Source organism: Bos indicus x Bos taurus, chromosome 5 (genome assembly GCF_003369695.1).
Source record: "Bos indicus x Bos taurus breed Angus x Brahman F1 hybrid chromosome 5, Bos_hybrid_MaternalHap_v2.0, whole genome shotgun sequence".
Taxonomy (NCBI): Eukaryota; Metazoa; Chordata; class Mammalia; order Artiodactyla; family Bovidae; genus Bos; species Bos indicus x Bos taurus.
In genome coordinates, this window is record NC_040080.1 from 92997466 (window position 1) to 93058413 (window position 60948).

Consider the following 60948-nt stretch of genomic DNA (forward strand, 5'->3'; position numbering starts at 1 on the left):
ACAAAGACAGACATATATATATGATATCACTATATGTGGAATCTTAAAAAGTGATACAAATGAGCTTGTCTACAAAACAGAAATAGTCACAGATGTAGAAAACAAACTTACAGTTACCTGGGGGAGTAGTGGGGAGGGATAAATTGGGAGACTGGGATTGACATATACAGACTACTATATACAAAATAGATCACTAGCAAGGACCTATTGTATAGCACAGGAAACTCTGCTCAAAACTGTGATGACCTGTATCAGAAAAGAATCTTGAAAAAAGTGGTTATATGTATACGTATAACTGATTCACTTTGTTGTACACCTAAAGTTAACACAAAATTGTAAATCAACAATATTCCAACTTAAAAAAAAACCTTTTTAAAGACTTTTAGGAAGAGAATAGCAATGCAAAAGGAAAAATATGCATATGAAAAGGTTTCTTCAATAAGACATAATTGCTAATTCAAACAAGGGGATATTGCTTCACCACCAAATTAAAAAATATTGATTACTTGGTACTGGCCAGGATAAAGTGACAAGGACTTTCTTGTAGAATGTCACTACTTTTTGGAGGACAGTTGAGCATTATAAATTAGGAATTTTAGAAAGACGTTACGTTTGAGCAAATATTCTTTTCCTACTTTGAGAAATTTATTATTCATTTTTGGGAAAAAAGGAAGTATGGCAAAAGATGTTTGGTGGTGGTTTAGTAGCTAAGTCGTGTTGGGCTCTTTGCAACCTCATGGACTGTAGCCCACGGACAGAGGAGCCTGGTGGGCTACAGTCCATGGGATCACAAAGACTACAACAGGACAGAGTGACTGAGCATGGATACACACCAGTGAACCACAGTCATGATTCAACTGTACTCAATAAACCTCACAATACCTCCAGAACTGAAAATTCCTAAAACTCGCCTGTGTCCTGTTTCATTATTTTACTTTCAGAAAAGAACTCTCCAAAGTACAAATTCCTTCCACCATTGGCTTTTCCTAGTTAAGGAAAAGAACATCTAATCCTTGCCCTAATTCTCATTCTTTTTCCAGTCGAGGCTCATCCTACTCAGTGTGTGTGTGTGTGTGTGTGTGTGTGTGTGTGTGTGTCCAATTGCTAAGTTTTGTCTGACCCTTTGCAACCCCATGGAGCCCACCAGGCTCCTCTGTCCAGAGGATTCTCCAAGCAAGAATACTGGAGTAGGTTGCCATTTCCTTCTCCAGGGGATCTTCCTGACCAGATAGCAATGACTAATAGCTCCTGGCTACTCACTTCTGCCAAGGCTTGACATTAAACACACATCACATGCTATGAGTTGCAAATGAAGTTTATTGTGCAGACACCAAGACCACAACACTTTAGCTGCAAAGCCAACAAGAGAGTTATATACACAGAAGCATGTTTCCCTGGGGGCACCACCAGGGAAAAGGCACAGGCACAGATGGGGTGATCAACAGAATACCCTTTGGGAGAAGGACCACTGAAAGGGCAACTGCAAGAAGGGGCAGGGAATGGGGCAGGGCTGGAAGCTCAAACCTAAACAATGCAGACTCTTCCCCTTGGGACAGAGGGTGTTACTGGCTCCAGTTGATTGGTTATGGGCATCTCTTTGCCCCACAATGCCGTGAGAGGTGGATCACAAGATCTGACTTGCTGTCAGTTAGATGTACAGAGACAGGCATTCTGGAGGGGGAGGGTCAAGGGCGGACTCCTTCCTTATCTGAATGAGAAGGTCACACTGGAACTGCCACCTTCACAAGAGCCAGAACCACCCCTCTCAGAGCCATAACCACCCCCTCCAGAGCTGGACCCTCCTCTGGCACCGCCTCCAGAGCTGTGTTTCCCTCCAGAACTGTATCCTCCTCCTGAACTAGAGCCTCCTCGAGAGCCACCTCCCGAGCCATAGCTCCCTCCACCGCCACTTCTGGAACCAGATCGTCTGCCTCCAGAGCTGTAACTCCTGCTTCCAGAGCTGAATCCTCCTCCATAACTGGACCCTCTACCTCCAGAACCATAACCTCCAAAGCCAGCCCTGGAGGCCACGCCTGAAGAAATGCTGCTGCTCGTCACAGCTGCAGAGAGACAGACAGCATTATACCTCAGTGCCAACTGCCTCGGCGCCTCTGCCCCACTCCACCCCCAGGACAGGACCACTCCCCCGCCCCCCGCACTTACACACAGTCACGTTGCTGCTGAGGTCTCCAGACATCCTGCCAGAGAGAGAGAAAAGATAACTCTAGGCAGAGCACTTAGGTACTCTGCATACGTGGTTTTACAACTTCCACCTATAACCACCCATGTCAGCCTCAAAACTCAGCCACCACGGCCTCACACAGCCCACTTTCTTTGGTGCTGCGGATCACAGAGATGGGGACGGGCCCCATGTTTCCACAGTCTGGCATCCCAAGTCATCTCAATTTGTGCTCTGATAAAACTGATCGAAAGCAAATTCACTTCTGAATTGGGAACCCATTGTTTTATTTAAATCCATCTTAGGGAGTCTGATATGCAGAATCCAAGCCACACCAGAAATTCTCAAATGAAGACTGTTCTGTCAACATTCAAATCAGAGAGAACTGCGACTCTGTACAGCCTCCCTGCCCTGCACCCACACCGCCCTCCCCTGCTTCATCTGAATTCATTCCCACATCATCTTGCAAGCTGGGGAGAGGAGGCCCGGCCTCCAGACAGGTACCCAGCAGCAGCCCGAGCAAAGCCAAAGCCACTCCTTCTCTGTAATACTGGCTCTCTGGTGGACCGAGGAGCTTTTGCCGTCTAATTGCTTCAGCCAGACTGAATCACCAGGGGTACTGAGGACACTGACAAGGGTCTTAGACCACAGAGGAAGGAAAGGCTCCCTTCCGGAGGTTAACACATGGCTCTGTAGTTCACTCAAGAAACCTGCAAAGAGCTAGATCTGGTGCCTGCTCCTTGGGCATGCCCCAGCCAGGCGGCACCTTCCAACCCACGACATCCCACGCTGCGTCACAAGGTGGAAGGAGAAGACGCCACACACCCTGCAGACCCAGAGATGATGTTTCAGATCGTTGAGAACTAATCTTTGTTCACACCATCAGTTTTCCCTTTCAGAAAAGAGAAAGATTAATTTACTGCTTCATTTAATTTAAAATTTAACCTGCCTTGTTAGTCGTTCCACACTGATAAGCCTACAGCTGCACACTGCTGCTCTATGTCCTGAATCTCTCCAGGGAGGTCAGCTCTCAGCTGTCAGAAGGCCTTGCCCCTGCCCCTGCTTTCTCTGCCTCCACCTCCAGCCCTGGCTCCAGGAGAGGAGAAGGTAGACCAGGGTACCCTCTGGCCTCCTGGGGCCCCTCACCTGCACTCCTCGCCCTCCAGCAGCTTGCGGTAGGTGGCAATCTCCACATCCAGGGACAGCTTGGTGTTCATCAGGTCCTGGTAGTCACGCAGCAGCCGGGCCAGGTCCTCGCGGGCTTTTTGAAGAGCCTCTTCCAGATCATTCAGCTTGCTCTGGGCGTCTTTGAGGGCATTCTCTCCCCGCTGCTCAGCATCTGCAATGGAGTCTTGTACATTCTTACACTAGGAGAGAAGGAGAAAAGGTTTCTGTTGGGACAGGAAGTGCAATCTGTCTTGGCAGAGGAGGAGAGGGAGGGAGCAAGGATGTGCAGGGTGTGAGAAGCCAGAATCACTGGCCCTGGAAGTGTGTCACCAGAGAGTTAATGCAAGTTACAAGCAACTTGCTAAGACTTGCTGCTGTCTCTGAGCCTCTGTCTTCCCAAGTCCCTTTTAACTGGACCCTTAACCCTTTCCCCATCATGACCTTTGATGCTCACAATCTAGGACCAGAGTCATTACCCTATTTTACAGTTGCAGCTGCAAACACTGATGTGAATGGCTTCATAGAACTTCTGTTGCTTGTGGAGTCAGTTCTCTGCCCCACATTACCTCTTCTAGAGCTAATGTCCAAACCTGGCCAACCCCCTGCAGCACTCCCTGCCCCTGCATCACACAGCCAGCTGTGCAAAGAGGTACAAATGGGAGGTGACGCCTGTGATCTTTGGTAAACCATGACCTCTAGCTTCGTAAGCCACTGTTCCATTTCACCCATGAAAGCAATCAAAAAGTTAACACAATTCTTTCCCTGCACTTAATCCCTACTTGAGAATGAGCCTTAAAAGTGAAAGCAAAAGCTGCTCAGTCCTGTCCTACTCTTTGTGACCCCATGGACTATACAGTCCATAGAATTCTCCAGCAGATCTTCCCAACCCAGGGATTGAACCCAGGTCTTCCACATTGCAGGCAGATTCTTTACCTGCTGAGCCACAAGGGAAGACCAAGAATACTGGAGTGGGTAGCCTATCCCTTCTCCAACAGATCTTCCCAACCCAGGAATCAAACTGGGGTCTCCTGCATTGCAGGTGGATTCTTTACCTACTGAGCTATCAGGAAAGCCCCAAGAATGTCTCTTGATCACTCTAAAATTGTTCTAAGTCTTAATTATGTCAAGCCCAAGGTTTTTGTGATCAACATACACTATATTAGAATTTCTCTCTTTCTCTCTCTCACACACACACACACACACACACACACACACACACACCTGCACACCTGCACACCACCTCCCACCCCACCCTGAGCTGCACTCAGCCAGGAGAACTGCAGCCATCCTAGGGCGTACACCCCACCTGCTTCTTCACTTGCGCGATCTCGCCTTGCAGCCTCTGGATCATGCGGTTCAGCTCGCTGATCTCCATCTTGACCTCCTTCAGGCTGTCTCCGTGCTTTCCAGCAGTTATCCTGAGCTCCTCATACTGCACGGAAAGAGGAGGAGAGTTATCTAATCAGGGAGGGTCAACCAAGCTGAATGTCATGTCTGCATTTGTGGGAGATGGGGGACCAGTGCCATACTTGACTGAGGGCATTTGGGGTACTATAAACACTCTTTCTTGGGAATGATGCCCAATTTTCACTAGACAAAACCACCAGTAACCTTACTGTACACTTACTGGCTGGGCTGGAACACAGCTCATTAGAAAGAGCTGCGGCTCTCCCTGCCCACCCAGAACTTGCCTTGCTGTGGTACACTGCCTCAGCCTCGGCCTTGCTCCTCTGGGCAATCTCCTCATACTGGGCCCGGACCTCAGTGATAATGCTGTCCAAGTCCAGGCTGCGGTTGTTGTCCATGGACAGGATGACGGTGGTGTCGGTGACACTCTGTTGCATCTGGGACAGCTCCTGCAACACAGGGAAGGTCTGGCCACGACGTCCCTGCCCACAGCCACAGGCAGTGAGGAGGGATTCCCCTCCCCCGGTGTCAGGGAAATGCAGAATCTCAGACTAACTATGTACTGGGTGGGGTGTAAAGTGATATAGCCACCATTCCCAGTCAGGTAGTACTGAGAATTACGGCCGGGGTGGGGGGGTCTGCATTTCTGAGCCTCCTAGTTTATGCAGCTTAATAAGTGCCCCCAGAAAGAAGCCAGTTGATGGCAAATGCCTTAAATTGTACTTCCTGTTGCAGAAGTCATGTGTGTGCACTTGGGCAGGGAAGCGGGGAGTACATTATATTTTGACCTCTGAAATATATTGGATATAAGAAGAGAAGCAGGGTGAGTCTTTTCCTAAGGGGAGCTGGAGTGAGGGAATTTGTCCTAATAGAGCATTACTTCCTGTGACATCAGAGGAGAAAGTTCTTCTCCTCCAAGACCTATACCAAAGAAGCTCCCAGTGGCCTAGACATTGATCAGTTGAAGTCAGCCACCCATGAACCCCACCCACAGCCCCCTTTCCCAGTGGGAGAGGACTTCCTTTGAGGGGAAGGGTAGGTAGCAAGGGTCCATTTAAGAGCAGCCTACTTACTGCATCAAAGAGCATTTTTGTGAACTCCACGTCCTGTCTCAGCAAGTCCACCTTGGCCTGCAGCTCCACCTTGTTCGTGTAGGCATGGTCCACATCCTACAGGGAAGGTCAGGGTCTCTGGTGAAGCTCACAGCCCCCCCATTCCCACCTTGCAGTGCTTTGTGTATGGGCCCTGCCCTGCGGTCTCTCTGCCACTCCTCCACCCAGTCCCTGTCAGCTGCTCTCCAAAATCCCAGGCACCGCAGACAATCCACAACCCCACAGGACCTCATCTGGCATGAAGTCCACAGTGCATCTCTGCAGGGGGCTACATGCCCACGTCACTGCTCACACTCCCCCAGGACCATCAGAGCTCTGATGGGACCGAGCTTTGTCAACCATTCTCTCCTTCTTGCTTGGTATGCTCTGTGTTTCCACCAAAGAGCATAACAGCCTCTGTGGCTTTTAACAGTCAGTCCCCAACTCTCCCATCCTATCTATCCATCCCACCTCTTCTGGATTTCACACCAAAGCCTCTGCAGAAACCAGGCTGAGAACACACGCTTCTGCCTTCAGGCTCAAACCTTTGTCAGCCCAACTGACTACACCTTTAAGTAGGCAATCTAAGGAAGTCCCATGCCTTCCTCGGCCCTTTAGAAAAAAAACCAAGTGCTTTCTATGGTCATAGCTTTCAAGACTCAATACAGTCTTTGAGTACGTAATTATGGGAAATGCCCTAGCAAAAGCGCAGAAATTGCCTGAAGCTTGAACTACAGAGACACCTTTATTTCCATGAGAACCAGCCATGGACATGCTTCACCCTTTCCTGGCTGGTGCTTTTTTTACTCAGAGGTGTGCTCCAGCTTGTCCATCTGGGCACAATGGGCTCTGATGCATCCTCACTCCCACCCCAACCATGACATTCTCTCACTCACCTTTTTAAGTGTCACAAACTCGTTCTCAGCAGCTGTGCGCTTGTTGACTTCATCCTCATACCTGTTGGTACCCAAGGACACTGCAGTTAGATTAGTACTAGTTTGTTTCCCGTTTTTTTTTTTTCCTTTTCCTACTGGATTCACCCAAAATACTCCATTTCCTGGGACTATTAAAAAATACTTTTGTCTAAATTGAAATGATGAACCCAGATGAGGATGCTTTTCTATAAATTAACCATCAAACTTGTCAAAAACATGATCTCTAAAGCCCTAAATGTCTTCCTCCCAAACAATCAGCAAAGATACAGAAGGCTCTCCCCTTTATCCCCACAAATGCAACTGGGAGATGAGTGGTTTTCTGGGGCAATGACTGGATGGGCTCAAATCAAGGTTTATCTCCACCCAGTTTTCACTCTGCCACTTACTTCTTCTTAAAATCTTCAACAAGATCCTGCATGTTGTTCAGCTCTGACTCTTGTAACATTCTTTCTGAATAAAGCTTGTCCAAATGACTCTGCAGTTGGCTGATGTACCCCTGGAAGAGGGGTTCCAGGTTGGTGGTATGGGTGCCCACATTGATTTGTTGTAGCAGTTCCCATTTGGTCTGCAGCACCTGATTCTGCTGCTCCAGGAACCGCACCTGCGGGGACCAGAAGGAAAGCACATGAGCTCTGGGTTGTCCTTCCGACCGACAGGCCAGGGTCAGCTCTGATTCTCCTTCAGGAGATAGGGAAAACCACGTGGCTTCATCCTCCCCAGCTGCATGCCGGATCACGCTGGGCAGAGCTTCTGAGCTCTCTGCCTCCACACTTGGAAAGTTCTGTAGGCTCCTAAATGTTACATCCGGCACTCTCCACGCAGAGCACTCTTTTTCCTACTTTCCCATCCACTATTTTGTTTGCAGGTGCTTTCAAAACTCCAGGCCATCTCCCTCCCTGATCCTACTTGAATTTCCAATAAAGGTCCCATAAATTCTGGGGAAAACCAAAAGCAAGCTTTCACTGGCACTGTTCCTAAGGGCTATGAGTATAAGGGCAGGGCTCCTCCATCTGATTTTTAAGAGCCTTGTAAATTTTTAGACAGGTTTCTCTGCCTTGAAATGGGAGAGAACCCTATCACACTCCAAAGTGACATCAATTAAAAACTTTGTGGTTTATAAAACTAAGAAAGCTTCTCCTGAAGGCAGAAGTTCATTCATTCCTAAATAGATATTTCAGGCTTAGCTTCCTAGAATTTAATAGAGCAATAACTTCTAGGGAAGGAAGAACAGTCTCAGAAGATGTTTTACCAACCCCCTCTAAAACACTTGGCTTGAAATAGTCCATTTCTTGTCTGTGTCAGGTTTTTACTGATTTTCAGAATTTTCCATTAGTATTGTTTGTTTAGGCTGAGACAGTAAAGCCAATGTCACAATTAATTCCCAACCGCAGACTATTATGGAAATGGCACCCATGAAGCCTGCATCTTTCCCCTGTGGATACTGCCAATTACCCAGGACAGTGTGACTGCACTTGCTGCTGCTGCTGCTAAGTCGCTTCGGTCATGTCCGACTCTGTGCGACCCCATGGACGGCAGCCCATCAGGCTCCCCCGTCCCTGGGATTCTCCAGTGTTCTTGTAAGCAAGAACACTGGAGTGGGTTGCCGTTTCCTTCTCCAATGCATGAAAGTGAAAAGTGAAAGTGAAGTCGCTCAGTCATGCCCGACTCTTAGCAACCCCATGGACTACAGCCCACCAGGCTCCTCAGTCCATGGGATTTTCCAGGCAAGAGTACTGGAGTGGAGTGCCATTGCCTTCTCCAGACTGCACCTATGGCTTATTAAAAAATGAATCTTTATCATTTGCTTTTCAGTTAGCACTGAAAGAAGCAGGGCATCCTGAGCCTTAGATGAAGCCAGCTTCTCATGACTCACCTTGTCGATGAAAGTGGCAAATTTGTTGTTGAGAGCTTTGATCTGCTCCCTCTCCTGAGACTTCACGTTCTGTATCTCCGGGTCAACTTTCACATTGAGAGGCTGCAGGAGGCTCTGGTTGATAGACACTTCGTGGATACCTCCACCAGGGAATCCTCCAGGGCCGAAGCCACCAGGACCCCCAAAGCCACCAGGACCCCCCAAACCTCCAAAGCCACCACCACCTCCAAAGCGGCCTCCACCAAAACTGCCTCCTCCAACGCCAAGGCCGCCTCCAAAGCCACCTCCTCTGCCACCAAATCCTCCATAGGAGCCAAAGCTTCCACCTCCTCCAGCCACGCTAATGGAGGTGCTCCTGGACCCTCCAAGGTTAACGAGACTCCGACTGCTGAAGCCACCTCCGCCGAATCCGCCTCCGCCAAAGCCCCCGCCGCCACCGCCATGGCGGCTCAAGCAGGAGAAGCTGGTTCCTGATAGCCGGCTTCGACCGGGGACCACGGCCGAGCCGCTACTGAAGCCCCGAAATCCTCCTCCACCTCCTCCTCTTCCTCGAGACTGGTAGGAGATCTGACAGCTCATGATGCCTTTGCCCGGAGAGGGAAGTTGCAGGTTCCCGAGAGGAGTTCCGATGGGAGACTCAGCACTGCTGTTGGAAGACTGTCATGGTCCCCTTTTATACCTGCCAACTAGGTGGTGGTGTGCATGGGTGTGGGCCCATGTATGCAAGAGTTTGGTCTGCCTGGAAGCTACTCCTGGTGAGTGATTATCAAGCTAATAGCCATTTAAAAATCTATTAATCAGCTCCCTCCCAGAACTTGTTTTCATTGCAAACTTCTGTTTATCTGAGCATCTGTGACACCATTTAATTTTTGTAAAATCATCAAAAGAGGAGGTCAGGATGAGTTTCTCAGTCTGGGGAAAAAAAAAAGGGCATTCTGCAGAATGCTGCTCCCTGCTCTGGACCAATCCAAGGGAGGCCAGCTGCCCCTAGGGCCTCTGGAGGCTCGCCACCCAGTTCTGCTGATGGAAGAGATGACGGGCTTAGAAACTTCGGAGGCTCCTCAATACTAGCCTCAGTGTTCCCCCTTGCTTTTTCTTCTGTGCCAGGAAGAGTCTCAACAAGGGATTTTTCAGAGCATGAATGCCATGTGGGGAAACACGCTACCTGTCACAGAAAGGAGTTGACCAAGGATGCTTCAAAAAAGTTGTCAGTTTTAGGGCTTCCCTGGTGGTCCAGTGGTTGAGATTTCACCTTCTAATGCAGGGGGTGAGGGTTTGATCCCCTCTTGAGGAGCTGAGATACCACATGCCTCATGGCCAAAAAGCCAGAACATAAACAACAGAAGCAATACCACAACAAATTCAATAAAGACTTTGAAATTTAAAAAAAAGAAGAGAATAAAGAAAAAAAAAGTTGTCAGTTTGCAAAATATCTTGACTGTTCCCTTCCCATACCACACCAGGACTCCACAGTAGCCAGTCACTGACAAGAGGAGAATTTTCCTTCCTGTAACCAGGTCTTTATAACTATCAACTCCATGATTTTTCTACATGAAAACCCAGAGAATGAAGGCCTTCAGAGAAGTTCCTCTGTCCCTGGGTCTGTCTAACTCTAGGTACACAACAAAAGATGGCAATCATAGGCTTTATGCAACTCCAAGTTCCAAGTGTACATTGATTCAGCCATTTAGTAATCATGTATTACTTGGTGATCATGCTAAGCAGTTTGGAAGCTGGACTCTTCAATGATACCCAGAGGTGAATGAACATCAGAAGACCCATCAAGTCACCGAGTACACGGAGTCTCCATGCTTAAACTCAACCAAGGTCCTTCTTTGGTCTATGTGACCATATACATGGGAGATGCAGTATGCAGTACTAGAATGGAACTTAATGTCAAACATTCTGGATTTGAGTCCCCAGTTTTTCCATTTACTGGCTCTGTGACTTTGAATTAAATGCTGTTTCTGTATTCTTACCTATAAAGTGGGAAGTTCATTCGAACTGTTTTGGAAACCATGACACACGATACAAGTGTTAGGTCTCATTACTATTTTGGGTGACGCATAGATACCTTCTTTTCCTTTCACCCTTAGCATCTTATTCTCCCTTCTGATGGCTATGACTGTGCACCTCCACAACCATGCCACAAGTTACAGATTTCCCTAGGATTTCTCAGATCCTAGGGCAGAGTTAGCATTAAGAAAATGTAATAAACATACACTTTGAGACTAAGTCCCAGTTTCTTGTATTTTAGTTAAATGACCTTGGATAATTCATAATACTCTTGAAGTCTTGGTTTCCTCATCATAAAAGTGAGTAAGAAGAAGAACATGGCTATTGTAAAAGCAGAACAAGATAAGCTCATGTGCTATGCATCAGATCAGATCAGTTGCTCAGTCGTGTCCGACTCTTTGCGACCCCATGAATCGCAGCACGCCAGGCCTCTCTGTCCATCACCAACTCCCGGAGTTCACTCAGACTCACATCCCTCGAGTCAGTGATACCATCCAGCCATCTCATCCTCTGTCGTCCCCTTCTCCTCCTGCCCCCAATCCCTCCCAGCATCAGAGTCTTTTCCAATGAGTCAACTCTTCGCATGAGGTGGCCAAAGTACTGGAGTTTCAGCTTTAGCATCATTCCTTCCAAAGAATACCCAGGACTGATCTCCTTCAGAATGGACTGGTTGGATCTCCTTGCAGTCCAAGGGACTCTCAAGAGTCTTCTCCAACACCACAGTTCAAAAGCATCAATTCTTCGGCACTCAGCCTTCTTCACAGTCCAACTCTCACATCCATACATGACCACAGGAAAAACCATAGCCTTGACTAGACAAACCTTTGTTGGCAAAGTAATGTCTTTGCTTTTGAATATGCTATCTAGGTTGGTCATAACTTTCCTTCCAAGGAGTAAGCGTCTTTTAATTTCATGGCTGCAGTCACCATCTGCAGTGATTTTGGAGCCCAGAAAAATAAATTCTGACACTGTTTCTACTGTTACCCCATCTATTTCCCATGAAGTGGTGGGACCGGATGCCATGATCTTCGTTTTCTGAATGTTGAGCTTTAAGCCAACTTTTTCACTCTCCTCTTTCACTTTCATCAAGAGGCTTTTTAGTTCCTCTTCACTTTCTGCCATAAGGATGGTGTCATCTGCATATCTGAGGTTATTGATATTTCTCCCAGCAATCTTGATTCCAGCTTGTGCTTCTTCCAGTCCAGTGTTTCTCATGATGTACTCTGCATATAAGTTAAATAAACAGGGTGACAATATACAGCCTTGACGTACTCCTTTTCCTATTTGGAACCAGTCTGTTGTTCCATGTCCAGTTCTAACTGTTGCTTCCTGACCTGCATACAAATTTCTCAAGAGGCAGATCAGGTAGTTCCTAGTTAATAGCAGAAACTCAATAAGTGTTATTTACCTTCTCACACCCCCTCCCCCAAGTCTCCAATTCTATGTCTCAACTAAGTGGCCAAAGTAGGGAAGAGATGGATGACATTGAGCTATTCAGGATATTTGGTTTGCAGTAATACAACACTGAAATGAGTAAGTGAATGTGTCTGCTTGACTTTCCCCTCCCCCCCCCCAGTCTGGCCTATATAATCATACAGATAAACCATAGGCTAAAAGCTTTAGAGTGAACCCCAGTCCGATGTCAAGTGTTATCTGCAGGCATCTGAACAATGCCCTAAAGGCCATTACACCACTGTGACTGTGCCAAGGCCATGCCAGACTTGGTGGGCTTGGGGGAGGGGAGTTCTTAATCCTCTGAGAAGGAAAGGAGCAAACATCTGTGGAGCCTCTACCATGCTCTAGGCTTGTGCCAAGCACACAGCCTGGCCTCCATGCTGTACTGCTCTGTAAGTCACCCCAACTGACTCTCCCTCCCACGCTCACTTCAGGGTACATTCCCTTTCTAGATCTATTTGCGAGGTTTTGAAAGTCAGGTTTAAGAAGGAAGCACCCTCCTCTTTTCTTGAAACATGAAAGGTAGAATTAATGCAGATTGTATGTTTTAGAACATATTTTGTTTCCGTTTTAAATTTTACCTTTTATATAATCTGAATGTGTTTTTCTAGAAAACCTGTTTTGCATTCTTTAAGGCAGTGAAATCCAAGTTAAGATTCATGGTTCTGGTTATGATTTTGTGACTGACTTCCATACAGCCTTCAATTTCTTCATCTATAAACTGAGAACATTTATCCTAGATGCCTAATGGGCCAGAACAACACTAACCTCTTGGTACATAGGGTTTTAAGCTTTGCTATCTCTGAGAACAGAACAGAGATCCTGTAGGATAAAGTCCTTCATCCGGCTCCTCAATTCTTCTTTCAACGAGTTGCTGGCAAGCCCAAGCCTCTAAGTGTTTAGTTTTTCAAAAGCACATCCTTTGGCCAATGGAGCATAAAAGCAAACTCAGTGTTAAGCAAAAAAGGGGTGAACTGTTTAGCCAATGGGAAATTGGTATGGATGCTAACCTCATATTCTCCCACTGGAACTTAATGTCGCCCTCCCTAAACTCCCGTACCTGCCTGTGTATCTCTCTTACAGTCACATCGCCGTCTTCCTTGGGTTACATTGAGCTGTGTCCTTGGGCTTCCACAGGGAAGAATATCGCTCCCTTTCCTGCTATTGTGGCCTCAGATGTCCCATGCAGTTCTAGTATTCTAACTGGGAATTTTCTCATTTCCAGCAGATCCGACCAGACAATGCAAGGTTACACATCCCAGCTTTGTTTTCCATAGACTCAACCAATAGTTGAATGAACTCAGCTCCTGTTCATTCATGCTACCTACAAGTCACTGGACTTGTGGGCTAAAATGCTATCTAGGTAATACTATCACTCCAAAGTGTGTGCCTGTGTGTTCTCACCCATAATATGTCTTCATTCACACAGAAAGAGCCAAAAAAGGCTTGTCCCCATTCATCTTGTCCCCACCCCTTGTTCCAGCTAAGCTATTTTCTAAACTAAGTACTCCCCCTTCTCTGGCACAATATTCTTGCTTACCCACTATCCCTATAACCACCCTGATATGGAAGGATAAGACAGCCATCAAACTCCCCCTCCCATCCTGGTTAAGATTTCACAAAAATAGTCATCATCATTATACTACTCACTGCTTCCCCACAGTTCAAGAGATTTCCCCGGGTTTCCCCAGATTAAATCTGCCCCCTCTTCTTACTCAACCCCTCACTTTTGGGGAGCCTTACTACTAATCCTAGATTGCACTGCTGCCATTCACAGCTACAACTCACCTGCTGTGCCTCTACCTGGTAACGTGCAATTTCTTCAGCAGTTCTCTGTGCCACGTGCCCACTGGAAGATGCTTCCATTCGGATGCTTTCAGCCCACACTTTTCCTCCTACCTCCAGCTTCCATCTCAATCCTTCCCCATCATTTTATCTCTTTCAAGGCTTCTGTGTTGGGTTGTCTCAGGATAATACTAGGAGGAAGCAAGTGAAGAAATACTGTCTCCCTTTTAAAAAGGGAGAGAGAGAAAGAGAAAAGAATGGTAGGGAAAAACTGGAATTGTAGAAGCCCAAATTCAAGAGACCCTTGCTCTTCAGTCTAGCAACAAAGTTCTTAGAGATGTCTTCAGAACTGTATGCACTGGGATGCCTTGTTTTGGAAGAAATGCCCAAAGGTCTTGATTCTAGTTGGTACCTTTGCTACAAAGATTTTTATCAAGGGGGTGGGGGGGAAGAGGATAACTGTTCAAAGCTCTCTGGACAGCTTTTTACTTTCCCCATCAAAAACCATGGGTCTTCCAAACTCTTCTTTTTTCTTTTTCCAACACTTTATTTGGAAAACCTATCAAGCTCACCTAACATCCACTAGAGGAGCAAATTAACATCCATATTCCATTGTAACATTTGCCATAGCTCTTTATTTATATAAGTATTAATTTTTTTAACTCTTGAAACTTTTGAGAGTAACTTACTCTCAGATTATGAAATTTTACCTTCAAATATTTCCTTATGCAACCTAAAGAATAACACAGTTTTGCTATATAAGCATGACACAATGATTGAATTCAGGACATTTAACAGTGGTATGTAATTTTCTGATATATGGTCCATATTAAAAAATTCTCCCCTTATTCCAACTCAGTCCTTTATAGCTTTTTTCCTTTTTAAATCAGGATCCAGTCCAAGATCTCACATTCTATCAATTTGTCTAGAGACAAACTCTTCTTTAAAAGCATTTTAAATTCTGAAAATGCAAGTCATTGCTAAAGAAGCAGTGACTGTTTACTGAAGCTAGTACAGTCACTCATGTGAGATGTATTAAATTAATGACACGAATTATATTTTTATGAGACTTAGACACACTTAAATTCATGAAGCAAATTATATTTTTATGAGCTATAGCTCACATACTGAACCCATCAGGCATTCAAAACAGCCTATTTGTCCCTGTTTAGCAGTACTTTTATAAAGGAAGCAGTTTAATGAACTAGGAAGACTGTGTTTAGTTGTAAAGGTCAGGTCTCTCTGCCAGAAACTAGCCATGTGACTTTGACATGTTACCTCTCTTACCAGACCTCCCTCCTCTCACCTGTGGACTGAGGCATCTAGGAACCAACACGAATGGGAAGAACATCATGTGTGGGGTCAGAGAAGCTGCAGCCAACTGACTCCAGAACTTCGGGGCAGCCCTTTGCCTTTCTGAGTCTTGGTTTTCTTGTCTGTAAAATCAGCGGTCCCCAACATTTTTGGCACCGAGGAGTAGTTTTGTGGAAGACAGTTGTTCCATGGATTTGATTCAAGCACATTACATTTATTTTGCATTTATTTCTATTGTTATTTACTTATATTTATTTATATTATTACATCAGCTCCACCTCAAATCATCAGGCATTAGATCCTAAAGGTCGGGGATCCCTGTGTAAAATGGAGTCACTGGATTACAGACCCCTAAGTGTCCCTCCCATTCAGAAGTCAGTTTGTGCTTCAAACCAACATTAACAGGAGGTAAAGCCCTGACTGCTGAAGCCAACTCTGGGAAAACTTGGAAATCAAAATCCACACTCTGCTTTCAACAATTTTTCTCACAGAGGAACAGGGAGGTAATAGCAGCAGCAAAGCAGATAAAAGACAGCCAGAGAGGAGGAAGAAGGGCAAATATCTATGACTTCAGCTAACAAAGGGGAGTTTTAGCATCAGGAACTCCTGCCAGGTTGAGCAACTAGGATCTGAATGGCACAATTTTCTTATGTCTTGATTCTCCACTGTGAGTTCCTTCAGAGTTTATATTCTGTTTTTCAAAGGTTCCTAGAAACAAAATTGATTGAAAAAGTAATTGTCTCTTTGGGCTTCCCCGGCAGCTCAGTGGTAAAGAATCCGCCGCAATGCAGGAGCCACAGGAGACCTGAGTTTGATTCCTGGGTTGGGAAGATCCCCTGGAGGAGGGCGTGGCAACCCACTCCACTATTCTTGTTGGGAAAAATCCCATGGACAGAGGAGCCTGGGGGGCTATAGTCCATGAGGTCACCAAGAGTCGGACACAACTAAAGCGACAGAACAAGCGTATCTCTTTGAAATAACATTTCACTAAGGCATAATCTATTATGTATAAAGTAAGCTACAGGGATGTGGGGAATATAGCCAATATTTTATCATACTATAAATTCAATATAACCTTTAAAAGTTGTGAATCACTGTATTATACACCTATAACATATAATATTGCAAAGCAACTATGCTTCAATAAGAAATAAAAACACTACTGATAGTTCATTTTAAAAGAAGGCAACAAATAGCATTTCACCACCTCCAAATTCTGACTCTAGCAGCTAAAATTCCAGTCTACTGCTTCTCCTTCTACTCTTTCTCTCTCCTTGATGTCAGAGCTCACCAGCAGACCCGGGAGCAGGTGGGGAACTTGACGTCTTCTTCTAGGACTCCACATTAGCCATAAAACTTCTTCTCAAAGATTTTGAGAAAAATATAATTAATTAATTTAAAAATGTTTTAGATTCTGAGACAAGTCTGTCTGAAATTTGGAGTCCCCGAGATGTAAAATCTCCAGAATCTTTCTCTTTTGGGGGAGGTAAGTACGTCATGAGAAACGCTGGGCTGGAAGAAGCACAAGCTGGAATCAAGATTGCCGAGAGAAATATCAATAACCTCAGATATGCAGATGACACCATCCTTATGGCAGAAAGTGAAGAGGAACTAAAAAGCCTCTTGATGAAAGTGAAAGAGGAGAGTGAAAAAGTTGGCTTAAAGCTCAACATTCAGAAAACGAAGATCATGGCATCTGGTCCCATCACTTCATGGGAAATAGATGGGGAAACAGTGGAAACAGTGTCAGAATTTATTTTTCTGGGCTCCAAAATCACTGCAGATGGTGACTGCAGCCATGAAATTAAAAGACGCTTACTCCTTGGAAGGAAAGTTATGACCAACCTAGATAGCATATTCAAAAGCAAAGACATTACTTTGCCAACAAAGGTTTGTCTAGTCAAGGCTATGGTTTTTCCTGTGGTCATGTATGGATGTGAGAGTTGGACTGTGAAGAAGGCTGAGTGCCGAAGAATTGATGCTTTTGAACTGTGGTGTTGGAGAAGACTCTTGAGAGTCCCTTGGACTGCAAGGAGATCCAACCAGTCCATTCTGAAGGAGATCAGCCCTGGGATTTCTTTGGAAGGAATGATGCTAAAGCTGAAACTCCAGTACTTCGGCCACCTCATGCGAAGAGTTGACTCATTGGAAAAGACTCTGATGCTGGGAGGGATTGGGGGCAGGAGGAGAAGGGGACGACAGAGGATGAGATGGCTGGATGGCGTCACCGACTCGAGGGACATGAGTCTGAGTGAACTCCGGGAGTTGGTGATGGACAGGGAGACATGGCGTGCTGCGATTCATGGGGTCGCAAAGAGTCAGACACGACTGAGCGACTGAACTGAATTGAACCGAAGAATATCTTTGCTCTTTTTGGCACTTCCCTGATACCCTGCTTGTTTAGGTTTGCATCTTTGGAGTGAGGGTGGATTGTGGGAGAGTCTGTATGGAGCCCAACTTCCCCACCAGCCCTCCACATCAGCACCTCAACTGACTCTTAAACACTAAAGTGTAAGATGCTGAGGGTTTCCTGGGCTCCATTTTCCAGGGTGGGCCCCACACAGCCACACCCTCAGTTCAGGGCCCATCCTCTGAGACCTGTTACTATAGCCATGGTTCACTGTCCATACATTGGGTACCCCCAGAGGGCCAGGACAGTGTCTGTAGTTCACTCTGTAGGTTTAACTCGATGCCATTTCTCTGGTTAAAAAAAAAGAATGTGCAGATACTAAGTTGCTTTAGTCGTGTCCATCTCGGTGCGACCTCACGGACTGTACCCCACCAGGCTCCTCTGTCCATGGGATTCTCCAAGCAAGAGTACTGGAGTGAGTTGCCATGCCCTCCTCCAGGGGATTTTCCCAACTCAGAGACAGAATCCACGCCATTCACTCTGAAACAGAAATAACGTTTCTCTGGTAAGAAAAAGAGATGACAGTGTCAGACTTTTGTGCTGGGATATTGAGGAAGTGTTGTCTAGGCAAGTCCCTGGAGGCGCATCATTGCCAACATTTTCCCTTGCCCTGTTCTGTGCAGATACTGAGCAATCACAAATCCTCCTGTCCGTGAGCAGCAGAAAGGAGTGTCAAGTGTGGCCAAGTGCATCTCCCTGGAGGCCCCCTCCCTCTTGGGCAGCAGATGCAGCATCTGGAGTTACGTCCCTTGGAGGGGACAGGAGTAGTTTGTCACTTCGTTTAGCCTCCTTGGCAGGATCTTAAATATCTCCCATCCCACAGCACTTTGTCCTTCATGGGATGTTGTTTCCGTTCCTGGTCTCCAATCTGCTAACAGTTCTATGTGATGAGAATTATTACAGAGGGGAAAACAGAGGCATGGGAGGGTCTGCTGTAATGACACACGGCTTGTGCCCAGGAAACGTTTTGTTTTGTTCATCACTGGGATCCCAGCATCTCTCCAGATACCAGAGGATCCAGGTCAGTGCCCCTCCTCCTGCTCATGTCAGATTCCCCTTTGCTGGAAAGCTTTTGCTGATCCATCCCAGGGGTGCTACTCCCCCTAACGCTGTGCCCCTTCACTCTGTCACACCTGTGCCCTTGTTTCCCCATATCCATCTGGTTTCTTAGATCACCGACTCAAGTGCTCAAGCCATGTTTGTGGGTCTTCAGCCCACAAACTCCCAAGCTGGCATATTAAACTGGAGCCATGGAGCTGTCCATGGCTGGGCTCCAGACAGTCTGGCAAAACTGGCTGCTTGCCTGGGACTGTGAAGTTTCACTGAGGAGACAGAGCACAGACATAGAGAGCTCTCCCAGATTCTCATCAGGGCCCATGACCCAAATATCTCATGCATCACTATCCTGAACTGATCTCGCCTCCTTGTATCATGAACCAGCCCCAGGCCTGACTCCCAGAACCGGCTTCGGCACACTGTTTCCTCAAATGTGCCAGCTGACTCATCTCTCTCAGGCCATTGCTTCCCAACTGTGCATGGAGGCCACGAGAAGAGGGCTTTGCTGCGTCGGGATGCTCAGGGTTTCTGCTCACACCCAAGAAGGTGGAGATGCTGGGCAGGGAGCACAGAGGAGAGGAGGGCTGCTATGGGTGTAGGCAGTCAGGGGGAGAGGGAGTATGATAGATTATCAGACAGAGTGTGAGAAACAAGGGTGGTCCCCTGCCCCTCTTATGTTCCAGGAAGTCTATGTGTCACCAGCTAGAAAGGACAGAATAGCTTGGCATCCTTCCCCTCTATACAAAGTGTGGATTCAGCCCACAGCCCCCATCACACATCACTGCAGGAGACAGCAGGGAGCTGCCAAGGTCTCTGTAAGAACAAGTTTCAGGGGCCCTCCTGTTTCTCTCTTTGAGTACAGAGGCTCAGGGGGGCTCAGCATTGAGCCCAGATGTGCCTTGACAAAAAGGGCTAGTGAGAGGCCCATTCACTCCTGCCTGGTCCCTGGGAGCCCTGCTCCTGGGGCCGTGGGAAGTGAGGAGTGAATCAAAGATGCCATTTGGGAAGTTGTCACCAGCACTGTACTGGAATCACCAAACTCCCTAGTGTTGGTCTTAGCAGTGGTGGGAAACCTGGGAGCTAGAGAGTGTCCGAGAGGCTGGAGGGTCATCCAGGGGCAGACACTGGGCTGGGCCTGAAGTCCCTGAGAGGAGCAGCACAGAGCAGTAGAGAAGTGGGAGGGGTAAGTAGCCTGTCCTGCTTTTGATCTGTGTTGTTGAAGCAGCGCCAGGCTGTCTGCACAGTATTTTAACAGTTTCCACACCCTTGGGGGTTGATCTCTTCCTCACCAGTCATCCTCCTCCTGTATTTCCCACCTCCACTTCCCTTCTGCCCAGATCAGCAGCTGGGAGATGGAGCTTAGCTGGATCACAAGATTATTCTGTACCTTCCTGATCCTTGTTCCTGCAAGAGGTTCCTTCAGTCCCTCCCCTCCACAGGACCCTGGTGCACCTCTGGTGTCCTAACCTTTGTGGGGCAATGGCTTCCCCAGCAACAAGTTGAAGACCATTGTATTCCAATGGGCTTGTTGCTGAGATGATCCTAGAAAAGCAAACTCTGCCTTTGCCCTAAAGCTCAGACAACCATCTGCCCAGGGATTGAGCACGTCTCCACCAGAGAGCCAGAGGAAGGAATAACACTGTGCAGCAGAAGGGGGAAGGTCTAGGTTATCCTGATGATGAGGTTGGTGGGACATGCCAGGTGAGGTTTCCTCACTGGTGTTTTAGCAGCAGCACTCAGCTCTCTGTCTGGCATTGAGAGGAGCACTTCCCCAGTGCCGGGCAGACCAGGGCCCTCAAAGGAGAGAGGAGGGCTCCTCATTATCTTCTGTGCAGATCCTGGTGGGAAAGTGTGAAAAGGGAGCTCCTGAGGCTGGGCCGAGGCTGGGCCAAGCCTGAGCCACCTTGTTCTCACCAGGTGGTCGAAACACAGGCTTCCAGACACTGGGTCTGTGGGGTTCCTTCCTGTCTCTCAGATCTTCTCCTTGACTTCTGTCTCAGCATGAAAGTGACCACGTTATCCCAAGAGAAAAGAATCCCCCTCCGTTGAGGGGGAGGAAAGCTCGAATGCTAAAGCACCCTTGAAGGTGACTCTGTGTCCTGGGTGAGGAAACGGATTTGTGTCCCACACCTGGATTGAATCCCAACCCCAACGCCTATTAGCTTCTTGACCTTAGAAGGATTACCTATCTGTTCATGGCCTCTAGTTCCTCATCTGTACAGTGGGCATAATAGTACCATTTACTTCAGAGAGTTGATATAAAGTAAATAAAATAATTGGGATGAAATATTAAAATAAATAACACATGTAGCACTTGGCACAATTTCCAGCAGAAAGCAAATGTTTCTACTTTCTTACTGTCTATAGGAGTGGCTAAAAATGGCTAGAAATTCCAACACTGTGGTAATAAAATAGAAATGTTACTTTGTAGGCTGCATCTTGCCACCTGACCGTGCAGGCATACAAGCCCTACTCCCTGGAGGTCCCAGTTGGTGGTCAGCTCAGTCCTGCCTGGGTGTTAACCTGCCACTCACTGCAGAGCTAGTGGTAATGGTGCTAAGACATAATCCTTCCCTCCAATAGGTGAGTGTTTCTTTTATATAATCCTGTTGGGGGATTTTTGTTTTGTTTTGTTTTGTTTTGGCTTCACCATGTGATATGTGGAACTTCCCTGACCAGGGATCAAACCCCTGCCCCCTGCAATGGAAATGCAGAGTCTTAACCACTAGACCACTAGGGAAGTCCGAATGAGTATTTCTTTTAAAAGGAAGACTCTTGAATGCATCAAGACCTAAAGAATGAAGCTATAGAGAAGAATGAGAGGCAGGACTCCCCTTGTCCCCAGGGAAGCTGCCCCTCCCAGGTCCCCCAGATGCACCGCTGCTTATGCCCCACCCCCACTCCAGCCCCTTCTCCAGAGAGAACAACAGTGGAAGGGATGTCAGAGCACCCTCGCAGATATCACTTCATCTCGACCATTTCCAGCCACCCGTTTCACACATGAGCAAAGTGAGCCTCTAAGATATTGCTGAGATCTGCCTGCGGTCACAAGACGAGTCACATGGCAGACCCAGGACTTGCACCAGCGTCTTCAGGTTCCACAGCCTTCTGTGAGCCCCACTTCTGCCCACCCCACCCTCTTCTCCCTGATCTCCGCTCCCCACACGGAGCTTTCCTGGCACTGCTCTGCCCTTCTGCAAGGCACTCCAGCCCATTCTAGTGTCTATACTACTAACAGCTAGAAGCATGTCAGAGACCACCTGATGGTAACTTCCTTCCCTTTTAAGATGAAGAAACTGAGTTCAATGACTCGTCAAGCCCACGTGACTAAGGAGTGCCAGAGCCATCTCTGCCACCCAGCCACCCGACCCCTGACAGCATGGGAGTTCAGAGCCAGAAATGTGCCCAGAAAGACCAACAGCAGGGGCTTAATAAATAGCCCCACCCCAAAAGCTGTTACCCACAATGACGAAAAATATGAAATAAATAGGAGCAGTGTCCTTCCTAAGCTGCTAAATCTTCCACTGCAAAGATTCCCCCAGGCTGTTAAGGCCTCAGACTGACTGCTCCTTCTACTCATTTGTCTGTGGGAAGGGGCTAATGATTTGCGTCCAGAGTCAAGATAATCGAGCCCTTGCTCCATCAGACCCTCAATAACCACAGGCTGGTAATTGTTCCACCGTGGTGTGGACTGGCTTCTTCCCCTGGTCCTGCCAGGTGCACACCTCTCCACGGTGGCACGGGGCAAGTCACAAGTGACAATGAGGTAGCAGAGGCTCTTGCCACACCCCCTTGTCTCAAAGCCTCACCATGGCAATGTGTTTATGTACCATAAGGCCAAGAGAGATCACTGAAGAGAAGGCAGCCAAAAACAGGGCACTCCCCTGGAGCCCATAGGGGTTTCTCTAATCCCAAACACACCTTTGCAGTTAGCAGAGTGTGAATTGGAGACACTCAAATGTTAACCTGTTGATTGGAGTGATTTCAACTACAGGACCATCTCCTGCTTCCCTCAGGGACATAGAGTTGGTGCACTATATGTCCTTTCCACATGCCCAGAACGTTCTTCAAGCTCACTAGGTGTAGAACAAAAGGAAATCAACTGTGCTGACAACAGGAGAAATTAAAGCTGACACCAAAAGGGACTAATCAACAGCCTCATTGCACACAGAGTAGAGAGGAGGAGAATAGGAATGTATAGGTTGTTGGATCCAGAAAGCTAAACCAGGGAACTGCCCCCGCCCTTGACACACCCCTCTCACCTTCCAAATAGTTGAGGTTAATTAAGGACCTATAACTTAGAGGATGGGGCAAGAACAGCCTCACCTCAATCCTTGTCTCATGCACACCCTGCCATGAACCATCCAAGATCAAGGACTGAACTTCAGTGTCTTCTTAACTGAACAAAGATGTTCTCCAGATCACCTGTCAGATCAGCTCAGACCAAGACCAAACTTTTATACTTTTTAAACAGTTGGTCAAAATATTTTGGAAGTTGACTCTGAAACTTAGGGAAGAAAAAGAAAGGAAATTGAATATGGAGTCTTGGGAAGGTGATGGGGAAACAAGGAATGAGTCTCAAGGTTGGAAGTGGTTCCAACCAGGGTTTGACTCTTCTGAAGCACGCCTGCCTGGAGAAAGGCCAGTCTACTCAAGTATGTCCAGTGGAGGTTAACTCATCATCACAGGACAGCCCCTACCACCATCAGACAACTGGACCTCAGTGAATGTCCTTCAGAGTGACTTTTATCACTTCCAAGCAAGAACAGCCCTGACTTTCTACTCTGCAACAGTGGTGTGGTCCATCTTCAGTGAGAGTGACCTTCACACACACACCTTCAGTCACCTTTGATTAAGTCTCTTCTCTGCCCCTGTTCTTGCCCCTGAGCTCACACTAGCTCTTCGGTGGGTCATTTGGACTTTCCAAATGCTCATGACTGAATCAACACCCAAGTTCAGTCACTCAGAAGTGTCCAACTCTTTGTGACCCCATGAACTGCAGCACACCAGGCTTACCTGTCCATCATCAACACCCAGAGCTTGCTCAAACTCATGCCCATCTAGTTGGTGATGCCATCCAACCACCTCACCATCTGTTGTCCCCTTCTCCTTCTGCTTTCAATCTTTCCCAGCATCAGGGTCTTTTCTAAAGGGAGAGAACTTCCTCCCACCAGAGATCTCTGTACCAAAAAGGGTTTAGCTAGTTCTTTATGTCTTTACAACCAACAAAATAGAACCAAGACAAAAAACTTTCTATTATTTTTATTCTATTATTATTCCCAAGAAGCTTTCTGAAACACTCCAATTACATACTCTTCACTCCCACTGCCCCTGGGAGCTGCTGCTTTGGGGTAAGCAGCACAGGTTCCAGCACTGTGTGTAAAGGAGCCTTCGTGCCAGCAGAGGACACTCCAGGCTGTCAGGACAGAACTAACAGAGCCTATTGACAAATTGCAAACAGGGCGTGAGCAGCAGGGAGTGGGGGGATAACTCTAGGTGAACCTGGGCAGGTCACAAGTTAACTGAGATGGCGCCATTTCTCTGATAATGGGCTGGCAGGGAGTGCCGCGTTCCCTGCAGCAGGTATGGGAGGGGCAAGCACAGTGACGCATAGCATCCCGGGGCAGCTTCTGCATCCATCCTTCCAAGAAACAACCACAAATGGCTAGCACCACCCAGATGTCTCTCGGGCATCTTTACTTTCCCTCAAGGAAGCAACTTTATAGACCTCTTCTCTGACCTCCAATTGTAGTCAGCCTGTCAGCCATGCCCTCTTCACAAGGAGAGGGGCTTGGAGTGTCCCCTTCATCCCTTGGTGGTGGTGGTGTAATCACTAAGTCATGTCCAACTCTTGTGACCCCATAGACCGTAGCCCACCAGGCTCCTCTGTCCATGGGATTCTCCAGGAGTAGGTTGCCATTTCCTTCTCCAGGGCATCTTCTTGACCCAGGAATTGAACCCAGGTCTCCACTGCAGGCAGATTCTTTACCAACTGAGCTACAAGGGAAGCCCTGCCCAAATCCCATCCATATTTCTAAGGTCCTCTCAACTTGTAGCTTCCTCAGGAACCTTCCACTCACACTTGACTCTTCTTCCTAAAATGTGCTTGTCATGGTTTCCATGACACCATGCTCTCTTGCTTCTTCCATACACAATGACTGCTCCTTTAGGCTCTTTTCTGATTTCTCCTTCTTACTCTGGTCCTTAAGCAGAGTGGTCTTGAGATTCTATTCTTGAATCTTCTCTCTCACTCTCAAGAGAATAAATTTCTTTAATATCAAATGAAATAGATATTAATTTAAAAAAAACAGTTACACAATTCAGGGGTCCATATAAGATATTCTGAGATGGAGATAAGGCCTTTCCACAATCCCTCCTCCTCAACACACAGAGAGAGAAAGAGAGGGGGAGAGAGAGAGTACAGTTGATAATATGTGCCTCATATTCTCCCCTGGATGCTCTAAAAACATCCCCATTCCCAAAATGCTCTAAAGTGGCAGTATGAGCATAGGGATCTTTTGGAAATCTGTGGAGACAGTTTTTTGCTTGTCACTGTGGTATGGGGCAGGGGGGAGAGGGGGACGCATTAGTGATTTAATAAGTATGACCCAGCATGATCCTATGCTGGACCTCCTGAATAGCTTCTGAATGCTCCACCTTTTATAATGGTTCAGTTCAGAACCCAACCCATGTCGCATATACAGACACAGAGGCTGTGCTCAGTTTGCAGATACACTGAGTTGTTGAGGAATGCTGCTGCTGCGTAAATCAAGAGAAGTCTGTATTTCCCCCTCATTAGGAAACTTATGGGAGTTTGCACCTTTTTTGGAATACTGTGTCATCAAAGGTATTTAGATTGTACATGAGCACACCTGCATTTGTAGCAGGTTGAACACATGGTGATTCTACTAACAGAGCCCTGCCTGAGAATATACAAAGTGAAGTATATAGGGTATTAACACCAGGTTTTTTTTTTCAATTTGTGTCTCCTTTATATTGCAGTTAAAATGTTGTGTTGATTTGTTTTAATTGTGTACAATTGTAAGATATACTATATAAGTTTTTCTTAGCACTGTAAAAGGGTGATATTTTATTTTTGTTATAAAAACAGAGAGCAATGAGACTGAAACCCTTAGAATAGCTAGTCTAAACAAAGAATATTCTTTTTCAAAATAAACTTTCAGCAATGTCACAAAGTTCCTATTAAGATTTCCATGCATGTTTTTGATAGAACAGAGCATAGAACTATGAGACTTCCCCTTAGTTCCTCCAAGGGACCAGCAGAAGATCCCCATTTCAGTTAAGACTGTTCTGTTATGGTTTCTAAAATTTAACGCAAAACCATGGGCTCTGGTTCAAGGCCGCCTTTTGGAATTCTTTCTTCCAAGGCCTAATGGACAGTCCCTTGTGAAGGCTAGTGGAGACCCTACCCCATGGAAGGAGTAGGGTGGCAGAATTGAGCTAAGCTGAACTAGGATCTGAGAGGCAAAGGCTGTAGGAATTGTTGCTGGATTCTATTGTTTTCCCAGAGGTGTTAGACAGTTGTCTTAGGCCTAGGAGTGTGGGAGAGGAAGGAGTTACTGTGTGAGGAGGAAGGAAGGAGGAAAGTCCTTTCTTCTCTAGAGTTAGATGACCCTCCGAACTCTATTAGAGAGGTGGCTGTATAACAGCCACACAGTTATGGAAAGAAACTTGGACCAGTTATGGAAGGAAGTCTCCATCCACTGACCTAAAGCCTGCAACACTGTGACTATTCAAGGAAGAATAATAGCCCAAGGGAAGCCCCAAGTCTCCATCAGCCAATGGACAGAGGGAAGGACTCTGTTCTTCCAGCTGAAACACTAGGAGCCAAAATACATGTATCCAGACCCAGGGAGAGGAGGTGTGTACAGATATCTCTGCTGCTAAGTCACTTCAGTTGTGTTCAACTCTGTGCAACCCCATAGACGGCAGCCCACCAGGCTCCCCCGTCACTGGGATTCTCCAGGCAAGAGCACTGGAGTGGGTTGCCATTTCCTTCTCCAATGCATGAAAGTGAAAAGTGAAAGTGAAGTCGCTCAGTCGTGTCTGACTCTTAGTGACCCCATGGAATGCAGCCCACCAGGCTCCTCAGTCCATGGGATTTTCCAGGCAAGAGTACTGGAGTGGGGTGCCATTGCCTTCTCCGGCAGATATATCTAGGTAAGGGCAAAATGCTGAAAGTGGGTCATCAGATGTGGCACATGAACAGATTCCACAGGACATATGAGAAAGGAGGATAAACACATATGTACATTTTTGCTTGTGTGTGCATGGATACCCAAGGCACTATGGTTGCCACATAGAAAAGGATCTTGATGATGGAAGATAGAATACTTTTTATCACACAGTTGTATTAGTGGGTTTCCCTCCTGAATATTATTACTTGAATTAGCTGCAAGCATCAAATCCACAGTGGACCTACCCAGGGATGAAATAAGGAGTCTAAGATTTTGAGACGTTATCACCAAGATCAGGGGACCTCAGTATCTTTGCTGAATAACTGCTGAGGAATTGTGACTGGTTTTGTGGTCTTTAAGTTTTCTCCATTTTAACCCATTTCTCCCATGTATTTTTGGCTTTCCTACTGGAAGTTCTCTGCAGTTCTCGCTCTATTCCTTCTTCTGAGTTATCTGATGGTTTACTCTAACTTTTAAATTTTGATGACTTCAGTTTATAGCCCTAGTCCCAATAATTACATGAATAGAGTGGAGACACCTCAAAAGAAGTAACTCAGCATTTCTCCCCACCTGCTTGCTGCATTCTCTGTTATTATCCAAACCAGGAACATGGAACCACCCTCTACTCCTCCCTTTGCCTCACCCACCTCCCCAACCCATATCCAATCCATCACCAAGCCCTGATGATTCAATTCCTGACTACCTCTGGAATGCAGCTCCTCATCCTCATTTCTGGCCACTCTGCCACCTCTAAGGACTTGAGCTGAGATGCAAGCCTTGATTGTCTTTTGCCTGCACCTTTGGAATAATCCTCTAACAAGTCATCCTACCTTCAATATGGGCCCCTCCAATTGGGTCTGTGGAGAAGGAAATGGCAACCCACTCCAGTATTCTTGCCTGGAGAATTCCATGGATAGAGGAGTCTGAAGGCTATAATTGATGGGTTTGCAAAGAATTGGGCACAACTGAGCAACTATCACTCACACTCATTCAATCTGGTCTGAGTGATCCCTCTAAAACACCAATCTAACCATGTCACTCAATCATTAAATCCCTTTATTGTCTCTTCCTTATCTGTCACATCTTCTCCCCCAAAAAATATCTTTAAAAAATGACACTTCCGCAAGTAGATCATCCATTGGCAGATCAAATTTCTTAGGGTAAACTCATGAAATCAATCCTGAATATTCATTGGAAGGACTGATGCTGAACCTGAAGCTCCAATACTTTGGCCACCTGATGTGAAGAGACCAGTCATTGGAAAAGACCCTGATGCTCGGAAAGATTGAGGACAGAAGGAGAAGGGGACGACAGAGGACAAGTTGGGTGGCTGGCATCACTGACTCAATGGATGTGTTTGAGCAAACTCCAGGAGACAGTGAAGGTCTCAGGAAGCCTGGTGTGCTGCAGTTCATGGGGTCACAAAGAGTCTGACACAATTTAGCAACTGAACAACAAAAATACTCAAGTACATGACAAACTGTGGTTCATGCTCAGTTCTTACAAGTAGCATAATGTAACCTCTTTTCTTCCCTTAGTAGGTTGTAATAAGCCGGTAGATCCCCAAACCCCATCTGAGAACTTCTGACCCCACCGTCTAGATCCTAGACTCTATTGAATGAGTACAAGGCCTTTCTTGATTGAATCTAACTCTTCACCCTCATTTATTGTCAGTAGTCTTATGATCCTTCAGATGTTCAATTATTTCAAGCAATTTTACTCTTTCTTGTCTTTGTCTTTGCTTGTACTCCTTCTACCCGGAGTGTCCTCTACCTTAAATGTCATTGTCTGTCTTGACCTTCCTTGTCTGCCTGAAAAATTCCTGTTTATCCTCTAAAACCCTGCCAGGCATCACTTGTTATCACTCTCACTTCTGTATGTACCATTTCCATACCTTGTGTGTGCTGCTATCATTGCGTGGGTTGTGTGCATCATAATGACACGCTGGCATACTTCTTATCACCCAAGCCTTTGAGGGCAAGAATCACGTCTCACTCATCAGAGTATTTCCAATGTTTGACTTGTCCCTGACATACAGTATGTGTGCAGGAACTATTTGTTGAACTGATCAGAATCTAGATTTTTTCCTTTGCTGTCCTTCTAGTATTAATGCATTTGAGTGCTTGACCATACTCATTTTAGTTCTTTCAGTTCAGTTCAGTTCAGTTCATTTGCTCAGTCATGTTCGACTCTTTGCAACCCCATGGACTGCAGCATGCCTTTCTTCCCTGTCCATCACCAACTCCCGGAGCTTGCTCAAACTCAGGTCCGTCGAGTCGGTGATGCCGTCAAACCATCTCATCTAATTCTTTATTATATACTAACAGAGAGATTTCATATAGTCCTGTGACCTTAAAAGTTCTGATAAGTTTCACTGTAAACTGTAGTGGTTTCTGCTTCATGTCTGACCTTACCAAGAAAACCTAGGTTCAAAAGAAACAAGCAAGGGTATTTCCAATACTGACGTATGACTAAAGAAACTTGTATCTTAGAAAGAGATCAGGAAGCGTGTGCCAGAGTGCCAGAACACACCACTATTCACTCAACAGTGTCCCCAGAACTGTATCTGGTCATTTCAGAGGTCTGTTCTCCCATGGAGGAGAGGAAGCCAGCTCCCTCAAGGCCTTCCAACTCCCACTGTTCTAAATCCACAAGTACCAAGCCACCCCTTGTGACTAATTTAGTCTCCCAGGCATCTTGATAACAGGGTGGGGTGGCTCTGGTATTTCAGCCACTGAAAATACAGGTTTCCCACAAGCTAATACATAGATATCCTGGTTCATGTTTCCATCTCTTATATGTTTGGTCTATAAATACTAGGCCTCAGAACTAGATTCAACTTGGGTTCACTAACAAAACCAATGTTTTGTCCCTACAAGTTATCACTGTGTCACAGTGACCTTGTCAAGATACTTCTCCCCTTGGTGGCCCTGACAACCAACCATGTTCTTCTACTCTTTCGTCACTCCCTTTTAATTTCATTTAAATACTGTTTGACAAGCTCACAGTTCACAAAGCATTTCTATATTGTATATCTTATCCTCTTGATGTCTAGAGGCAAATGTTTTCACCCCCACTTCATCTACAAGACTCCTGAGGCTTGTAGAATGATCAAGTGACTTGTCCAAGGATCCACCTGTCCAGTAAGCTGTGGATTATCTTCCTTTGTCTGCCCCATAAATACCACAGTGGATTAAACCCAGGTTCTCTGAATCAAAGTTCTTTGTTCTTTCTTTCCATCATAAAGCCTTCCTGACTCTCACATCAGTCAGACAGGAAGCAGCTCTGATGGAGAGGTGACCAGGAAGAAGGGATAGAGTTCACTGATAGACACTTAAATGATACTCATGTTGATCTATGTCCTCTTTATTCCCTTCAGCCCTCGCTAACACAGGAGCTAGAAACATTTTTCCTAATAGGAACCTAAGAAAGTTGATCCTCAGAAAACTGACAGACTTTTTCATGGTTTCTTTTTTCAGCTTTTGCTAGGAAGCTGATATTCCTTAGAACAAACATCTACTGAGTTATGTGGAGGCCAATAAGCAAGGTTACAACAACCTTGCTCATCACCTTACAACAATCACCATCATCACCTTCACCACCATTATCATTAAAACTCACTGAGGGCTTATTATATGCTAAGCCACGTTCATTCATCATCTCATTCTGTTCTCACAGTAATTTCCATGAGGAAGGCATTATTATCTCCATTTTAGAGATAATAAAACTGAGGTGTAGTGGGGTCTTTAAGTTACACATTATCACAGAGTTCGTTAATGGTGGTGGTTCAAACCCAGGAATATCTGATTCCAAACATTCATGCTTCTGGCCACTATGCTATCCCATTGTATTACTTTATAGCAGTGTGGGCTATATATCCACAAATGAACTTCTTACATTAAGCAGAACTTTGAATGGTGGCCTGAAAGAGAGACGAAATGAATGTCTAGTTCTCCATTACCACTCTTGGTTCTTGAACTCCCTGTACCTAAGTCTGTATTCTGACTATAGTAGCTGTGGACCCCCTGTTACTCACACTCCTCTCATTGTAGCCCAGCGGGACTCTAGCGGGGGGGCCTTCCCATGACAGAACCCTCCCCTAGGTCCTCAGCCTGCCTCTTGTTTGCAGAAAAACTTTAGCCTCCTCCTAGGCTAGCCTCCTAGCCCTTCCCCAGGTTCTAAAGATCAGTTTAGTTAGAGAAGTGAGAAAATGCAGAAACAAAGAAAACAGTCCAGCAAGAGAAAATAAGGCTAGTTTATCCATTAAACAAAGTCAAGGACCTTTAGTTCCTCCTCAAGGATTGTAGATAATACTCTGAGTCATATGCTTTGAACTGTTCTACAAATACTGAAATCCCCACCAAGTGGAAGTTTGACTGTGTGCTGACCACAAGCATGGAGATCCCACATCAGTTGGAACCAAAAGGTTAATGATATTGTCTCCCAATTACGTCACCACCAACCAATCAGAAGAATGTCCACAAGCTGATCACATGCCCTGCAACCCTCTCCCTCAACCTGTCTTTAAGAACCTTTCCCTGAGAACTCAAACCAGGGCTCTGGGACAACCTAGAGGGGTGGGAAAAGGTAGGAGGGAGGTTTAAGAGGGAGGGGACATATGTATACCTATGGTTGATACATGTTGATGTATGGCAGAAACCAAAACAACATTGTAAAGCAATTATCCTTCAATTAAAAATAAATTAATTTAAGAAACTCCAAAACATTCCCAATTTTGCTGTTGAGGGAGACACTGCTTTGGGAAAGATCTCTGATATTCTCCTTACTTGCTGCAAGTAATAAATCCTTCCTTTTCCTGGAAAAAAAAAAAAAGACCTTTCCCAGAAAGCCATCAGAGAGTCTGGACCTTTTGAGCATTAGTTCCCCAGACTCCTTGTTTGGTACCTACCGTAAACATGGTACTTTCCTTCATCATAACCTGGTGTCAGTACATGGGCTTTACTGCACAAGGGCAAGTGGACCCAAGTTTTCTTTGATAACATCATCACTGGCTATTTCACATAAACAATTGCTTTTCCAATCATACTTTCCCCCCTTTCCAATGCCAGATTTCTCCTTCCCAACCTTCTTGGTTCACTGCCCTTTTCAAAAAAGCCCTCTCAGATGAGTAAAACCTGCTACCCTAGTCTCTCTATTTCTCATGACACCTTCACCCTCTGGGCAAGAACTTATTCTAGTTAAATGTTGAATGTTTCAAGTTCAGTGTTGTCTGACCAGCGTCCCCACCTCGCTCATGTTCATGTGCCCCAACCCCCCAACACACACACACCATAGGGCTCCAGGGTCTTCTCCCCACAGAACACCCATCCAGGATGGACAGTGCTGTGAACAAAGGAGATGGAGACACAGAGAGGATTTCAAATGCAGTTTATTGCAGCAACACAGGAAACAGGGAGTTTAAGACCTCTCCACAAAAGACAACTGGCTTACACCTTATGTACAAAACCAAAGCAGCACAGAGCTTGCTGTGCAAGTTAGGATACTAAAGCTGTCCCAAGCTTGTGCTCTGTCCATGGCAAAGAAGCCGTGGGTCTGACCAGCTCTCCTCTGGCTGACTTAAGGAGGTGCTTTGAAATGTAATGTGTGTAGCAGTGATTGTTGAAGTGTTTCTTGGGCAGAGTACAGAGCAGGGTCCTAGCTGAGGGACTGAGATTGCCACTGATTTTAAAATTTTCTTTGGAAATCAGAGCAGAAAGGACAGAGCTAGGGAATAGGATAAGCCAGTGTAACTATAGCTTTTTTTCCCCCAGTAAGGCACTCGGAAGCATATTTGGTAGTGATGGAGAGAGAAAGCTAATGGAGGAGAGAGGACCTCTTTATCTGGGCCCTCTGGAATAGCTGGTGGAAACAAACTTCACACTGGAACTGCCACCAGAGGTCTTGGTGCTGGATGCCCGACCTCCAGAGGAGATGAAGCTGCCTCCAGAGCTGCCACCGCCTCCTCCAGAGCCACCTCTACGGCTCCCACTGCTGCCTCCTCCAGAGCCATAGCTGCCACCAGCTCTGGAGCCATAGCTGCTGCCACCTCCAGAGCCGTAGCCGCCGCCACCTCCAGAACCGTAGCCGCCGCCACCGGAGCTAAAACCAACACCTCCTCGGCCACCGCCGCCACTGATGCTGGTGTGACTGGTGCTCACAGCTGCAAGAGAACACTTCGTTATCATCAACTCCAACTCCCTTTCCAACTCAGCAAGACCAGCAAGCCCTGCACCCGAGAAGAAGCCCTGAGAAATCAGCTTGTACTTACACACACTCACGTTCGGGACACACTCTCCAGACATCCTGATGGAGAAAGAAAAGCACAATACTCATGATGCGAGCTTCACAGACTGCCTCCCCAGGCCCTCTCAGCCATCTTTAAAGAGTCTTCCTACCTGGGAGTCCCCCAGTCTGCTTCATCTGAAACCTAATCCCATTCCCTCTGGCCTCCTGAACTCAGTCAGTTTTCTCAGCATCAGTACTAACAGGGCAAAACCTCCATGTAAATTAGACAAGGTAAATATGCCTACCACATCCAAAGACACTGGCTTTAGGTCAGATGACATTTGAGCCAGCCCAGGTATGGCTCAGACAGTAAGAGTCTGCCTAAAAGTGGGAGACCCAGGTTCAATCCCTGGGTCAGGAAGATCCCCTGGAGAAGGAAATGGCAACCCACTTCAATACTCTTGCCTAGAAAATCCCATGGACCAAGGAGCCTGGTGGGCCCCAATCCATGGGGTTGCAAAGAGTTGGACATGACTGATGACCAATATACACACACACTCAGGTGAAGAATAAATTGCTGTCTCTCAAAGAGTTCAGAGAGATGCAACAGCCTTCAAAAAAAAAAAGAGCTTGGGACTCTGGCTCCCAAAGTGAAACCAAGCCCTTCCTCCTGTGCTGTGTGCTTTTCCTTTCCCCATACCCAGGACAAGTTGCAGTCACGTGATTGCATCTTCAACAGCAACCAGTGTCCAAGGGAGGAAGCACATAAGAAGTGGCCACCTGCCCAGGGTCCCTTCCTCACCTGCTTTCCTCTCCTTCCAGGAGGGTCCTATAGGTGGCAATCTCCACATCCAGGGCCAGCTTGGTGTTCATCAGTTCCTGGTAGTCGCGCAGCAGGCGGGCCATGTCCTCCTTGGCCTTCTGCAGGGCATCCTCCAGCTCATTCAGCTTGTTCTGGGCATCCTTAATGGCGTTCTCACCACGTTGCTCAGCATCACTAATGGCCTGTTGCAGCGAAGAGATCTGGAAAAGGAGAATCCAGCATATTATACACTCTCTGAATACCTAATTCCATCCTGGCCTTTCTGTCTCAGATTGATCTCTCCACCCTTGTAAGGCCAGTACTCTGGCTCCCAGAGAGTTACAGGACCTGCATTCACCTGTCTTGAGATAATACATCACTGTGTCAACTTCCTTAAATAAAGGTGATACAGCAGCCTCTCTGGGCCCTAAGTTGAGACTCTTTCACTGCTACAGACCTGACGTTCTTCCAGATGCCTACTCTCCTGGTTGCCTTTCCTCTCAGTCACCATTGTTTAAGTCTCACTTTGGGCCATGGGCTAGACCTCTCATGACCACTATATCTATTTCTTTACTAGGTCATTTTCATAAATTTCCCCAAGGAGAACCTAGCATCATGGCCAAACTCTAGAAACCATAGTCACCAAAGAACTAGAGATAATAATACAACCTTCATATGGACTGTAAGCCTCAAAATTAGGAACACATCCTCCAATAACCTGGACACCCCAACCCATTCCATATAACTGAGTAGTTGAAGGAGGAAGAAAAGTACCTGCTTCTTGACACTGTCGATCTCAGATCTAAGTCTTTGGATCACCCGATTCAACTCAGAAATCTCCACCTTTGTATTTTTCAAGCTGTCTCCATGTTGCCCAGCAGTGATCTGGAGCTCTTCATACTAAATGTGATAGATCAAGTCATTCAGAGGTGGCAGAATGCACCACGACTCATGCACACAAATGTAAGAGAAAAATCACGATAGCAAGAAAAGACATTTTAGGAAAACTGGACAGGCATCAGCCCATTCACCTTGGTCTGGTACAGGGCCTCAGCCTCAGCTTTGCTCCTCTGGGCAATCTCTTCATATTGGGCTTTGACTTCATCAATGATGCTGTTCAGGTCCAGATTGCGGTTGTTGTCCATGGAAAGGATAACATTGGTATCGCTGATATGAGTCTGCATCTGAGACAGCTCCTGCGAGGCATAACAGTTCAGTGACTTACCATGTTAAAACTAAAGAACAACTTGGGACAGGGAGAGGGTTTCAGGAGAAGAAAGGTATCTCTCTGTTCTTCTGAATAGAAGTGGGTTTGGGCTTAAAGGCTCTCCATTTCGGTAAACCTGGTTGAAACTAGAGAACTTACTGCTTGGTAGAGTGTTTTGTAGAAATCAATTTCCTGAAGCAAGTTGTCAAATTTGGCTTGAAGGTCCACCTTGGTGATGTAAGCAGCGTCCACATCCTGGAAGAACCACGAACATCATGAAGTCAGAGTCTTTTCAGGGTGAGTCCCTCTCACCTGCTAGGAGGGGATTTTCCAAGAGGTCTTCTTCACTTCTTTATCCCTAGACTGTCCCACCCCTTGGTATCACAAGTGATCTTGTCTGAGAACTGCCTCCTCACTCCAGGAAGTCCTGAGGGATCTGGAGAAGCAGAGTGTCTGGACAAGTCCGGTCTGTGATAATTTCAGGCAGGGGGAATCTCTACCTCGGCTGTTCCTCAGGCCCACTAACTGATTCTCCACATTATGACCTCTTTCTGCTTAGGTATTGGACATCCTCCACTCTTACTTATTTCAAATGTGATAGGCATCCTACAGAATTGTCTCACCTTCTTGATGCCCACAAACTCATTCTCTGCATTTGTCCGCTTGTTGATCTCATCCTCGTACCTGCAAGGAAATCAGAAGTGAGGAGGAGATTCGGGGAGGTGAGGCCCAACATTTAGCTTTTTAGACTAAAAATGGCATTGCCTGTCATTGTCCTTGCCTGTCATAACCAGCCTAAGACATCTTACCTTCTAAGCAATAAAACCACTGAACTATTACCAGCATCTGAGAAAACTAAGATTTCTGAAAATGACAAATTGACTTCCCTCTAACCTATGAAAAGGTATTGTTACATGCTATTCGTAGTCTTAGCTTGCTACCTTTCGGAAATATTTTAGAACAAAAGCCAAGAGTAGCCCAGCCAGTAATCCTTACTTTTTCCTATAATCTTCCACCAGATCTTGCATGTTCTTCAATTCTGAATCCAGCCGAGACTGGTCGCTCTTCAGTTGGTCCACAGTCCTTCTAAGACGGCTGATGTACGCCTCAAAGAGGGGCTCTAAGCTGTAGGTCCTAGTGGAGGTGTTTATCTGCTGCAGCAGTTCCCATTTTGTTTGAAGCACCTGGTTCTGCTGCTCCAGGAATCTCACCTAAGAACACAGGACCCCATTACCCACTGGTACAGAAATAAGTCCTATGGCCACTGAGTACCAAGGCCTACCACAGAGCCAGGCCCAGCCACTTGGGAAAGAACTTCAATGCTTATTTTCCTAGCCATGGAAGAGGAAAAAAGTAGGAAGATGATGATCAAGTTAGCATCATCTTCATAACAAAACCCAACTCACTGTGAACTCAGTTTCTATGAGATTGAAAATGGCAATTAAAAGTTTCCATTGGAACTTTGGAAGGGAGTAGCTATCCAAATAGCAAAGCACATATAAAATTACTGCAATTATATTTTGAAACAGATACTTGATACTTAAGAGATTTACCTTCCTTTTTTCATTTTTTTTTTTTTTAGGTAGAGTACCATAAAAATTGTTTTGCTTTCCTTGAGCAAACATAGTTCAAAAGTATGTTGGGAAAATCCAAAAAGTGAATTCCAAATCTATTGTGTTGACATTATTGATGATCAAGTAAAAAATAATTTACATTCTTTTCTAGAGCAGATACTTGGAAATACAAGCACAAAAAGTTCCCCACCCTGGTCAGTATGAATGGAAAATCCTCAGGGTGCGGTCCTCCTCTTCCGACAGCAAGAGATGCTTGACCTTGACTTACTGTACACTTTTGGCTACAATATCACCATGTGCTCTGTTTATACTCAAGTAAGTTCCTTTTTATGGTTAGGAAGGCCTTTCCAGAGCTCTGTTTGCATGCTAGAAGGTTGAATTAACCTCATTTCTATTATCTTTATTAAACATCTATGAGGCCAAATTCAGCTCAGGAGTTGAATTAAAAAAAAAAAAAAGCACTTCATGGTGAGGTCAAATTGACCTTCCTTTATGTGGACCACAGACCTTTTTGCCCAGGAGAGAAGTTAGTCACCAGAATCACTGCAAACATTCTTCTAATGTATCTCCTGAAGACAACTCCACAAACTATCCTTTTAACCATCCAACCACAGAAACCTGAGGCTCAAACTCAAACACGCCCGGGCAGGACCAATCCCACATGGAACAGGAGCAGCTGTCCTGGTGGACTGTGCGGATAGACTCACCTTGTCGATGAAGGAGGCAAACTGGTTGTTGAGGGACTTGATCTGCTCCCTTTCTCGACTCTTTATTTTTTGGATCTCAGGATCAATTTCCACATTGAGGGGTTGCAGAAGGCTCTGGTTGATGGTGACTTCCTGTATGCCACCAGGGCAGACAGGAAAACCGCCCCCACCAAAACCACCTCCGCCAAAACCACCACCCCCAAAGCCACCCCCAATGCCACCAACTCCAAAACCGCCTGCCCCAAAGCCACCACCACCGAAACCGCCACCCCCAAAGCCACCACCGCCATAACCGCCGCCATAACCACCACCGAAACCACCACGTCCACCTCCTCCGGCCACACTAATGGAGATGCTTTTGCTGCCACCAAGGTTAATGAGACTCCGACTTCCAAAACCACCACCAGCACCACCGCCACACACTCCACCAGAAAATCTCCCACCACCTCCGCCGCTGCGGCGCACAGAGCTGCTGGTGGACCTGCGCTGGTAGCTGACCACCCCTGCAGAGCCAGAGCTGAAGCCCCCTCCTCCACCGCCACAACGGTACCCGGACCTGGAGCTAAAGTGTCGGCTCATGTTGACGTGGAGAGAGAAGGAGCCACGTTAAGAGAAAGGAAAGAAGCTAACACTCCTCTACCTGGAGCACAGAGACTTCCCCTTATATACAGGCAGCCAGCTGGGCTTGGCCCTAGAGTCAGCGAGATGCAGCGCCTTTCCAAGGTTTGGCTCGCCTGCAGCCATACAAGATGTTTACGAGCCTCAACAGTATGATAAGCGCTACACACCTAGCTCTCAGCATGGCTCTGAAAGTTGCTGCACACGCAAGATCGCTCGTGTGGTAATCTTGTTATCAGGCAGAATCTCTCTCTGAGAGTTTGCGACTTAGGAAAATGGGACCCCACATCTGCCACCTGCTGCTTCCTGGTAGGATTTCATAACCTCCTGTCACAGAGATAGGGAAGTTCCCATTGCTGCCTTGCCCGTGGAAGCTGCTCAGCCCATTCTCCTGGAGCCTGGCAGGTGCAGCTCCCCACACTTGAGTCTCAGAAAGAGCTCTTCAGCCCATTTCTGAGATCTCCCCTCCAAACCTCAGAGCTCAGCAAGTGCTGTCTTTAATAAGTGAGAAATTAAAAGAAGCTCTTTTATTAAATATAAACTTTATAGGTGGGCTGCATTAATGTCAGAGAAGTAGGAACTATCGTGGAACAGAATGGGTGGGTGGGTTTGTGCTCTGAAAGGACCAGAAAGGAGATGCTTGTTCTTTTCTAGCTTTCTGGCTTTTCCTTCTCCTCAGAGGTTGACCAGAGCAGGAACAGATCAAGGACAGAATCAGCAAGGGAAAACAGGTGCACATGGATGGCATGCAAAGACCAGTCGAAAAACTATATGGCGGGAATTCCCTGGTGGTCCAGTACTGAAAGCGCAGGTTTAATCCCTGATCGGAAACTAATATCCTACAAGCCACAGGGTATGGCCAAACACACACACACACACACACACACACACACAAGCATATGGAGAATGAGGTAAACACACAGATGCTATTTCATACATTCATAAAACAAAGGAGTGGCAGTGAGACTTGACGAGCGGTTCAGGACTCACACTAGACTGTAAGAAAAGATGGATGTAGATTTGGAAGAGAGAACAATGATGGAAGTCAGGAAAGCTGGCCTGAGAGGTTTAAATTGCTTCTGGACAACAGTAATGTCAATAGTAATAACATCAATAATAATAATGAGAGTAATTATAATGGCAAGCTAGAGCAAGAATAGCTAATTAATAATAATGTATCAATAACTGACCAGGTACCAGGACTGGTCTACATGTTGTTGTTGTTTAGTTACGAAGTTGTGTCCAACTCTTTTGCACCCCCCGTGTAACCCACCAGGCTCCTCTGTCCATGAGATTTCCCAGGCAAGAAGACTGGAGTAGGTTGCCATTTCCTTCTCCAGGGGTTTTTCCTGACCCAGGGATCAAACCCACATCTCCTGCATTGGCAGGTGGATTCTTTACCACTGAGTCACCAGGGAAGAGCTTTATATATATCAACTTTCAAGAAATGCTTTGAGATAGACGCTACTATGCTACCCATTTTTAAAATGAGTAAACTGAGACACAGAGGTTGGACAGCCTGCCAGGTTGACATAGATGGCAGACAGCATGGCTGGGATTGAACAGGGGATGCCAAGCTGCAGTGCACAAGATCCTAACCCACATGTTACATGACAGCACAGAAGCTGAATTCGGGGTGTGCTGCCCACTGTGTGTAAAATCAGATAGTCTGGGAAGCCATTCCCTTGCAGACAGCTCCAAGGGCAGAAGGCCTATTTTATCCCTTTGAGTCCATGGCTCCAGACACGTGCACGTGCTTGGAAAATGTTTCTCCAGTTTACTCTGAAAAGGGGAGACTCAGAATTCAGTAGGGATTTTGCTGCCAGTTCACTTCTGTTGCTCAATCGTGTCTGACTCTTTGCGACCCCATGGACTGCGGCATGCCAGACTTCCCTGTCCATCACCAACTCTCGGGGCTTGCTCAAACTCATGTCTATAGAGTCAGTGATCTGGATTTTGCTGCCATTCAGATGCAAAAGGACCCAGCATGCATTGCAGGGGTCAGGAAACAATCCCCAGGGGCCTCCCTGGAGAGCAGCCCTTGGTTAGTCTTAATGGCCAGTAGTGGCACTGGAATCTGGGAAGACCTGGACCCTACACAGACTTTCATTCTGACACTTCTTAGAAGCCAGGCATGCTCCTCACCCTGGCATGTAAATACAGAATTGAAGACTCTGTGAGCAGTGGATTCTGACTTCAGCTGGCTTAAGCTACCCTGAGTGGTATTGATCAGTCATAGACTTAAGTGTGAGGGCTCCACTGGGGAATACCAACTATGCCGGAGGGAGGTTGTCAGTGAAGACCATCTGGTCCCATCACCCTATGGTTATGAACCAGGACACCCTCTCCAGCCTGCTCCTCACCACTGTGCCTTTTCCATCCTCTTTTTCCACAGTTTCTGCCCTACACTCTCCTCCAGAAAGTGCCCCTCACCTCCCCAGTGCTCCCCTTCCCCTAATCTCCATGGCACTGTTGTCTCAGACTCTGTCCCAAAGCTACCATTCTTGAGCTGCTACACCAACCATCTCTTAAGGGAATGAGCAATCCAGATCTTGTCCCTCACTGGGAACGATGGGACTTGGGATGGTCTTGGCAGGGTGATACCTGTTGCCTAATCATCTTTTAACAGGCAATCAAAATCCTTTTAGTTCAGCACACTCCCTCATGAGACATATCACTGCATAATTGATTCCTTCTAGCAGTTTGGAGGGGTGTGCATATGTGTATGTGTGTGTGAGTGTGTGTGTGTTCATTCTTACCTCTGCCAGCCCACAGCTGATGTTTGCAGTGATCCATGCTTCCAACCTCAAACTAAGAAACTGACATAGAGAAGAATCAAAGAGGTGGATAGGCAAACAGTCCATAGACAATTCACAGAACCGCAAAACTTACACTAGCTGCTGCTAGAAGCAACAAGAAGGCATAAAATAACCATCAGCTTATATCTGCACCCTACACCTCACCAAGAACAGACTCAGAAGACACGATTCCCACAAGAGTCCTGAGAACTAGGCAGTCGTGCTGTGTTCAAGCCATTTTATGAAACACAAAACTGAGACTCAAGAGAGATTCAGCATCTTAAATACTCCAGCTTGGAAAAGACACATCTGGGACTAGAAGCTGAGTTTTCTGGTTCTGATTCAAGTGTTCTTCCTCTGAAACTAGAGAACAGCTCAAGGATGGGCTGGGGGAATTGGTTCCTGTAAATGAGTGGGAAGAGAATCACTCCAAGATGCCACCATCTAACCTGCCTATCAAAAAAGTGAGAAGGCAGACCCAGAGATGTCAAAACATTTTCCCAAGTCATACGGTCAATTCCTGGGAATCCTCCAATTTCTGAATCAAACTTCCATTCTCTTTTCACTGCTTACTTTTGAGGTCTCCTCAAATGACTAGAAACTGAAATGCTGCCTGCTAACCAAGTTTGTGTCCTACCGAGTCCCTAGGATGGTGATGAGCGTGTGGTGATATTAAAAAGCAAAGATGGGAGAAAGATAATAACCACAAGCCCTCATTTCTGGCTTATTTGCGTTCCCTGCATTTATAAAAGTAAAGGAAAGATGCAACCAGAAAGAAACACTAACCCTGACAGGTACCAGTCATGTGGTAGGAGCTACAATTCATTTAAAAATCACAAAAAGTCCATGTGGCAGGAGTTATTAGCCCCATTTTAAAGAAGGGAAATTATATAAATCTGTTGTATAGCACAGGGAGCTCAGCTTGGTGCTCTGTGATGACCTAGACGGGTGGGATGGGGTAGGAAGACAGAGGCTCAAGAGGGAGGAGATACGTGTGTATATACAGCAGACTCACTTTGCTGTACAATAGAAATTAACATAACGTAAAAGTATTATCTTCCAATTTTTTAAAAAAAGACATTTTATGTTCATAAAGATGTGCCCAGGTGGTAACTGACAAGGCCAGCTCATTAGACCCAAGTACATGCCTGCCTTCATCCACCCCATGGGTCTCATCTTGCCATTGGCCTGCCTCTCCACCCGCATCACTTTCAGCTTTATCATCCTCTTACCAGGGCTCACACGTTGACCTTGCCATTCGCTTGTTTTGCCCAGGCCAAATTCTCTTCTTCCCTTTTTCTCTGTAACACCCTATCTTCCAAGCCTACTTCTACTCTTCTCTGAAAGACCTTCAGGTTGCCTTGGCAACTGTCTTCAAACTCCTGCCCGTAGTCAAGATCTCAATTCTTCAGCATCTGGGCCTGAATATCTGTTTTTGGTCTAGCAGGCCTTGAAGACAGATGCCTATATTTCATCTGTTCCACTGAGCAGTGGACAGGCCCACTCCTCCAGGGAGTGTTCCTTGATTAACATCACTCAGCTGCTCCACTGGTTTCTTTTCCTAAGCTCAGTTGCTGCCAGATTCAAATGCATATTGATGTATCAGTTGGCTCATTTTCACTTGTGTGCATATGTGTTTGCTGTCTCCCAGTTGCTTTGTAAGCCTTCTGAAAGCAAGACTAAGTCCTCTGTGTCTTTGGGTACCTTCTCAGCCCCGTTCTTTCCCCAGCTTCCCACAGGATTTCCTGTCCCTGAGGGGTACTCCCAACAGTGCCAGACAGAATGCTGGAGCACCTCCAATCCCCAGGATCTTCACACACACTCCCCAGAACTGATCAATGAGATGAGGCTGTCACAGGCAGGCTGAGGGGAGAGGGAGGGGCAGTGTGGTGTTATTTTGAGAGCTTTTCGAGGGATGGGACTGAGAAAAGCGTCAAAGAGAGACATGCAATGACAAGCCACCCAGCCCTGTGGGACTCCACCAGGGACGTGGGAGAAGAAAATTTCAGGGCAGTGGGGAAAGCTAAAGCCTGGAAGGCCTAAAGGAAAATGACAGACAATGGGGAGGCGGGGTGAGATGTTGAAAGCCGACAGTCAGCAGAGAAAGGGCCAAGGCTCCTTACAGAGGAGACAGGTGAAGAGCTAGGGGCAGCCTGTTCCAAGACTGACAGCAAAGGAGGCCCCCAGAAGTCACCCACTGGCAATGCTGGAGCAGAGCAGAGGTCAGAAAAGAGGAAGTTAAAGATGAACATATGGAAGAAGAGAGGTAGAGATTGTCTTACTTTGAGGCACAGTCTACCTCCTGACTGTAAATTTCTAGCTATGTGACCCTAGGCAGGTCACTTACCCTCTCTGATCTTGCTTTCCTCATCTATAAAATAGAGACTATATCTAACTTATAGGGAAACTGAAATGTAGTAAATGATAGAGAGAGGGAGCAGGGATTATCTCTCTCGCCTTCGCATTTGGAAGGACCTAGAAGAAGACATAATAATCAGGAAAAGCTTTGGAACAAGCCCCATGTTTCACTGAAAACAGTGAAAAGACCTGGAAAGGAAGTTCAAGTTCTTGAAATGAGGGCATCTTGTGGAAGGAAACCTAAGGGAATCATGGGGTCCATAAATCTGTAATAGGAAACTAGGGGCCCATCACTACAGAAAGGAACACTGAGTGCACCTGAGCTGAACGGAGTGAGACCAGGCTGGTAATAACCCTCCCTGTGGGATGCCTGCTTTGTTGGGCGGGGACGATCCCCGGGGCCGGGCACACTGAAACAGGCGTGGAAGCTGGGCCACATCACCGGAACACCCCTAAGAGCCCTTCAGGCATAGCACTGGGATGTTCAGAACAGATCCTCCAAGCTGGAGAAGCTCCCAGCATCCCAAGTTCCCAACTCAGCCTTGCAACGTAGCATTGATCAATCTGAAGACATACAATTTCTAGGACTGATCAGAGAGCTGATAAAAACCAGGGCGGTGGTTCTAACAAAAGAATGGGAGTTACACTGAGCTTGAAGAGGAACCATCAGAACCTTTGGCTTATAATTAGAAGACACCTCCTGGGCCAAAGGGGCGGTCACTGAGGGTGAGGCGACATTCTTGAGAGACTTCCTTAGACCAAAGACTTTCCCAGCCCAGAAACATATGCCTTGTCAGACGGAGTGAGAATTTTATTGAACCATGGTTGCTCCTCCTCTTCACCGTGTCTCAAGATCGAAATCTATGTAGATGAGAAGCTGGTGGAATTACATTTAGATTCCCAGAACTCCCCGCCCTGCCCCAGCCTCTCAGAGGGAGGGTCAGCTGGCACACTTTCCCTGGGAGTCTTGCTGCCCTGGGTGCCGTTCTCCCACCTGTCCGCCCCTCTGCTGGTAGATGGATGGGTCTGCTCGGCACTCCCTCTGAGTAACTGCCTTGCAGGAATAGCACGGACCAGAAGCAGGGATGGCGCACGTTATGGCCCGTGGAAGGGACCGCATGTGATCTCCACATCACTTTCCCAGTGCCAGTGAGGGTCATCTGAGAGAATGTATGTGAAAGCATTTTGTACATAGTAAAGGGCTGTGGACCCATTCATGTTTTTCACCAGGATGAGCTAAAGATGAGAGGCATTTGCTCCTGATGGTATCTCTCTTTATCTCTAACAGGAATAATGTTTGTACCAGGAAACATCCTCTGGTCTCTTTTAGTGCCCAGCCCCATTGCTCAGCCCCAGAATATCACATGAAACTTCTCCTTAGAGTCCAAGATCCTTCCTTCTCCTTGGCCTTCACATCTCACTGCTTTGTGGAATCTCTGTTCCAAGAATCCTTGGATTCAGGCACATAGTTCCCTCCATCTGCCCCCCAGTCTTCCATGATGGGGATGGTCAGGGCTTCTGAAAAGAAAAGGCAGGGCCATGCTTTCTGAGTCAATCCCAACTCCTGTCCAGAAGGAGAAGTATGGGAAAGATGGCCTCTGGTTGGCCTTGTGTATTTTTTCCAGAGCCAATTTGGATTCCTTAAGAACATCATACACATCCTACACATGTGCATGATCCCAGGGATAATCAAATCCACACCCTGAAATAGGTCTGGTGATGCCAGAAAACCGTCCTGGTTAGAGAGCTCTTGACCTCTCCATGACTTGGTCCTTCCTTGGCATCTGACCTCAAGTTTCCCAACTATAAAATAGAGAGTAGAATTCCTTTTTTCTCAGGCTTCATTGCACAAACTCTTAGGGCAACAAAGACATGCAATGCTGCTATGCACACAACCCCACCCATCCTTCACTCCCTCCCTCAACCTCTTGCCAAATAGTTAGCCAACCTCTGCTTACAATGTGCTAAATCCACGTGGCCTCTCTCATGTCAGGATTAATTAAAAGATACTTCTAATATTGAGCCAAATCGCTGCATTCCCACCTGTCCATCTTGGTCGTCTCTTCTAGGCTCTTTCTACAGATGAAAAAGGAGGCTCTACACATCACACTCTTGCTGGTTCCCATGCCTGGCCTCGAAGCCTGTGCACCTTACTCTCTCGTGTGCAGTCTCAGCTGAATACTTTCAAGCATGTTTCTACTCACTGCTGTTTGTCCATGTCTTCCCATCCTGGTCTTTGTGCTCTTTTGACTTTTAAGTGTAGAAATTGTATTTGTCTGCTCCCTTTATCCCTCCCCTTGGGCAGCCCCTCCCATTTCCCTTTCCCAGTTCTTGCCCCATTTCCCTTTCCCAGTTCTTGCCCCACAGGCCTGCTTCCAAGACAGGTGAGATGGGGAGAAACTCCTCCAAGACAATGTAGGCCTACACATGGGAACACGATGTCTCATCAAAAGGAGTTGCAGTTCTATTTGAATGAATCCCATATCCAAATTCCATCTGTATTCCTTCAGAGAATGAGAAAGCAGGTCACATCTTTTACGTGACTCCTTTACACAGACTCAGAAATACCACAGAGGATAAGGTGATGGCTTAACCTGCTCCACCCTTGAATTTCTGCATCTCTGCCTCCCTGGAGGACATCAGTTAAAGACACCCCTGACCATAAACTCTGCTGAGTTAATGGCCTCAGCTTCTTCTCTCTCCAGTTCAGTTTCTCCTACCTGGCTGTCCCCTGTCACTCACACACACTTTCACACTTTCTGATCTTCAAGACTCTGAGCAGATCATTCCCCTGTCTGGAGGGCCCCTCCCTGACTCCATGTCCACAGCTGCTCTGACTCTGTTTCCCCATTTGTTCTACTTTCCTTCAAGAGCCTGTTGGGACCGAACTTCCCTTCCCCAGCATGTGCACTTCTTGCGGCCCCCACTGCTCCTGCTCAGTGGGTCTGCCTCTGTCCTCAATATGGCCTTGCTTCCACCCTCAGGCCAAGGGTCCATAGGGGCCCACACTCCGATTTCATCTCCCACTGTACCCTCCCCGTTTGTGTTGTGAGTGCCTTCAGATTCCGAAATGTGTTCATTCAACATCACATCCCCAGTGCATAGGCCACTGCCTGCCACACGATGGGAGCAGAACAAATTCCTCCTGAACAAACATGTAACTGACTTTTCAAAGATCATCCACTTTAAGGTTTAATTTTATGATGATGTGTGCAAGGTTTTTGAGGGTCAACTATTACTCATGCAATAAAAAACTAATAAAAGCTGTAAACTTTTCAATTATGAATAATTTCAGAAGCCTGCAGAAAGTAAAAAAAGAGTAAACTCGTGTGATCAAACAGCAGTTTGGAGAGCACAGAAAATTTATTGTAGAAACACCAGAAATGTCAACCCCTTCAAGGTACAACCTTCAACCAGGAGATGATGAGGTCACAGTACTTCCTAGGGAACCCACACTGAATCCAGCAGATGCCTCAGGAGTGTCATTGACATGGACATCATATTAGGACTCAGCGAACAAGCGGAGGTAAATCCAGATCTAAGCAGCAAAGCCGGCCCTCTCTCAAGGCCCACAAGGCCCCATTAGTTGGTCATACTTGCCCTATCCTGTCCCCTCCAGCATTTCTCAAGTATCTTATGTGAGACCCAAAATAAACAGTCAGAGTCTCACAAAGAGAGAATCACAGAGAACAAGAGTCAGGAGGGACTTTGCAGTCTGGGAAGAGCATGAAGCTGTACCTTGCAAACAGCGGGCAGCTTGCAGACTAGTTCAGGGTTGAACCTTCCCAAGACCCAAGTGTGATTCTCAAACTCCTCAGGGCTTGGGCACCTGGACAGATCAGTGCTGGGCTGCACGTGCCCAGCCTGCTGGGCAATTCTCCAGAGAGTCATTATGAAGCAGAGTTCAGGAAGGGCCACACTTCCAAAGAATGGAGCTTCCAAAGGAAGTCAGGACAGAATAGAACCAGACTGCTGTCCATCAACTCCTTCACTCACTGCTAGTTACAGTCCTCCCTGTGGACAAACATTTCTGCTCTCTGGACACCCCGTCTTGGGCTGTTAACCCAAGGGATAATGTTTCCTGACACAGAGATTCAGAATCAGGACCAGACAGGACTTACAGGTGTCTGATGTGTAAATCCACACTCTCCAGCAATAGCAATGGATGGGGCTACAGATCAAGAGGCAGGAATCGACCCCTGGCACAGAAGTTCTCCTTACCAAGCTGGCCTGCCTCATCCTCAGCTACTCACTCAAAGACCTCATTTTCAAGTCCCCTAAGGCAGCGTTCCCCAACCTTTTTGACACCAGGAATTGGTTTTGTGGAAGACAATTTGTCCCTGGACCAGAGGGTGGGGGGAGATGGTTTCTGGATGATTCAATTGCATTACATTTATTGTGTATCTTATTTCTATTATTATTATATCAGCTCTACTTCAGGTCATCAGGTTAATATTAGATCCTGGAGGCTGGGAACCCCAGCCCTAAGGAATGGATTCTTATTCACAGAGAAGCCCATGTGCAAGAAGGGGAGCCTGGAGTGAGAAACCTGGTATACTTGACATCAACTCTCCATTATCCGCAAGTGTCCCCAAGCTGGGCCAGCTGAGGCATCTCACTTGAGAATGTGCCTGGCTGTGTTTGGACTACAGGTCAATGCCCTCCAAATAGAGATCTGCCGTTTGGGATTATCTACCTGATTCCCTGTCTAGAGTGGAATTTATCGGCAAAACTGCTGAGACCCATCGGGAAAAGGTAAAGGGATGGGGGTCAGGATTGGTGTGGCGGGTGGGGGCAGGAGGTGGTGCTTGTGAGCCGCGAGGCGTTGCAGAAGCCTGACGTCCCAGAAGCCTGGCACTCTACTCCAGTATTCGCCTGTGGGAGGTGCTGGTAGACGTTTGGATTATCTGCATTCGGGAGGCGTCGCCGCTTCCGCCCCCGTACTTGCTGCTACTTTTGCTACTCCCTCCGTAGCTCCCACCGCCGCTACCATAACCGCCTCCACTGGCCCCTCCAGAGCCCCCTCCGTAGCCGCCCGAGCCCCCGCGCGAGCCGCCGCCGCCGTAGCCTCCACTGCTGCTGCCGCCTGCGTAACCTTCGCCGCCTCCGTAACCTCCGCCACCGCTGTAACCTCCAGAGCCCCGGGCACCTCCGCCGATGGTCAGCTGGCTGCTCTGCACAGCTGTGGGGGCAAGGACAGCCCACAAGGGGGTCAGAGGACTGGGCAGGGCGGACCCTCCTGCACCTACCCTCGAAGCAGCCCCCTACATCCTTCATCACTGGCCGCATCTGACTTGCCAAAAGCATGGATCAAAGTCTCCCCATTTCAGAAGTATTCTTCCTAATACAAAGGAATGTCAGGGGGCATTTTCATTTTTGCTACACCCGGAAGAATTCTAAGCCGCTACTAATTATTAGGCATCATAAAAATCAAAATAAAGGAAAACTAAGGTCGTGTATTATTTCAACCTATTTCTCTGGGCTGTGCAGTTGTCCTTGCTTACTTTGCTTTTCGTTGTGTAGAACTGGACACAAAAATGCCCACTGCCAGATTTCTGCTGGCCAGTCTTCTCATGGGCCCTCCCTCCCCCAGCCCCAACCAGCCCCACTCCTGGGCTCTGCTACTTACAGATGCTCACTTGGCTCTGCAGCTCCCCTGACATCCTGTAAAAACCAAGGTGCACACAGTCAGCACTATCCACAAAGCCTGAAGGAAAGCAATCATCAGCCAGGAGACATCGGGAGCAGGGGAGGTGTGTTGGGAGCAGAGAGGTCAGGGAGCCAGTGCAGGCAGAGGGAATTTGAAGCATTTTCGTGAAGCCTTTTAGCATTGGGGGTCACCACCTGGCTGCAGTGGCTTAAGCTGTGGTATTAGGGACATTGCACTGGGAAATAAGACAGCGATGACAATGGTGCTGCCTACTCACATGTCCTCTGCTTCTGACTTGAACGTTTCTGCTCACCCTGAGCTACCAGTCTTCCCAGGAAAGCTGGGATTGTATAAATTGGGACTCTCTAAATAATCCCACTACTCCAGGGCTGCAGCCTGCCTGTGCTCTGGTCCGGAGACACGGCCCACCTGCTCTCCTCGCCCTCCAGCAGCTTGCGGTAGGTGGCAATCTCCACGTCCAGGGACAGCTTAGCTCCCACCAGCGCCTGGTAGTCACGCAGCAGGCGGGCCAGCTCTTCCTTGGACTGCTGCAGGGCGGCCTCCAGGTCCTGCAGCTTCTGCTGTGCATCCTGGAGGGCCTGTTGTCCCCTCTCCTCTGCATCAGAAATGATGGTGTGCATGTGCTCGATCTACTCGGGAGAGTCAAGGAGAAGAACCATGTGGGGCATGAGTTTCCAGAGCTTCATGAGGCAGGGTGTCATGGGAGGTAGAAGCTCTGATCAGCTGCCCTGAGCATATATCTCACCTGCTTCTTGACGTTGCCAATCTCTGCCTGCAGCCTCTGGATGGTGAGGTTGAGTTCGGAGATCTCCATCCTGCTGGTCTTCAGCTCGTCTCCATGTCTTCCCGCTGTGATCTGGAGCTCCTGGAACTGAGGGTCAAGGGCAGCATCATGGTCAGCCTGCTGCTCATCACACACTCCTCCAGGAAGGAGTGAGTCTGCCTTCCCAGACCCTGCCCAAGGCTGCTCTCCCCTAGGGAAGGTCCCAGAGTAAGCCTCCCTAGAGCTGTGATCCCCCATACACACACTCACACTTGTACCAACCTCCCTCATCTGACAGCACATACACAGATATGCACACACACACACAGATGCCTATATCTCGAGACAGAGATTCAGAATCAGGACCAAGCAAGACCAACCTGCTTCTTGATGCCCCCTTTTACCTCCTTTTTCCCACATCTAAACTTTGCCCACACTGGGTCCCTGTCACTTTTCCCATCCCATCATATTCCTTCCTCCCCTTTTTCCAGAATGATTTCTCTAACACTCAGGACCTTACTTCTTCAGAGGCCCTCAGCATTTTCCTCTCTATCTCCATTCCTGTATCTATGGTCCCATCAAGAGGACCTCCACCTGCAGGCCATGACAAAACCAGGCTCTCAATGCCTGTTACAGAGGAAGCAGAGCGGGGTGCCTCTGAAGAAAACAAGGGGGAGCGTGGGCTCCAGTGCATCTCTGCATTCTGAAGTCCTCACTGCTGACTATCTCCCCAGTCTACTGCCAGACCCCATGGCACTCAGAACACCTGCCTGCAGGACAGTGGGATAGAGGCCAGCCACGATTGGAGATGGTCACAGGTAACCCACAAAGCAGATCTCAGGCGCCAGGTGTTCAGAACTGAGTGACTGGCCTTTGACTCTTAACTGCTGTGTTCGCCCTCCAGAAAGTTCTGAGTCCATTTATGTTAAACAAGTCACCAAGGATGTCCCCCAAAACTTAGCTACAAAGATGTTTATCTGAAAACTGGAGACATATTCTTACCATGAAATACCACCCTGCTCTTAAAAATGATGTCAAATATTTAGTGTCAGAGAAAGGTATTCGCAAGTAATAAATGAAAGAGAAAAATATAAAAAGATATTTTAAAGATATCATTATGAAAAAATAAGAAAACATCATGGTGGCTGAGCGCATGGACGTGTAGATGGTGCACCTGAATTTAATTAAATTCTGCCTCTGCTACTTCCCAACCATAAGAGCCAAGGGAAACTGGTAACCTCATACTCTATTATTGGTAAAACAATCAATGAATCTTTACCTCATAGCGTTGTTGTAAGGAGTAAATGAAATTCTATGTATAAAAGCACTTAGTGCAGTGCCTGATATGTGTGAGTTTTCAATAAAGGTTAGCTACAAAGAACAAGCGGAAAATATGCTGACATATTCATAGTGGTAGTGGGATATGAGTAATCTTTAGCTGTAATCTTGAAATTGTCTATAGCAAACATGTTTTACTTTAGAAATAAGAAAAAGACAATACAAGTTCTGGGAGGCATGCTCAGTTTAGGGCACCAGGCCTGGGCTGGGGATGGTGATGCTCACCTTGGTCTGGTACAAGGCCTCAGCCTCGTCCTTGCTCCTTTGTGCAATCTCCTCGTACTGGATCCTCACGGCATCAATGATGCTGTCCAGATCCAGGGAGCGGTTATTGTCCATGGACAGGATGACGTTGGTGTCGGTGATGTTGGTCTGCATCTGAGACAGTTCCTGCAAGGCATGGAACACAGGCTGACTTCTTCCACTCCCCTCCTGGGACCTCAGTTTCCCTCTATGCCCCCCAACCAAGGCTGTCTGGGGAAGCCTTGAGAGAGAAAAGCTCTCTGGGAAAAGCTCTTAGAATCACTGTTGTGTGCCCAGAGGGACCTTCACTAAAGGTACAGGCATCCGGATCTAGGCTCAGAGAAGAAGGGAGCCTGAACTCAGAGCTGCCCATCATGCCTTTCCTGGACCCTCCATCCCTCCTTACTCTGGCTTGGCTGCCATCTTGAGCTGGACCCCCAGCCAGGCAGGCTTGTTCCTTGAGATCACGTGAGCTCCCAGAGGCAGCAGAAAGGACTCCATGTGTGTAGACGTTCAGACTAATTTTAGCATCTGGGCTCCACTGTTAACCAGCTGGGTAACTGAGCAATGAACTCAGTCTCTCAGTACCCCTGTTCTCTCATCTATAGACTGGAGATACCCAAGAACCAGTACAGCTCCCAGGACAGCATCCAGTCCTGAGAAGGTGTCTCCAAGTTAGACCAGGGTTGGGAGGAGTGTGTTATCCCCACCTCTCCAGTCTTCATCTGTGTTCCCTTTAAGACCCACACTGCCCTCTCCCACAGAGTTCCCTGATGGCCCCATCTACTCCCCAGTGCTGATGAAGCTGTCTGGTTGGTTTTACCCCATATGTCCTGGGCATTAACCTTCCTTTCCAGACAAAAGCAAAGACTGTCTCACTATCTCCCACCTCCCATCTCCAGGGCCCCACCCAGAACCCTGAGCTTTGGGGGTTGAAACGATTCTGACTCCAGGTCCACAGACTTGAGGTGACTGGGGAGAGGCACCCCTGGGGGTAAGGTTGAGTGTCAGACCTCCTCCTCTTATATCCCACACCGCCTGACAGATGTAGAAAAGAGAAGGGTTTCTTATGAGGACTGAGCTCATCATCTCATAGAAAATATTTGAGATATTCACTCACCGATTGAAATAAATATTTCATGAAATCAACCTCCTCAAGCAGAGTGTCTGCCTTGGACTGCAGTTCCGCTTTGCTCAGATAAGCAGAATCCACATCCTGAACAGCAAGCGAAGACAGTCTGACTCAGTTGCCCTGCCACCAGCTGTCTGGGCAGCCTTGGGCAAATGGCAAAGCCTCTCTGGGTTTATTTCCTTGCCTGCAAATTTCCTCTCCTCACTCAAATAAGGAGCCGGCAAACCTGGGCTTTCCAGGCCAGAAGGAAGTGTTCATCAGCTCCTCATCCTGGACAGTCATGCGAAACACCCCAGGTCCTAAGGCCCCCACACAACACACTCACATGCTGCCCATTAATTTAATTCCACTTTCAGGACTCTGGAGAGATTAAAAACTCAAAAACTTTTCAAGATTCACATTAGCAACACAATTTTGAGACTTACTGTTTCAGGGTCAGGGCCCCAGCATTTGGGAAACACCCTTGACAAGCTGGCCCCAAGCTCACCTGTCCACCCCTCAGTTCTACTGCATCCCAAAGGAGTCCCTGCCTCTTCTCAGCCTCCTGAACCCACAGTCCCCCTCTGGACACCCCCATCCCTCACCTTCTTCAGGACAACAAAGTCATTCTCGCTGCTAGTCCTCCGGTTGATTTCTTCCTCATACCTGTTGAGGGGAGGTCAGAAACACAGACAGGCTGCAAGGGCTGACCTTGGTTCCTTGAGATTTTTCTGTGCAGTGGGAGGCTCGGAATTGCCCAAACTTTTATGGTCCTGGACTCCGGCTGTCCCCTGCCAGGGCCTGCCACTCTCGCTGACAAGCAGCTGGAGCCACCTCCTGGCTCTCCAGGTCAACAGAGGGCACAACCCCACAATGTGGAAAATCCAGAGCCACATAGAACATCCCCAAAATGTCCTTTTTATTTTAATATCTTACCTTTGTACATTTGTCTAGTTCGATCATTTTTTTAAATGATAACCTAAATAACAACCACTTTGACTAAATTTTTTAAAAGAGAAAAAAAATTCACATGCCGTTCTGCCCCCGTCACCTTCAGTGTGCGTTTCATTTCCCCCTGTTGACTCACACACATGTGACTGCTCAACACAGTGAGCACGTCAAGATGATGTTAAGAGAAGCACCCTACACTCCCAGCAAGGGGGCGTGGGACCGGGGGGAGGCTGCTCAGTTGCCTGTATGGGACAGGAGCAGCTGACCTAGAATTAAGTAAGTCATGTCACTCCTACCATTATTACTAATAATAGCTAGTGCTTACTGAGTGTTTCATATGTGCAAAAACATTCTAAGAACTATTAAGAATATTTTATCTAAACCAGTGGTTCCCCATATGTGGCTCCCAGTCCACCAGCATCGGCATCACTTGGAAGCATATTAGAAATAAAAGCCCTCTGCGCCCATCCCAGACCAATCTGATTTCAACAAGCTGATGCACACTCAAATTTGAAGGCCACAGATCTCCCCCTCACAACAGTTCAACAAGGAGGGTACTCACTATCCCTACTTTACTAATGTGAAAACCAAAGGCTTAGAAAGCTGACCTTGCAGGCAGTCAGAAAGTGGCTAAGCCCACCCTGGAACCCAGGCTTATGTGACTCCAGCATCCATGAAGATCCTCTGCTTCCCCTTCCCACCCAATACAATTGAGAGCTGACTGGCAATACCATCACTCCTGGGCTACTGTGTACAAAATGGTGCCCAGGCAGTTGTGCAGTGGTGCAGAGCCTGCCTGGCTGCACCTGATGTCCAGGGCCCCACCAGCCCTCACCCATTCACAGTAAGCCTTGCCCCATAAGCCAGTGCCCTGCCTTGTTCCTCCCCACCCCTTTGCTGCTCCTGGAGCCTCACTTGCTCTTGTAGTCATCCACAACATCCTGCATGCTCCTGATCTCCGAGCTCTGGCGCATCTGCTCCGCTCTGAGACAATCCACCTGCCTCTGCAGCTTGCTGATGTAGCTTTCAAAGATGGGCTCCAGGTTGTTGGTCTGAGTCGACGTGTTTACCTGCTGCAGTAGCTCCCATTTTGTCTGGAGCACCTGATTCTGCTGCTCCAGAAATCGCACCTAAGAACAGAAAACCTCCAAGTTCACCCCCAAGCCGTGGGTCCAAGAAGCACTCCCACGGGTAGAAGCAGGTGCAGCCCCATAGCATATCCAGACCTCAGAGAATCAGGACGCCCCTCCGGGGGTCAGAGGGCTCTCTTTTTCTAGGACCAGGATGCATGAATACAATATGGTTTCTGATGGTTGACCAATGACTGTAAGATCAACCTGCTGAAAAATTACACTAATCGAACTCTGCTGTTGAAGGCAAGTCCCCTCCATCCGAGTGGTACCCTGTTCCCTTTGGTTCTATCAGCTCACATGGTAGAGTTGTCCATCCCCACCCTCAGCTCCCCATGCCAACCTCAGGAAATGGTGACCCAGAGCATCTGAAACACCAGCACACCCACGGCTCGTGTCTCTCTGTGGCTGAAACACTTCATGTGATTGAGAAGAAGAGAAAATAAGAAGAGGGGAGGAATAATTTTGGCTTCGAATATTAAACTGATTCCTGAACACACTAGCCCAGGTGCCCCCATCCTGCGGCCCACCACCTCTATTGCTGCCCAGTGTGTTTTTCAGGAAGGTCACCGCACTTAAATGTTCTCATAACTCAGACAGAATTTTTTAAAAAACATGAAATTTTAGCCATGTTTTTATACTGACGTGCAGTTGATTGACAATGTTGTGTCAGTTTCAGGCGTGCAGCAAAGTGATTTAGTTACACATATACATGTATCTTTTCCTTTTCAAATTCTTGAATTAGGAGTTTGGGATTGACATCTACACGCTACTATATTTTAAATAGTACCAACAAGGACTTACTGTATAGTACAGGGCACTCTGCTCAATACTCTGTAATAACCGAAGAGGGAAAAGAATTTTGGACAGAATTTTTAAAGTAGGTACATTTTTTAAGTTATGTGATTCGTTCTGGTGCCCCAAAGTAAGGACTTTGATGTTGCCTGTGTGCAAGTTGTGTGTGCACACTCAGCTGTGTCCAACTCTTTGTGACCCCATGGACTATAGCTCGCCAGGCTCCTCTGTCCATGGAATTTTCCAGGCAAGAATCCTGGAGCGGGTTGCCATTTTCTCCTCCAAGGCATCTTCCCAACCCAGGGATCGAACCCGGGTCTCCTGCATTGCAGGCAGATTTTTTACCATCTGAGCCGTATCTAAACTCATTACTGTTCAATAAATGCTTTTATAAGTATTTCCAAACCCAGGGATCGAACTAGCATTTGGGAAATCCCCATGTTGCAGTTTCCTTCATTAGCAAGACGATGGAGAGCAGACCTCACCCTGTGTTCTCATTGCTTCTTCCCCCAAAGCTGCGCACATGAAGGTAAGTACAGGCTCCAGAAATCCGGCTGGCTGTGCAGATCCAGTCCTGGACTGTCCTTCCCATGATGATCCATTTTCGTCCTACCTCCACCGGCTGCCTGCAGGGGGAGCCTCCCCTCCCGTGCCTTAAGTGAGGACAGTGGATTTCTCCATGCTTTGCTCAGGTGTGTGTACACACACACACACAAACACATACCCACCCACACATACCCACCAACATACACACAAACACACACACATGCCCTCCAGGAGCCGCCCAGGAGATGTGGGGAGTGGTGGGAGAGGAGGCTAACACACTCTTTTGTGTTGTCAGAAGAGAACCATGAAGATAGTTCTCCACAATGCTTAAGGAGTTGAGGGCGGACAGAATTCCCAGCCCTGAGACTGTCCATCTGAGCAGCCAGCCCTTGTTAACTTCCTTTGGCTCTGACTCTAGGCTGGAATGTGCCCAGAGAATACTCTTTCCCATGGCTTGTTTTTGTTAGCTTTATCAAAGCAAGAGATAAAGCAGCCACCCTCACAGCTTGTCCACCCGGTTGGTGACATCCCCATGAGAAATCCCTGCCACTGGCCAGTCGTCACTCTGGTGGCGATCCCAGGGAGGGGAGAGACTGGGTGCTCATTCGCAGCCCGGTACTCTGCGTTGTGGGGACCAGAGGAGAGGATCTTATGGTCCCACAGGGAAGCTCTATGTCAAACATTGAGGGGGCAGGGGGACAATTCTGAGTGCTAAGGGGTTAGCCAAGCCCCCACCCCAGGCGAAGAAACTATGGCTTTCATTGGTCACCCAAACTGCAGAGTCAGAAGCTGACTTCAGGGAGTGCCAGGCAATTTTCATGAGATTTAACCACTATAAAAATCACTGAAAGCCATCATGATCTTTCCCCAGGGGCCCCTAAACACTGCTGGGCTGTGTCCCAGCAGCAGTACTCAGGAGAAGCCCAGGCAACCCAGATCAAACTTAGCATCATGCAGAGTTAAGCTTCTTCCTGGATAAAGCACACCCCACGCAACCTCCTGTGGCCCTCTCCCCCTGCAAATGACACTCCAATCACCTCCCAGTGCCTCCAGCAGCCTCGGTCTCCCCAACCCTTTGCCTGGTGAAGTCCTAGTCTCCCTTTAGATCTCAACTAGGGTGGCACCCCCTGGGGTCTCCCCTTCATAACCCCCTGTTCTTTTCCCCTGTGGCATCTATCGTGACTTCAGTCTTTTGTTTTTTAGCACATTCCTCCCCACAATGGGATGTGAGCCCCAAGAAGGCAGTGTTCTCCAGCGGACACCAGGTGCTGAGACCCGGAGATACATAGCACCCAGCACAGAGGAGACATTTCATAATCACCGTGGACTAATGAGATGCTAAGACTTTGGCATTGCTGCTGGTGTCAACCACCCACCCTGCCCATTGCCTTGAACAGAGGATTCAAGCTCAGCTGAACAAAGCCAGGGCACTGTCTGTGGGAAGAACGGGGTCCCTCATCCTTTTTTCCTGGGATCCCTTTCCTTTGTCATTGATTCTAAAAAAAAAAAAAAAAAATAGCCTTTGTCTCCATTCCCACTCTCTGAGAGCCCAAATTTGACACCTGAAGGGTTGACTCAACTTTTCATTCAACACATATTTATTGAGCAGCTGTCAGATGCCAGACAGTATTCTGGGTGCTGGAGATACAGCTATAAATAAAACAGACAAAACCCCTGCATTCCAGGAGTTCATAATCTGTTTGAAGAGATGACTATAAGGAAACAAATGTGAACTACACAGTGTGTTGAATGGCTGTAGGGGCCATGGAGAAAAGTAACACACCGATGGGGGAAGTGATGCTGATATGAGGTACTCCTTCAAATAGGGAGATCAGGGAGGCCTCACTGAGCAGCGGTGTGTGAGCAAAGACCTGAAGGAGATGAGGGGTTTGGCTGGACCACTCCTTGGAGGGAGGAGTTCCAAGAAGAGGGAATGGCAAGTGCAAAGGCCCTGAGACAGGTCCATGGTGGGGTACAGGAGGGTGAGGGATGTAATAGCGTGCCAGTGAGCAAAAGGAAAACAGGAGTAGAGTCAGAGAAGGTGTACAGGGTCACTGTGTTGAGTTGTACCTTGGTGAGCTAAGTTCCTGCCTTCACTCTGCTCACTAAACCTTGCAGCTTGAGAGTGGCTCTACCCAGTAGCAGCAATGTGGCCTCAGTCTCACAAATGCAAGCCAGGAACTAGCAGCAGCTATGGGTTAGAGGGCCAGATCATATAGGGCCTTATAAGATCATGGCTATTATTTCTGATGAGACAGGAAGCCAACAGAGGGTTCAAATTGAGTGATGTGGTATGTTTTTAAAGGATGGCACTGGTGTGGTGCTGAGAAATAGGCTGTACAAGATTAAAGGTAAAAGCAGGAAGATCAGGTCAGAAGGTAGGGTCAGAAGCCACTGTGATAGAAGCCTTCTCTCTTCCAGCCAGGCCAGAGCCCTCCTGGATAAGTACTCTCCTCGTGGTCATCACAGTCCAGGCCCTTAGGGAAGGGCAGGAAACCATAGTCACTTGAACTTTGGCCTGTGCCCTCAGCCCCATGCCATAAACCTGAACAGATATCCTGTTAATGGCAGGAACCACAATCAAATCAGGGTCTCAGGAGATCAGCTGCCCATGGCCATTTCAACAATTCCCAACCCTGTCTTCTTCCTGCCTTTGAAATAGCTTGATCTTTCAGTGGCGTCTCCTTCATCTGTCATCTCCTTGTTCCCATCAAGCCCTCTTGCTGCTGCTGCTAAGTCACTTCAGTCATGGCTGACTCTGTGCGACCCTATAGACGGCAGCCCACCAGGCTCCCCCGTCCCTGGGATTCTCCAGGCAAAAACACTGGAGTGGGTTGCCATTTCCTTCTCCAATGCATGAAAGTGAAAAGTGACAGCTTTCATCTAGATATCAGAGGCCAGATACACAGACCAGTGGTGGACTCTGGCGATGGCTACCCTGCACTCAGAGATAGATCAAGCTTTGGCCTCAACACTGAACTCCTCTGAGGCCTGAGGGAATGTCACTGAGCCTGCAGGGGTCTCTGGATCCCAGGGTGTTTCCCATTACATCCCCAAAGGTAAAGAAATTTCTGGGGAGCCTCCAGTGGCTTCCATGCCTCCACCACCTCTGGACAAAAGGAAATGCTGGTGCAAGGTCTCTTCCATATCTCTTCTACTAGCCCCTGCTTGGTGGTTTGGACCCGACCCAATCTAACCTGAGACTTAAACTAGGGAGAAGGGGTTTTTTTTGGCTCTATCTGGCCTATTCTTGGCCCTGGATGAGCTAAAATGAGGAACTCAGACAGAATCCTATATAGCAGGGTATTGGCTTTCACCCCCAGCAATCCCCACCAGAGTCATCAGCTTGGTTCTGCTGCAGTGTGCCCACTTTTCTTCTCTCTCCCTGCTCTGTGTCTCCATCTCCACTTTCCTCCTCCTTCCTCTCTTGTGCCATGTTCTCCAGAAATTGTAACCATTTGAAATTTCCTAAAAGCATCAAACTCTCAGGCCTCCTGGTTCTTCTGCCTGGAAACTTCCTCTGCCCTGAGAACCTGCTTGGCTCTTTCTCCACCTTCAAGACCTTTATCAGCCCAGAGCTCATCACACCCTCCTTTGTGCTATGGCCCAGAGAGCGATGTCCCTATCAACACACCTCCCACACACTGTCACAATCCTCCTCCCTGTAGATCTGGGGCTCCTTGAGGGCAGGACCTGTGTCCTTGTCACCCTGAAACACCTGGAGTGTCTGGCATACAGTAGATGCTTAGTAAATGTTTGTGGGCTGGATGATTATGTAGGTGGGCAGGTGGATGGATGGATGGGTGAATGGGTGGGTGAATGGGTAGATGGGTGAAGAGGTATATGGATGAATGAGTAAATGGATAGATGGGTGGATGGATGAATGGATGGATGGATGGGTGGATGGAAAGTGAAAATGATGAGCGAGATCACATCATGTATTTTGTCTGATTGTTATTTTCATTCCTTGGATCTGCTTTCCTGCCAAAATGAAAAGATAAAGATGAACCCCTCAAGAAGTCAAATTGAGGCCTAAATGAAGTCAATGCTTTCTTAAGGTCCCAGGACACACACACTGGAAGTGACTGTCATCACCAGAAACAACGTGGTGAGAGGCGGCAGGGTACAAGGTCATTAGGTCAGAGCCCAGAGACTGCCTGCCCCTGGGGCACTCACCTTGTCAATGAAGGAGGCAAACTTGTTGTTCAGAACCATGATCTGCTCCCGCTCCTGCATCTTAACCCTCTGAATTTCAGGGTCCACCTCCAGGTGAAGTGGTTGTAAGAGACTCTGGTTAATGGTCACTTCTTGGATACCCCCTGGGGGACAAGAAGGACCAAAGCCCCCAAGCCCCAAATTGCCACCCCTAAACCCAGCACCCCCAAGGCCACCTCCTCCATAGCCACCACCCCCAAAGCCATGACCCCCAAAACCACCACCTCCAAAGCTCCTGCCTCCTCCAAACCCCCCTCCTGCTCCCCAACCCTGGCAGAAACCACTGGCACTTCTCCCTACTAGGCTGATGGAGATGCTTTTACTGCCACCCAGATTGTACAGGCTCCTGGAGGTAAACCCCCTTGCATGGCTCCCATACCCACCACCACCACTGCCACACCTCCCTCGGGCCTGACACACGGACCTCACAGCCCGGCTCCCACCACCAGAGCCCGCAGAAGAACCAGCGCTGTAAACCCGCCTGCTCCTGGAGCTGAACGCTGACTGGGAGCTAAACTGGTGGCTCATGGCTCCTGGAGCATCCAGAGACGCAGACAAGAGAAAGGGAATAAAAGGAGGCAGAGAACAGGGAGGGAAGGAGCTATGACTCCTTTGGCGGGAGATCTGGCTCAGTCCCTATATATACACGCATTTGCTGGGCTGGGCACCTTCTGAAGCCTGGGAGGGGAGTATTTATGTTTAGTTTGCCTTGCCAGCAACATCTGTTTAAAATCTCACACCTATGAATTGCAGAAATCGCACTCCAGACAAACTTCCCCAACTCGATTATTTATCATTCATCTCTTGCCATTTAGAGATCAGAACACAATAGTCTCCACAGGTCAAGTAGCTGGAAACTCCTATACAGTTTTCCCCCCAAATCTTGATATCTTCTTAAGAAACTCCACCACTGAGCTGTTGGTTTGGAGGTGTGTCCAGGAGATCTGGGGCAAATCTAGGGGGTGTCCAGTTGCCTTGCAACCACAGCTGGGACCAGGGTGGAGACTTCA

At 47.4% G+C, this 60948-nt stretch overlaps 3 protein-coding genes across 3 annotated transcripts; all 3 read right to left on the reverse strand.

Moving 5' to 3' along the window:
- Positions 1-1299: 1299 nt before the first annotated feature.
- LOC113893181 (keratin, type II cytoskeletal 2 epidermal-like) lies at positions 1300-9231 on the reverse strand. The gene is made up of 9 exons (XM_027542959.1): positions 8653-9231; positions 7166-7380; positions 6741-6801; positions 5827-5922; positions 5038-5202; positions 4653-4778; positions 3326-3546; positions 2164-2198; positions 1300-2060 (listed from the first exon to the last, which is right to left on the reverse strand). Exons 1-9 carry the CDS (start codon positions 9229-9231, stop codon positions 1705-1707), a joined length of 1854 nt encoding a protein of 617 aa, XP_027398760.1. The 3' UTR covers positions 1300-1704.
- Positions 9232-32257: 23026 nt separating this feature from the next.
- Positions 32258-38045, reverse strand: KRT1 (keratin 1). Its single transcript, XM_027542960.1, has 9 exons — positions 37402-38045; positions 36117-36331; positions 35744-35804; positions 35280-35375; positions 34945-35109; positions 34688-34813; positions 33914-34134; positions 33155-33189; positions 32258-33046 (listed from the first exon to the last, which is right to left on the reverse strand). The coding sequence occupies exons 1-9, from the start codon at positions 37978-37980 to the stop codon at positions 32724-32726; spliced, it is 1821 nt and encodes a 606-aa protein (XP_027398761.1). The 5' UTR covers positions 37981-38045; the 3' UTR covers positions 32258-32723.
- Positions 38046-46537: 8492 nt separating this feature from the next.
- Positions 46538-60466, reverse strand: KRT77 (keratin 77). The gene is made up of 9 exons (XM_027543642.1): positions 59900-60466; positions 54168-54382; positions 52907-52967; positions 52311-52406; positions 51173-51337; positions 49592-49717; positions 49255-49475; positions 48805-48839; positions 46538-48357 (listed from the first exon to the last, which is right to left on the reverse strand). Exons 1-9 carry the CDS (start codon positions 60464-60466, stop codon positions 48035-48037), a joined length of 1809 nt encoding a protein of 602 aa, XP_027399443.1. The 3' UTR covers positions 46538-48034.
- Positions 60467-60948: the final 482 nt, after the last annotated feature.

Coding starts and splice junctions, on each gene's coding strand:
- LOC113893181 (XM_027542959.1), bottom strand. CDS start 9,231: ATGAGCTGTCAGATCTCCTACCAGTCTCGAGGAAGAGGAGGAGGTGGA. Junction 7,381..8,652: donor TTGCCACTTTCATCGACAAG/GTGAGTCATGAG, acceptor TGGTCCCCGCAG/GTGCGGTTCCTGGAGCAGCA. Junction 2,061..2,163: donor CAGCAGCAACGTGACTGTGT/GTAAGTGCGGGG, acceptor GTCTCTCTGCAG/CTGTGACGAGCAGCAGCATT.
- KRT1 (XM_027542960.1), bottom strand. CDS start 37,980: ATGAGCCGACACTTTAGCTCCAGGTCCGGGTACCGTTGTGGCGGTGGA. Junction 34,814..34,944: donor AGGCCCTGTACCAGACCAAG/GTGAATGGGCTG, acceptor TATCACATTTAG/TATGAAGAGCTCCAGATCAC. Junction 33,190..33,913: donor CTGGAAGGAGAGGAAAGCAG/GTGAGGAAGGGA, acceptor TTTCTCCATCAG/GATGTCTGGAGAGTGTGTCC.
- KRT77 (XM_027543642.1), bottom strand. CDS start 60,466: ATGAGCCACCAGTTTAGCTCCCAGTCAGCGTTCAGCTCCAGGAGCAGG. Junction 51,338..52,310: donor TGAAATATTTATTTCAATCG/GTGAGTGAATAT, acceptor CATGCCTTGCAG/GAACTGTCTCAGATGCAGAC. Junction 48,358..48,804: donor GCAGAGCCAAGTGAGCATCT/GTAAGTAGCAGA, acceptor TTGCCCCCACAG/CTGTGCAGAGCAGCCAGCTG.